Here is a 72,089-nt window from a genome sequence, read left to right as displayed (position 1 = left end):
TTCACTTACTCTGGGCAAGAGACTGTGCATCTACCCAATCTATTCCACTCATGATCATTCCACACACACCTCTGTAAGGTCACCCCTCATCCTCCTGCACTCCAAGGAATAGAGTCCCAGCCCACTCAACCTCTCCCAAGAGCTCAGACCCTCTCGTCCTGGCAACATCCTCGTAAATCTTCTCTGTACCCTTTCCAGCGACCACATCTTTCCTATAACACGGTGCCCAGAACTGAACACAATACTCTAAACGTGGCCTCACCAACGTCTTATACAACTGCAACATGACCTCCCAACTTCTATGCTCAACAGTCTGTTCAGCAAGCCAAGAAACTGAGGCATTACCAGCGCTTCACCAGCGGTTAAGAATGCCAACTTCTTGTTCGTTTTTTTGTAAAAAAAACCCAACTTTTTAGCATCAGTTGAAAACTTGACAAGATCTTTTATTCATGAAGGACGAAAGGTCATTGTTCAATTTACGCTCTTCGTCATACTGATGGGTTCCTTGAACTTTTTTTCCCATGTTTGGAATTATAAAATGTTCTGAGATGTTCATATTTTCATAATGTCATTTGGAATAAAAGTAACATTAGTAAATGCATCCACTGAGATCTATAAATATTTTTTACTGGAAATTCAATAGGCAATAGACAATAGCCATTCGGCCCTTCGAGCCAGCACCGCCATTCAATGTGATCATGGCTGATCATTCTCAATCAGTACCCCGTTCCTGCCTTCTCCCCATACCCCCTGACTCCGCTATCCTTAAGAGCTCTATCTAGCTCTCTCTTGAATGCATTTAGAGAATTGGCCTCCACTGCCTTCTGAGGCAGAGAATTCCACAGATTCACAACTCTCTGACTGAAAAAGTTTTTCCTCATCTCAGTTCTAAATGGCCTACCCCTTATTCTTAAACTGTGGCCCCTTGTTCTGGACTCCCCCAACATTGGGAACATGTTTCCTGCCTCTAACGTGTCCAACCCCTTAATAATCTTATATGTTTCGATAAGATCTCCTCTCATCTTTCTAAATTCAAGTGTGTACAAGCCTAGCCGCTCCAGTCTTTCAACATATGACAGTCCCACCATTCCGGGAATTAACCTAGTAAACTTATGCTGCACGCCCTCAATAGCAAGAATATCCTTCCTCAAATTTGGAGACCAAAACTGCACACAGTACTCCAGGTGCGGTCTCACTAGGGCCCTTTACAACTGCAGAAGGACAACTGGAGTTTACCAATGCAGATTTGGAAAGACTGCGGATAGACACATAATGCTGGAGTAACTCAGCGGGACAGGCAGCATTTTGTGTCCATCTTCAATATTCACACCACTGGGGTAGAAGCTGCCCAAGCGAAATATGGGATATTCCTCCAATTTACTCTGGGCTTCACTCTGACAATGGAGGAGGCCCAGGTCAAAGAGGTCGGTGTGGGAATGGGAGGGGGAGTTAAAGTGTTTAGCAACCGGGAGATCAGGTAGGTTTATGCAGACCGAGCAGACTGAGTCTCTGCGTTTTACTGCTCATTTATATTATTTGACGGTGGCAATTGGAGAATTGGTCGAACTTATTCTTCAGAACACCATATGGATAAGGAATAACAGGAAATGTAAAGGTGAATTTGAGGGCACTGATCTGGATAGGGGTTATGTAAGAAAATAACTGCAGATGCTGGTACAAATCGAAGGTATTTATTCACAAAATGCTGGAGTAACTCAGCAGGTCAGGCAGCATCTCAGGAGAGAAGGAATGGGTGACGTTTCGGGTCGAGACCCTTCTTCTGATAACATGTTATGTTGCTGAAACACAAGTGTGATGTTCTAACCTTTCATAAAGCAGGATTCCCTCCCCCCTTCCCCGTTAACACCAAAGGAGCAAACGAACCACTCCTTCGAAGTGTTTATTCACAAAATGCTGGAGTAACTCAGCAGGTAAGGCAGCATCTCTGGAGAGAAGGAATGGGTGATGTTTCGAGTCGAGACCCTTCTTCAGATTGGGTCTCGATCCGAAACGTCACCCATTCCTTTTCTCCTGAGATGCTGCCTGACCTGCTGAGTTACTCCAGCATTTTGTGAAGGAAGAAGGGTCTCGACCAGAAACGTCACCCATTCCTTCTCTCCTGAGATGCTGCCTGACCTGCTGAGATACTCCAGCACTTGGTGAATAAATACCTTGGATAGGGGTTATAATACGGTTAGGTTTATTATTGTCACTTACAGTATATATTCGATCTTATTGAAACATATAATAAAACATATAAAATTCTTAAGGGATTGGACAGGCTAGATGCAGGAAAAATGTTCCCGATGTTGGGGGAGTCCAGAACCAGGGGGGGTCACAGTTTAAGAATAAGGGGTAGGCCATTTGGGACTGAGAAGAGGAAAAAACTTTTCAACCAGAGAGTTGTGAATCTGGAATTCAATGCCACTGAAGGCAGCGGAGGCCAATTCACTGGATGTTTTCAAGAGAGAGTTAGTTTTAGCTCTTAGGCCTACAGGAATCAAGTGACCTCCAGGGGGCGCCGCACGTTGGCTGCCTCGCCTACAGTCTGTCTGTCCTTTTCAAACTCTTTTTGTTATTTTTGGTAAGTTTTAAAAGTTTGTGTAAATGTTCTCTGGTTTGTTTTATGTGGGGGGTGAGAGAGGGGGTCGGGGGAAACTTTTTTTCAATCTCTTACCTTGCCGGAGATGCGATTGTTTTCCGGATCGTATCTCTGGTCGCTCTGCGGCCTAACATCACGGAACTGGTGGTCTTGCCTGGGACTGACCTTGAGTCCCCGCGAGGGCATGTACTTACCATCTGAGCCTGCGATCCCTTGCCTGGGATCGAGGCTCCAATGGACGTTAACATCAGGAGCTCGCATTCTCGGGTTGAGACCGGTCGGGAGCTCCAAAAGCTGCACGAGGTTCGACTGTTCCCGACCCGGGGTAGATCGCCGGCGCGAGGGAGCTGAGATCCCCCCCCGATGAAGGAGCTTGATCACCCCGATGAGGAAGCCTCGCCGCCGGCTATGGGAGTCAAGATCATCCCGACAACGGAAGGTTAGAGCCCCCAACCGCTGGAGGACAAAGAAGGGAGAGATTGAACTGCTTTTCACCTTCCATCACCGTGAGGAGTCACTGTGGTGGATGTTCATGTTAAAATGTATTTTGTGTGTCCTGTTGCTTTTTATTGTTATGACTGTATGGCAAATGAAGTTCCTCGTATGTTGCAAAACATACTTGGCTAATAAAGTTTTATTGTGATTGTGATATGGGGAACAAGCAAGAACAGGGTCCTGATTTTGGATGATCAGCCTTGATCATATTGAATGGCGGTGCTGGGTCGAAGGGCCAAATGGCCTACTCCTGCTTCTTTCTATGACAATAGACAATAGGTGCAGGAGGAAGCCATTCGGCCCTTCGAGCCAGCACCGCCATTCAATGTGATCATGGCTGATCATTCTCAATCAGTACCCCGTTCCTGCCTTCTCCACATACCCCCTGACTCCGCTATCCTTAAGAGCTCTATCTAGCTCTCTCTCTTGAATGCATTCAGAGAATTGGCCTCCACTGCCTGCTGAGGCAGAGAATTCCACAGATTCACAACTCTCTGACCGAAAAAGTTTTTCCTCATCTCAGTTCTAAATGGCCTACCCCTTATTCATAAACTGTGGCCCCTTGTTCTGGATTCCCCCAACATTGGGAACATGTTTCCTGCCTCTAACGTGTCCAACCCCTTAATAATCTTATACGTTTCGATAAGATCTCTCATCCTTCTAAATTCCAGTGTATACACGCCTAGTCGATCCAGTCTTTCAACATATGACAGTCCCGCCATTCCGGGAATTAACCTAGTAAATCTACGCTGCACGCCCTCAATAGCAAGAATATCCTTCCTCAAATTGGTAGACCAAACCTGCACACAGTACTGCAGGTGCGGTCTCACTAGGGGCCTGTACAACTGCAGAAGGACCTCTTTGCTCCTATACTCAACTCCTCTTGTTATGAAGGCCAACATTCCATTGGCTTTCTTCACTGCCTGCTGTACCTGCATGCTTCCTTTCAATGACTGATGCACTAGGACACCCAGATCTCGTTGTACGTCCCCTTTTCCTAACTTGACACCATTCAGATAATAATCTGCCTTCCTATTCTTACCACCAAAGTGGATAACCTCACACTTATCCACATTAAACTGCATCTGCCATGCATCCGCCCACTCACACAACCTGTCCAAGTCGCCCTGCAAACCTCATAGCATCTTCCTCACAGTTCACACCGCCACCCAGCTTTGTATCATCTGCACTTGTTTCTATGACCCTTAAAATGCCACACTTTCTACAATTATTACACTTAATTTTTGGATCCCTCGACTTATTCTGAAAGCACACTGATCTGAGATACGTAGAACTGATGTTAGTGATCTATGGATTTATGAAGAGGAAATCCTGCTTGACTAATCTGCTGGAATTTTTTGAGGATGTGACAAGTAAAATGGATGAAGGAAAGCCAGTGGATGTAGTGTATCTGGACTTTCAGAAAGCCTTTGATAAGGTCCCACAAAATGAGAGCACATGGTATTGGGGGTAGGGTATTGACATGGATAGAGAATTGGTTGGCAGACAGGAAACGAAGAGTAGGAATAAACAGGTCCCTGTCAGAATGGCAGGCAGTAGCGAGTGGAGTGCCGCAAGGCTCGGTGCTGGGGCCGCAACTATTTACAATATATAATGATTTAGATGATTGGATTAAAAGTAACACTAGCAAATTTAGATGACACAAAGCAGGGTGGCAGTGTGAACTGAGAAGTGGATGCAAGGAGGTTGCAGGGTGACTGGGACAGGTTGAGCAAGTGGGCAGATGCATGGCAGATGCAGTATAATGTAGATAAATGTGAGGTTATCCACATTGGCGGCAAGAACAAGGAGGCAGATTATTATCTCAATGGTGTCAGATTAGGAAAAAGGGAAGTGCAACAAGACCCGAGTGTCCTTGTACACCAGTCACTGAAAGTAAATCAGCAGGTACAGCAGGCAGTGAAGAAAGCTAATGGTGTGGCCACCTGGGGGGTCAAGCCACTTACTGATCGAACAGTCGTCACCAGAACTGGAACGATCACGTGACAGGGAGATAACAGTTAGGTGCTTATTGCTGTTGAGAGGAGCACCACAAGTCTGTCCACCCGTGGGCTCGAGCTGAGCTTCTCATCTCCAACTGTCAACTGTTATCCCCAACTGTCAACTGTCGTCTCCAACTGTCATCTCCCTGTCACGTGATCGTTCCAGTTCTGGTGACGAAGATTCGATCAGTAAGTGGCTTGACCCCCAGGTGGCGCCCTGGTTGCTTTGTGATGTCTCTACTGGCCAGCTTTGGCCCATCGTCCCCGCGGCTTGGCATCGCCCCGATTTTCGACTCCGTCCATGGTTTAGCCCACCTTTCATCCGGGCAAAGTTTATGTGGCACGGGTTGCGGAAGCAGGTTGCCAACTGGCCCAGGGCGTGCGTTCCCCGCCAGACATCTAAGGTCCAGTGTCACATCAAGGCGCCCCTGCAGGATTTCGCTTTGCCGCGCCATCGCTTTAACCATATCCACGTTGATCTGGTGTCACCGTTGTAGACCGGTTCACGCGATGGCCAGAGGCTGTCCCGCTCGCCGATATCGCTGCCGCAACATGAGCCCGTGGCCTCGCTGCTCACTGGATCGCCCGTTTACGGTGTGCCGGTGGACATCTCGTCAGACAGCGCGCGGTGCACAGTTCACCTCTGCGTTGTGGCCCAGCTGCTGGGAGCGCAACTGCACCACACCACAGCTTACTATCCACAATCCAATGGGCTGGTGGAACGTTTCCATCGGCACCTGAAGTCCTCCCTGAAGGCGCGGCTCACGGGCCCAGACTGGTGAGATGAGTTGCCTTGGGTTTTGTTGGGGATCCGTACCGCCCCGAAAGAGAGTTTGGCTACTTCATCCGTTGAGTTGGTGTACGGAGCCCCGCTAACGGTCCCAGGGGACTTCATCCCAGCAGCACGTGGGCAGCAAGAGGCTCCTTCAGCTGCGCTGGTGCGTCTCCACGTGCAGGTGGGTCTACTGGCCCCTGTACCGACGTCTCATCATGGACTACTGCTTCACACGTCCCACCTTCCCTCAAGGACTGTCAGTACGCAGGGACTCTCATCGGACCGCGCTACAACGCCCTTACGAAGGTCCTTTCCAGGTGCTGCCACATGGTACTGCCACATGGGGGGGGCAGACGGGAGATTGTTTCAGTGTCCCGCCTTAAGCCTGCTCATGTCGACATTAATCAGCCGGTGTGGGTAGCACAGCCCCTTCATAGGGGTCGGCCGCTTGGCCACCCGCACCCACCCTCGTCTCTGCTGGTGGTGCCTCCGAGCAAGGACCATGTGTACACGCAGTCTGGACGCCTTACTCGGCCCCTGCTCGTTTTCATTCCTCCGGTTCTGGGGGGGGGGGGGTCATGTGGCGCCACCTGGGGGTCAAGCCACTTACTGATCGAACCTTCATCACCAGAACTGGAAAGATCACATGACAGTTGGAGATGACAGTTGACAGTTGGAGATGACAGTTGACAGTTGGAGATGAGAAGCTCAGCTCGAGCGCACGAGTGGATAGCCGTGTGGTGTTCCTCTCAACAGCAACAAGCACCTAACTGTTCTCCTAACTGATCGTGCGTGTGTCCAACCACTCATTCGTTAATAAAACCCGTTTGATTCACAACGCTTCGATTCCTACAAATGGCATGTTGGCCTTCATAACAAGAGGATTTAGGTATAGGAGTAAAGAGGCCCTTCTGCAGTTGTACAGGGCCCTGGTGGGACATCTGGAGTATCGTGTGCAGTTTTGGTCTCCTAATTTGAGGAAGGACATCCTTGCCATTGAGGCAGTGCAGCGTAGGTTCACAAGGTTAATCCCCGGGATGGTGGGACTGTCATATGAGGAAAGATTGGAAAGACTGGGCTTGTTTTCACTGGAATTTAGAAGGATGAGAGGGGATCTTATAGAAACATTTAAAATTATAAAAGGACTGGACAAGCTAGATGCAGGAAAAATGTTCCCAATATTGGGGGAGTCCAGAACCAGAGGCCACAGTTTAAGAATAAAGGGGAGGCCATTTAAAACTGAGAGGAGAAAAAACTTTTTCACGCAGAGTTGTGAATTTGTGGAATTCTCTGACACAGAAGGCAGTGTAGACCAATTCACTGGATGAATTTGAAAGAGAGTTTGATAGAGCTCTTGGGGCTAAGGGAATCAAGGGGTATGGGGAGAAGGCAGGCACGAGTTACTGATTGTGGATGATCAGCCATGATCACAATGAATAGCGGTGCAGGCTCGAAAGGCCAAATGGCCTAGCCTCCCTGAGACTGGTTACTCAATGGGCGTGTTACATGGAGATTGGCACCCGAACAAGGATTCCCTGCTGCAGTAATCCCGTGATTAATTTATCAATGCTCAGTGTCGCTTACTGTTTTAACGGATACTGTCGAATAGAGGGCAGCATGGCGTCCTTTTGCAAGGTGACGTGGATGGGAGTGATTGGAACATATCCCAAATGCGCGGGGTCCTCCGCCCACACCTGTGGATCCATGTATTCCGGCACGGTGGTGCAGCGGTAGAGTTGCTGCCTTAAAACGCTTGCAGTGCCAGAGTATCGGGTTCGATCCCCACTACGGGTGCCGTCTGCACGGAGCTTGTACGTTCTCCCCATGACCTGCGTGGGTTTTCTCCGAGATCTTCGGTTTCCTCCCACACTCCAAAGACGTACCAGTTTGTAGGTTAATTGGCTTGGTAAATGTTTTTTAAAATTGTCCCTAGTGGGGTATAGGATAATAGACAATAGACAATAGGTGCAGGAGGAGGCCATTCGGCCCTTCGAGCCAGCACCGCCATTCAATGTGATCATGGCTGATCATTCTCAATCAGTACCCCGTTCCTTCTCCCCGTATCCCTTGATTCCGCTAGCCCTCAAAGCTCTATCTAACTTTCTTTTGAATGCATCCATTGAATCGGCCTCCACTGCCATCTGAGGCAGAGAATTCCACAAATTCACAACTCCCTGAGTGAAAATGTTTTTTCTCATCTCAGTCTAAATGGCCTGCCCCTTATTCTTAAACTGTGGCCCCTGGTTCTGGACTTCCCCAACATCGGGAACATATTTCCTGCCTCTAGCGTGTTCAATCCCTTAATAATTTTATATGTTTCTATAAGATCTCCTCTCATCCTTCTAAATTCCAGTGAATACAAGCCCAGTTGCTCTATCCTTTCATCATATGACAGTCCCGCCATCCCAGAAATTATCCTCATGAACCTACGCTGCACGCCCTCAATAGCAAGAATGTCCTTCCACAAATTAGGAGATCAAAACTGCACACAGTACTCCAGGTGCGGTCTCACTAGGGCCCTGTACAACTGCAGAAGGACCTCTTTGCTCCTATACTCAACTCCTCTCGTTATGAAGGCCAACATGCCATTGGTTTTCTTCACTGTCTGCTGTACCTGCATGATTACTTTCAGTGACTGATGTACAAGGACACCCAGATCTCGTTGTACGTCCCCTTTTCCTAACCTGACACCATTCAGATAATAATCTGCCTTCCCGTTTTTACCACCTAAATGGGTACCCTCACATTTATCCACATTATACTGCATCTGCCATGCATCCGCCCACTCACACAACCTGTCCAAGTCACCCTGCAACCTCATAGCATCTTCCTCACAGTTCACACTACCACCCAGCTTTGTGTCATCTGCAAATTTGTTAATGTTACTTTTAATTCCTTCATCTAAGTCATTAATGTATATTGTAAATAGCTGCGGTCCCAGCATCGAGCCTTGTGGTACCCCACTAGTTACTACCTGCCATTCTGAAAGGGACCCTTAATCCCTACTCTTTGTTTCCTGCCTGCCAACCAATTTTCTATCCATGTCAGTACCCTACCCCCAATACCATGTTGTCTAACTTTGCCCACTAATCTCCTATGTGGGGCCTTATCAAAGGCTTTCTGAATGTCCAGGTACATGACATCCACTGGCTCTCCCTTGTCCGTTGTACTTGGAAGATGGAAGATTGACACAAAAAGCTGGAGTAACTCAGCGGGACAGGCAGCATCTCTGGAGAGAAGGAATGGGTGACATTTCGGGTCGAGACTTGGATTTTCCCAAACCATCTGCAAATGGATCAAGGACTTTCTGACCAACCGCCCCCAGACAGTCAAAATAGGCCCTCACCTCTCCTCCACCATTACACTGAGCACCGGCTCACCACAGGGCTGTGTGTTGAGCCCCATCCTTTACTCCCTCTACACTCACGACTGCGCCCCCACCCATCCCACCAACACCATCATCAAGTTCGCGGATGACACGACTGTGGTTGGACTCATCTCAGAAGGAGATGAGACAGCCTATAGGGATGAAATCCAAAGGCTGGCAGCATGGTGTTCAGTGAACAATCTGGTCCTGAACTCCTCCAAAACAAAGGAACTTATAATTGACTTTAGGAAAACCAGTGGAGATTACGACCCACTCTACATCAATGGGGTCTGTGTGGAAAGGGTACCAGCTTTCAGGTTCCTGGGTACGCACATCGCAGAGGATCTCACCTGGTCTACCAACACCATCACCACAGTAAAGAAGGCACAGCAGAGACTCCACTTCCTGAGGATCCTCAGGAAAACCAACCTGCAGGAGAAGCTCATGTTGTCCTTCTATCGCTGCTCCATCGAGAGTGTGCTGGCATACTGTATAACCACATGGTATGCCAGCTGCTCAGAAAAGGACAGGAAGGCCCTTCAGAGGGTCATCACGACGGCCCAGAAAATCATCGGCTGCTCACTGCCCTCCCTGGAGCACCTGTTCAGCCTACGCTGCCTCAGTAGAGCAGGCAAAATAATAAAAGATCCATCCCACCCCGGCCACCGTCTGTTTGTTCATCTGCCCTCTGGTCGACGTTTCAGGTCGATAAAATCCCGAACAAACAGACTTAAGAACAGTTTTTACCCCAGGGCCATACGAGAACTGAACACTACCTTTGCACTAGGCAACACTAAAAAATCTTTGTACTTAACATAATTGTATTTAATTGTATTTATGTATTTATTTGTTTTTGCATTTATTGCATATATGTTTGTACGCACCGTCAGGATTGGCTATTTTTTAATTTCGTTGTACTCGTTGCAATGACAATAAATGAATATTATTATTATTATTATTATTATTCTTCAGACGGAGAGTCAGGGGAGAGGGAAACGAGGGATGTAGACGGTGATGTGGAGAGATAAAGAACAATGAATGAAAGACATGCAAAAAAGTAACGATGATAAAGGAACTGGGATAATGGAGTTTCCACTTTACTGCAGCCAAGTCACCTGCTATCTCTTCACAGTTTCATCTCTTTCAAAATCCTTGTTTCAGATTGAATGTAATCACTTTCAACACACACATACACCAGCGCACACACACAAGCACACACTCGTTCTCTCACTCACACATTCTCTCAAACACACATTTGCACACACACATTCTCACACACGCACACACACACATTCTCACATACACACACATTCTCACACTACAATTCTCAGACACACACACACATACACGCCTTCACACACAATTCTCACACACACGCCTTCTCACACACCCACACCGTTCTCTCACACACACATATTGCCACAGGCACACATTTTCACACACACACATTCTCACAATACAATTCTCAGACACACACACGTCTTCTCACACACACAATTCTCACACACACATATTCTCACACACACACACAATTCTCACACACACACACAATTCTCACACACACAGAGTTGCAGCGAACCTGCAGTTTTCTGGGAGTTTGTTCCGTATATGTGGTGTATAGAAAACTAAACGCTGCTTCTCCAGGTTTAGTTCTGACTCTGGGGACAGAGAACAGACCTGTCCCAGATGACCTGAGAGGTCTGGATGGTTCATAATGTAGCAGAAGATCAGAAATGTATTTTGGCCTGAAACCATTCAGTGATTTGTAAACCAACAGTAGTATTTTGGAATCAATTCTTTGACAGATTGGACACTAGTGTAAGACATAAGACAATAGACAATAGGTGCAGGAGGAGGCCATTCGGCCCTTCGTGTCAGCACCGCCATTCAATGTGATCATGGCTGATCATTCTCAATCAGTACCCCCTTCCTGCCTTCTCCCCATACCCCCTGACTCTGCTATCCTTAAGAGCTCTATCTAGCTCTCTCTTGAATGCATTCAGAGAATCGGCCTCCACTGCCTGCTGAGGCAGAGAATTCCACAGATTTACAACTCTCTGACCGAAAAAGTTTTTCCTCATCTCAGTTCTAAATGGCCTACCCCTTATTCATAAACTGTGGCCCTTTGTTCTGGACTCCCCCAACATTGGGAACATGTTTCCTTCCTCTAACGTGTCCAATCCCTTAATAATCTTATACGTCTCGATAAGATCTCCTCTCATCCTTCTAAATTCCAGTGTATACAAGCCTAGTCGCTCCAGTCTTTCAACATATGACAGTCCCGCCATTCCGGGAATTAACCTAGTATACCTATGCTGCACTCCCTCAATAGCAAGAATATCCTTCCTCAAATTTGGAGACCAAAACTGCACACAGTACTCCAGGTGTGGTCTCACTAGGGCCCTGTACAACTGCAGAAGGACCTTTTTGCTCCTATACTCAACTCCCCTTGTTATGAAGGCTAATATTCCATTGGCTTTCTTCACTGCCTGCTGTACCTGCATGCTTCCTTTCAGTGACTGATGCACTAGGACACCCAGATCTCGTTGAACGTCCCCTTTTCCTAACAGGGCACCATTCAGATAATAATCTGCCTTCCTATTCTTACCACCAAAGTGGATAACCTCACACTTATCCACGTTAAACTGCATCTGCCATGCATCCAAGACCTCAGAACTGGAGTGATGTGATCCACTTTCTTGGTCTTAGTGCGGACTCGAGCAGCAGCGTTGTGAATCAGCTGCAGCTGTCTAAATGCAAGGACAAGTTTTTTCCAAATCCTGCTGAGCCATAAGTCCTTTAACCCTTGATATATTCTCAAGGTGATAGTAGGCTGATTTAAGTCAGTAAGCAGGCAGAGCAGCTGCTATGGGCAGGAGAGAGGTAGGCAAGAAATGGAAGAAAAGAATTAAGGAATGGAAATATGAGGCGCAAAAGATGTGGGATGAGTTTTGGCATAAAGGTGGGATGGATAATGATTGATTCGAATATACTGGGTAACAGATTATATTTTACCATGGGGTTTTTCTTCCAAAATATGCCTCCAAACTCAAATGAGTGTCTGAAGAGTTTTCAGCAGAGAAAAACAGCTTGTCCCAAGATTGATTGCTTTTTATACAGAGAAAGGAGGTGACACAATAATTACTCAACAGCCAATTACAATTTAAAAACAAGTCACATGGTTACACAGAAATGAGTCACAGAATTACAGAAACGGAACTTAACACTTAACTTCCGATAAATGTCCATATAAGGAGTTGTTTGTTCCAATAAGGAGTCATCCTTATCTCTACAGTTTTGTGGGCTGTTTATTCAGCCAGACTGAAGGTGAAGAATTTGGATTGGCGGGAGAGCCAGGCCTGGTGCTGGGGGAAGCAGCCGGAGCCTGGGCCTAGGCCTGGACGTGACCATGTAACCGCAAGCCTGAGGTGGGCCAAGGGGAAAGGCGGCAGCAGCACAAGCGGCGGTGAGGCCGGGCGTAGGTGGAGGCCGAGGCCTGGGCCTGGCACTGGGCCTGCCCTCGGCTCCCCCGTCCCCCCCTCCTCTCCCCGGCCGGCTCCGCACATTCCCCACGCCGCCCAGAGTCCAGCGGCTCGCCAACAGTGGGAGAGCCGCCACTGTCTACCACTGAATATCCCCGCACCGGGATGGGACAGGACTCTTTCCCCCCCACCATCCCCCCTCCAACAATGGCGGCCGCCCGGGCCGGGAGGTGGGTTACTACGGCAACCGCGGGTTGCTCCCGAGGGGGAGGTGGAGGGGGGAGGGAGGGGGAGAGGGGGCAGGGAGAGGGGGGGGGGGGAGGAGAGGGTGCTGCACCAATGCCGGAGTGGTTTGGGCCCAACGGGTCCACTTGGTCTGGTATATTACTAAAAGTCTCATCGTGTATATTTATATATTTGTCTGCTGTTCCTGAAATACAGCCAAAACGGTACAGGAGAGCGCAACAATTTTAGGCCCACCTGACTCACCACTGGCCTGCGGTCCAAATGGTGGTTATATTCTAAAAGCTTTTGACTTTTTAAACTTAAAAAAATCACTTTTCCACCTGCCCTGCCCATCAGCTGCGTTCGATGTCACAATAGGACCCGCCCAAGTTTTAAGAGGGGTTAAGGGGGATGGAGTGGGTGAGTGTCCTCAGTTGGCGGAGGGTTGCCGGGCCCGCAGGAGAGGTTTGGACCCAATGGGTCCACTCCCAGCTAGTTATACTGTAAATGGTTTGATTGTAATCATGTATTGTATTTCTGCTGACTGGTTAGCACGCAACAAATACTTTTCCCTGTACCTCTGTACACGTGACAATAAACTGAATTCAAACTACTCAGGAAGGATCTGAAGAAGGGTCTCCACCCGAAACATAATCCATTCCTTCTCTCCGGAGATGCTGCCTGTCCCGCTGAGTTACTCCAGCATTTTGTGTCTATCTTCTTTATAGACTATTGAATGTTGGAACAGAAATAGATTAAACAGCCTTCGGGCGAAATATGGAGATGTAACCTCCTTCATATATAAATGCCTTAATTAAGTAGATCGAAACAGGGAAATAAATAATGTAAGAAGCGGAGGATTTTTTGGATAGTGTTGGTGTACGAGGATCGCTGGTCGGCACGGACATGGTGGGCCGCAAGGGCCTATTGAATGGTGGTGCTGGCTCGATGGGCCGAATGGCCTACTCCTGCACCTATTGTCTATTGTCTATAAATGTGACACGACTACCTTTAGACAATAGACAATAGGTGCAGGAGGAGGCCATTTGGCCCTTCGTGCCAGCACCACCATTCAATGTGATCATGGCTGATCATTCTCAATTAGTACCCCGTTCCTTACCTTCTCTTTGGAGATTGGTAAAACAGCATAGTGCAGTTGTCTGGCAAGGACTGCTTCTGCCAGTGATTTGGGTTAGCCTGTTGAACCACTCGCTTTACCATGGCTCCCAAGAGCTTCGTATGATACGGAAAGTTCACCTTCCGTGCTATGAGTGGGCCTACCATCGGGGCTTGCCTCCATAGTTCCGAAGGGACCTCGACATATTCCGCCTCTCCCTGCGGTCCCGTAACTAGGGCTCTGACCACAATATTCCACTCTCTCCCCTCATATACCTTGTAATAAAGTCTCCACTTCCATGTTCCTTCCACTTCGGTCATATGCTAGGGTAACATGAGATGGGGGTTCATCCTCCAAATCCGGAGTCCACCACTGGGGGGTGGTAGAGGCATAACTTTGTTTCTTCGTGGCCCATGGTTTTACCGTTATTCCTTCATCTCCACACTCAAGACTTACTTGAAAGGCACCATAGACAATAGACAATAGGTGCAGGAGGAGGCCATTCGGCCCTTCGAGCCAGCACCGCCATTCAATGTGATCATGGCTAATCATTCTCAATCAGTACCCCGTTCCTGCTTTCTCCCCATACCCCCTGACTGGTTCTTGGTTCTTGGTTCTTGGTCCTCCAAAATATTCCAAATGGAATTTAAACTGGAGGTGGCGGAGTATGGACTTAAGCACGAAGGGCTTCTTGGAGAAGAGCTGCCTTAGATTTAGTTGCGTCTGGTTGAATAACTATAGTAGGGTGAAGACAGGGCAGAGGACATGGATGCGGTGTCCACCAGCAAGATATGCCAGCTCCCTCCAATATCATCAGTGATAGAAGGGGCTCTTTGTCTGACTGAAACCCGTTCACCACGAGGTTGGCCAGTCAATACTGGGGAAACGGGTTATCCTGGGAAAAGTTCCCATATTCTCCTTGTCCCCTATTTCCCTGCCAACCTCCCCGCTGTTCTTGTCTATGTCCCCCCCTTCCTTGTCTGAGGGAGGGGCACTCCCGTCTCCAATGGCCCGGCTGACCACAGTTAAGGCAAGTATCCGATCTTCCTAGTCCGCCTCCCCTCCTTCCATTGCCAAAGTTTTGTCTCGGGGGAGCGCTGGGCGGGCCGTGAGTAGAAGGGGTTGGGCCATTAGGATAACTGACCTATCCAAACCCTTGTCCATCCCCACATCTGGGGGCACAGCAACGTGGCTCCATCTGATACCCCGTTCTGTCGGGATGGGCTTCAACAGACAACAGACAATAGGTGCAGGAGGAGGCCATTCGGCCCTTCGAGCCAGCACCGCCATTCAATGTGATCATGGCTAATCATTCTCAATCAGTACCCCGTTCCTGCTTTCTCCCCATACCCCCTGACTGGTTCTTGGTTCTTGGTTCTTGGTCCTCCAAAATATTCCAAATGGAATTTAAACTGGAGGTGGCGGAGTATGGACTTAAGCACGAAGGGCTTCTTGGAGAAGAGCTGCCTTAGATTTAGTTGCGTCTGGTTGAATAACTATAGTAGGGTGAAGACAGGGCAGAGGACATGGATGCGGTGTCCACCAGCAAGATATGCCAGCTCCCTCCAATATCATCAGTGATAGAAGGGGCTCTTTGTCTGACTGAAACCCGTTCACCACGAGGTTGGCCAGTCAATACTGGGGAAACGGGTTATCCTGGGAAAAGTTCCCATATTCTCCTTGTCCCCTATTTCCCTGCCAACCTCCCCGCTGTTCTTGTCTATGTCCCCCCCTTCCTTGTCTGAGGGAGGGGCACTCCCGTCTCCAATGGCCCGGCTGACCACAGTTAAGGCAAGTATCCGATCTTCCTAGTCCGCCTCCCCTCCTTCCATTGCCAAAGTTTTGTCTCGGGGGAGCGCTGGGCGGGCCGTGAGTAGAAGGGGTTGGGCCATTAGGATAACTGACCTATCCAAACCCTTGTCCATCCCCACATCTGGGGGCACAGCAACGTGGCTCCATCTGATACCCCGTTCTGTCGGGATGGGCTTCAACAGACAACAGACAATAGGTGCAGGAGTAGGCCATTCAGCCCTTCGATCCAGCACCGACATTCACCGTGATCATGGCTGATCATCTACAATCAGTACCCCATTCCTGCCCTCTCCCCATATCCCTTGACTCCGCTATCATTAAGAGCTCTATCAAATTCTCTCTTGAAAGTATCCAGGGAATTGGCCTCCACTGCCTTCTGAGGCAGAGAATTCCACAGATTCACAACTCTCTGAGTGAAAAAGGTTTTCCTCATCTCCGTTCTAAATGGCCTACCCCTTACTCTTAAACTGTGGCCCCTGGTTCTGGACTCCCCCAACATTGGGAACATGTTTCCTGCCTCTAGCGTGTCCAATCCCTTAATAATCTTATATGTTTCAATAAGACTCTGCTAATCTGCAAATGACTGACTGAACCATCTGCTTCCGATCTCTTCGTCTCCTCGATCTGGATGTATTGGGTGGCGGTATTGAGGTCGATGGCCAATTATTCTTAGTCTTATTTCTGGTACGGGAAGCTACAGGAGATGTGCGCTGTGGACTTGGTTGTTGGCTCGATTCTTGGTCTACTGGGGGATTATTCACCTGGGCCGTGACTGCTAGCGGCCGGGAAACAGGGTCGTTAGGTATATCAGCACAAGGGTGGATACAGATGGTACAAGTGGTACGGTTGGATTGAGGTTAACATATTGGGGAGGTGCGGTAAGGAGCTGGAGAATAGCGCAAGCTCTGTGATTCCATTCATCGTCGTCTCCCTCTGTTAGGGCAAGGCTACCCATTGGATTACGTAATCCACTTTTCTCAGTTTTCCCAGGGTCTTTACAGACTCCTGTTTCAAATGTTTCTCATGAGCACATTCCTTCTTTAATACTTCTGCTGATTTAACCACTCCTCCTTCGGTAATTTTTATTTCCAACTAGACAAAGTGGACCCGTTGGGCCCAAACCTCTCCTGCATTGGTGCAGCACCCTGTCCTCCCCCCCCTTCCCCTCTCTCCTCAACCCCCCCCTTCCCCTCTCCCCTCTCCCTTCTCCCCCACTCCCCCCTCCTTCCTCCCTCCTCCCCTCCCCTCCATTTAAACTTTGAAATGTGAATAACCTTAAAAATATAGCACCGATTTCAATAAAACTACTTGCATTATCGCTAAAGTGACAACGGTGAGTAAGGTGGGCCTAAAATTGTCGTGCTATCGTGTACCGTTTTGGCTGAAGTTCAGTCACAAACAAGATAACAAATGAGAGTTTTAGTATATAGACTATAAGGGATTATCCTGCCAACTTGCTAACACGGAAGCTTCCTTTAGTTCCCGACTACTGTTCCCATAGGGTTCCATAGAGTTCCTTTGCTATTATTCTTCCAAATTATCTCCCGAGTCTTTTTAGCAACATCTAAAGCCTTCAGGGCTTGTCCCACTTAGGCGATTTTTTAGGCGACTGCCGGCGACTATCAAAGTCGTGGCAGATCGCCAAAATTATCTTTTACCCTACGACAATGACCACGACAATGCCGAGTCAGGTCGATACAAGTTACTTTTTATGTGAAACTAGCACCTGGCTAAGAGATTACACCGTCTTCGGAAACATCGCGAAATTCCCACGCTTACCTGACCGTCAAACAGTCGCCTCCAATCTACCTGTCAAATGTCCTGATGGTAAATAAATTGGTTAAACAAAACTATCTTCTGGTATCTTCAAATGCCTTTCCTTTCCTTAATTTCATATCCACATAGAGAGTGGTGAGTCTGTGGAATTCTCTGCCACAGAAGGTAGTTGAGGCCAGTTCATTGGCTATATTTAAGAGGGAGTTAGATGTGGCCCTTGTGGCTAAAGGGATCAGGGGGTATGGAGAGAAGGCAGGTACAGGTTACTGAGCTGGATGATCAGCCATGATCATATTGAATGGCGGTGCGTACAGGCTCGAAGGGCCGAATGGCCTACTCCTGCACCTATTTTCTATGTTTCTATGTTTCTATATTATGTGCTTCTAAATGCATCTGCAACAACCTAGCAAACCTGGGGACAGCATGCGACAGCGCCCGCAATAAGCAACGATACCTGGCGACAAGCCAGCTGTCGGCAAGAAATTTCAATCCGGTTCATTTCTTAGCGACGCGCCGAGATCCACTACAATTCTTTGAAGACTCCTCACGATCATGCCCGCGACACACCGGCGAACTGTTGGCGACAGCCTAGTCGCTGGCAGTCGCCTTAAAATCGCCTAAAGTGGGACAGGCTCTTTAGTTCCTCCCAATGGCCACAATTCACTTCCCAATTTCTTATTTAATCCCCCCAACAGTTGTCTGAGTTGTTTCGATTTGTCAGGATGCCGATCACAGAGGATTTGCAAAGCACTGCTTGGCTCAGTCGCAATATCTAAACAATTACCCATTCTGCTTACTTTATAATTCAACACAGTCGCGTTTCAAACGGCACAAATACTTATTATTTCACACTTATTTCAGATCAAACACAGTTACCAACTATTTTTGCCTCAGTGATATTCGAACACTGACCTATTTTTCCCTCAGTAACTCTATGTTACTGACCCTCAGCAACTCTATATTACTCACCCTCAACAACTCTCTGCTACTGACCCTCAGTAACTCTATTTATCTGCCTCTTCCAGTATTCGCCCGACTGACCTGAATCTCGTCGGGACACCACACGAGAATTAGCGAATGGCCGCTTCGTCGTCAGACTAGCGGATTAGAGGAAAACCGAAGTAGTAAAAGAAAACTACTTACATTGGGGGCCCAATTCCTCTCTCCACAGTCAGAGACGACTCGGCTCCTTGATCGCGAACTTGCAGTGACTGTCCGTTGAGATCCCACTTCTGACACCAAATGTGAATTCCGATTCTTTTACCCTCAGTCTGGTTAAATAATAATTGATTTGAATACAGTGGTTGAGTCCAACAGATTTTATTGTCCACGGGGCTTAACTCCAAGGTATCTGTTCGGACTCCGACCAGAGTCCCTCAGACCGAGCAGAGCAAGCAATTTGTTGTACGATTGATCACATAGTTATACAGAGTTCAACAAGGACAGGTAGCACAGTAACTATTTTAAGCCAATCACAAGCCGTACAGGTACACAGCAGGCGTCACATGGTTACAGAGAAACAAAACTAAACGTATCAGTGATCATCACATGTTTTCAGGGAAATGCACTAGACTTCGTGATAAGACAATAGACAATAGACAACAGGTGCAGGAGGAGGCCATTTGGCCCTTCGTGTCAGCACCGCCATTCAATGTGATCATGGCTGATCATTCTCAATCAGTACCCCGTTCCTGCCTTCTCCCCATACCCCCTGACTCCACTATCCTTAAGAGCTCTATCTAGCTCTCTCTTGAATACATTCAGAGAATTGGCCTCCACTGCCTTCTGAGGCAGAGAATTCCACAGATTCACAACTCTCTGACTGAAAAAGTTTTTCCTCATCTCCGTTCTAAATGGCCTACCCTTTATTCTTAAACTGTGGCCCCTTGTTCTGGACCCCCCCAACATTGGGAACATGTTTCCTGCCTCTAACGTGTCCAACCCCTTAATAATCTTATATGTTTCGATAAGATCTCCTCTCATCCTTCTAAATTCCAATGTATACAAGGCTAGTCGCTCCAATCTTTCAACATATGACAGTCCCGCCATTCCAGGAATTAACCTAGTGAACCTACGCTGCAAGCCCTCAATAGCAAGAATATCCTTCCTCAAATTTGGAGACCAAAACTGCACACAGTACTCTAGATGTGGTCTCACTAGGGCCCAATACAACTGTAGAAGGAAGTGTCGTTACCACTAATTCTAAACAGCCATCTTCCAGTCCAGTACAGAAATGACATGCACTCTAAGTCATTGGGTATTATGGCAGAGATTGATGGATACTTGATTAGACAATAGACAATAGGTGCAGGAGTAGGCCATTCAGCCCTTCGAGCCAGCACCGCCATTCAATGCGATCATGGCTGATCACTCAATCAGTACCCCGTTCCTGCCTTCTCCCCATACCCCCTCACTCCGCTATCCTCAAAAGCTCTATCCAGCTCTCTCTTGAAAGCATCCAACGAACTGGCCTCCACTGCCTTCTGAGGCAGAGAATTCCACACCTTCACCACCCTCTGACTGAAAAAGTTCTTCCTCATCTCCGTTCTAAATGGCCTACCCCTTATTCTCAAACTGTGGCCCCTTGTTCTGGACTCCCCTAACATTGGGAACATGTTATCTGCCTCTAATGTGTCCAATCCCCTAATTATCTTATATGTTTCAATAAGATCCCCCCTCATCCTTCTAAATTCCAGTGTATACAAGCCCAATCGCTCCAGCCTTTCAACATACGACAGTCCCGCCATTCCGGGAATTAACCTAGTGAACCTACGCTGCACGCCCTCCATAGCAAGAATATCCTTCCTCAAATTTGGAGACCAAAACTGCACACAGTACTCCAGGTGCGGTCTCACCAGGGCCCGGTACAACTGTAGAAGGACCTCTTTGCTCCTATACTCAACTCCTCTTGTTACGAAGGCCAACATTCCATTGGCTTTCTTCACTGCCTGCTATACCTGCATGCTTCCTTTCATTGACTGATGCACTAGGACACCCAGATCTCGTTGAACTCCCCCTCCTCCTAACTTGACACCATTCAGATAATAATCTGCCTTTCTATTCTTACTTCCAAAGTGAATAACCTCACACTTATCTACATTAAACTGCATCTGCCATGTATCCGCCCACTCACACAACCTGTCCAAGTCACCCTGCAGCCTTATTGCATCTTCCTCACAATTCACACTACCCCCCAACTTAGTATCATCTGCAAATTTGCTAATGGTACTTTTAATCCCTTCGTCTAAGTCATTAATGTATATCGTAAATAGCTGGGGTCCCAGCACCGAACCTTGCGGTACCCCACTGGTCACTGCCTGCCATTCCGAAAGGGACCCATTTATCCCCACTCTTTGCTTTCTGTCTGTCAACCAATTTTCTATCCATGTCAGTACCCTACCCCCAATACCATGTGCCCTAATTTTGCCCACTAATCTCCTATGTGGGACCTTGTCGAAGGCTTTCTGAAAGTCGAGGTACACCACATCCACTGACTCTCCCTTGTCAATTTTCCTAGTTACATCCTCAAAAAATTCCAGTAGATTTGTCAAGCATGATTTCCCCTTCGTAAATCCATGCTGACTCGGAATGATCCCGTTACTGCTATCCAAATGCTCAGCAATTTCGTCTTTTATAATTGACTCCAGCATCTTCCCCACCACTGATGTCAGACTAACTGGTCTATAATTCCCCGTTTTCTCTCTCCCTCCTTTCTTAAAAAGTGGGATAACATTTGCTATCCTCCAATCCACAGGAACTGATCCTGAATCTATAGAACATTGAAAAATGATCTCCAATGCTTCCACTATTTCTAGAGCCACCTCCTTAAGTACTCTGGGATGCAGACCATCAGGCCCTGGGGATTTATCAGCCTTCAGTCCCATCAGTCTACCCAAAACCATTTCCTGCCTAATGTGGATTTCCTTCAGTTCCTCCATCACCCTAGGTTCTCCGGCCCATAGTACAGGTGTCAGGGGTTATGGAGAGAAGGCAGGAGGATGGGGTTGTGAGGGAAAAATAGATTTCCCCCTAAAACAGACACAATTAAATGGCGGAGTAGACTTGATGGGCTGAATAGCCTAATTTTGCTCTGAGAATTTATGAACATGAAAATGACTCATTCTCATAGCTTCAACATGATCAATTTCCCTCCTGGGATGAATAAAGTTCTATCATATCGTAACTCATTTTTCTTTTCCTTTTGATTATTATACCTCTAAGGCCAAGAGTAAATTGTTTGGAAAATCAACCTCAAAATCACCTACGAGTTTCTACAAAATGGCGGCGCTGCGCAGCAGTAGTGGCTCACCTGCAGTCCGTTTGTCTTTTGTGTTTTTTGCCTTAATTGTAGTGTTTAGATGTGATGTAGTGTTTTTTGTGGTTGTGTACTGAGTGTGGGGGGGGACTGTAAAATTATCTCTTCCGAACGGAGACCCGACCTTTTTGTCTGGGTGGTGTCTCCGTTCCCGCTGCGGCCTACCATCGGCCAAACACCTGGAGCTGGCGGCCTCCACCTGGGACCACCTGCGGCTCTGGTTCGCAGAGCCCGCGGACCGGACTTACCATCTGTGGAGCTGGCTGCCTTCGGAGGCTGTGGTGGCGCTGCGAGAGCGGCTGCAACTCGCCTTCGGAGGCTCCGGAGGCTTCGGCCACGGGCCGCATGGATATCGGAAGCTCGCTGGCCCCTGAGTGGGGGCCGACATCGGGAGCTCCGGCAGCGGCAGCGTCTTCGCCCGCCCCGAATCGCAGGGCTTGGGTCGGCCCGCTGCGAACCTTTCACTGTCCGGCGCAGCCTGGAACAGGCCGTGGGATATTCTCCGCCCGGCGGAGGCTTCAATGTCGGGAGCCCTGTCCGCCCCGACGTGGCAACTTCAACAGCCTGACCGCGGGAGAAGACAGTAGAGGAAGAGAAAAGACATTCTGGCCTTCCATGACAGTGAGGAGGTGACTGGAGGAGACTCACTGTGATGGATGTTTCTTTTTTTTTGGTTTTGTGTTGGTTTGTGATTGTGTGTGTTATTGCTTATCTTTATTGCTCTTATTGTTGGACTGTGGGTAATGGAATTTCGTCCAAAAGACTTGTTAAAGGCTATCCTGGTTCTGATTCTGATTCTATGCATTGTTTATCGATTTGTATCTTAATCTAGATTAATTACCAAATCACATTCCAAAATAATGTTGTTGTGTGCGTAAAGTAAATCAGAAATGAACCAAAGTATTGGTTGAACCAAAATATTCATCACTTTGGCTTGGCAGTACATATTTCATACGATAATTCAAAATTATGGGTCATAGGAAAGTGATAAAAATTGTGATATGAAAGATTTTTCTCATGCTTGCACATTGATGATCATCAATCGGCGGTCACTCGAAGCGAGTATGACTGTCCTCTCCATAGGCGGAGGACGCCCCTGCGTGACTTTGTTTAACATGGGGAGACTGGTGCACAGACAGCCACCACACGGTCCTTGACAGATCTGGGTCAGGATCCAGTGACATGGAATCCAAGACGACCGGGAACCCTTTTCTGCTGCAGCCTTCATCCGTCTTCCCAGCCGTTGTGATGCTGCACTAAAGTCAGCCATCACCCTCCGCCTGTTCCACTGTTGAGGTCTTGGTTGCATTGCTCTTTGTCAGGGGCCTCCCCCCTCGACCTTACCGCCACGAGTGACCCTACCGGGAGCTTAACTCCAGACAGCATCGCTCTCAGGATCACACAAGCTTCTCCACCACGACAAGGTGACAATCCTCGGAGAAGACATTGATGATATCAGCACATTGAAAGTTAAATGGATTTGGTACTCAATGAAATAGCAAATGTTACAAAGGCTTCTGCTATCCAGTCAAGAGTAACTGAGTGAAGAGTCAACAAAAGTAATGGCACATTCATTAGAACTATCCATTATTCACATCATTGCCAATAATCCTACTCAAAAAAGATAGTCATTAAGCCATAGTGGAGAGACAAGGAACTGCAGATGTTGGAATCTTGAGTAAAATACAATGTGCAGGAGGAACTGGGCAAGTCAGGCAGAATCTGTGGTGGGAATGGTTAGGTCAGGACCCTTAATATATTTTTGAAAGTTGACAGAAGAGATATGGCCATCAACTCAATCATATTTCCTTCTTCAAATTACCAATCAACTAAAAGTCCAACACTTAGTGAATAATTTCACTCTTTAGTGTACTTTTAAACCATAACATTTGTTGAAGAACCTTATATTGAGAATCAACTACAATCCAAGGCTTGTTCTTGACTGACCAACATGAATCTACCAATTTTACACTCAACTGACTTGCATCTGTAGAGGTGTATCCAACTTTTGGTCTACTGTGTCATCTGCTATCAGGACCCGTCTGAAGAACGGTCTCAACTCAAGGAGTCACCTATCCATCATCTCCAGAGATGCTGCCAGACCTGTTTTACTCCAGTACTTTGTGTCCTTTAGAACCACTTTCATTTGCGCACGGGGATCACCAATATTTAACCCATTATTAACCACCATTCCTGCTGAGGTTAACCATTCACATATTGAATTGGAAATGACCTCCACATTAGAAGTTCCTCATGCAACTCTCACTGACTAGTCTTTCCTCATCAATGGGTTTGCCTCATCCATTAGATAGCAACCCAACGGGTTGGCCATTGCAACAGGGCTGACACCACCCCCTCCCAATGCAAAGGAGGCCAAGTATCAACTTTCTCCAACTGGTTCATTCCAATCACTGAGGTCATCGTGATACGCCTCCTCCAAACAACATCACCCCCGTTCCCCTCAATTCTCGCCAGAATTAAATATTTTGGGTGAGCAGCATATTTACCTTTATCGCGTATCTATACACCGAGAAGGGCTCGATTGTAATCGTGTATTGTCTTTCTGCTGACTGGTTAGCACACAAGCTTTCCACTGTATCTCGGTACACGTGATAATAAACTGAACTGAGTAGGAGGGAACTGCAGATGCTGGTTTTCACCGAAGGTGGACACAAAATGCCGGAGTAACTCAGCGGGGCGGGCAGCATCTCTGGAGAGAATGAATGGGTGGTGCTTCAGGTCGAGACCCTTTCTCAGACTGAGAGTCAGAGGAGACTAGACTAGACTAGACTTGACTAGACTAGACTTGATTAGACTAGAATTGGACTAGACTTGATTAGGATAGACTAGACATGACTAGACTAGACTTGACAAGGATAGACTAAACTTGACTAGACTTGAGTAGACTAGAATTGACTAGACTAGATTAGACTTGACTAGACTATACTTGATTAGACTAGACATTTATCTGTGGAATTCACTGCCTCAGAAGGCAGTGGAGGCCAATTCTCTGAATGCATTCAAGAGAGAGCTAGATAGAGCTCTTAATGATAGCGGAGTCAGGGGGTATGGGGAGAAGGCAGGAACGGGGTACTGATTGAGAATGATCAGCCATGATCACATTGAATGGCGGTGCTGGCTCGAAGGGCCGAATGGCCTACTCCGGCACCTATTGCCTATTGACTAGACTTGACTAGAATTGACTTGACTAGAATTGACTAAACTAGACTAGAGCTGACTTGACTAGACTAGACTAGAGCGGACTTGACTAGACTAGACTACAGCTGACTTGACTAGACTAGACTAGAGGTGACTTGACTAGACTAGACTAGACTAGAGCTGACTAGACTTGGCTAGACTAGACTTGACAACACTAGACTAGACTCCAACTTTTGGGTGCCAAAAATGCAACCGTGCAAAAAAAGTGGGGATGGGGATGGGGGGTGGGGGATGGGAATAGGAGGATGGGGGTGGGGATGGGGGTAGGGAATGGGGGGGTGGGGTGGAGTGGAGGTGGGGATAGGGAATGGGGGGTGGGGGTTGGGAATGGGGGTGGGGTGTGGATGGGGGTGGGGGTTGGGAATGGGGGATGGGGGTGGGGTGTGGATGGGGGTGGGGGTTGGGGTTGGGAATGGGGGATGGGGGTGGGGATGGGGTGGGGGGTAGACACCTGCAAACTCTTGGCATTGTGTTTTGAGAGATTTGAACTTTGTTGGTCAATGCCACGATATGTAAATGAAGCAGCACGTCACTTCCAGGCGGAGGGGCCGCCATTTTGTCTTGTCCGGGTCGGGCCGGGGCGGCGGGTGCTGTTGTGGAGACGAGTGGTGGGGCCGGCGGGCGCTGTTGGGCCGGGGTCAGCCGCGCATCCGACCTCGCCGAGCTCTGCTCTGCTCTGCTCTGCCCTCCCCTCCCCTGCCCGCGGCGCCAAGTCGGGACGGCGGCTGGAGAGACGGCAGGACGTTGGTTGGGTGAGGGAATTGGCGCGAAATGGTGGGAGGGGGAGGGGGAGGGGGGGGGGAGGGGGGGGGGAGGAGAGGAGGGGAGGAGAGGAGGGGGAGGAGGAGAGGGGGAGGGACGGTAGTGAGGGGGGAGAGGGAGGGAGGGTGTGGGGGATAGAGAGGGGGGATGTGGGGGAGAGAGGGAGGAGGGTGTGGGGGAGAGGGAGGGATGAGGGTGGGGTAGAGAGAGGGGGAGGGTGGTGGATAGAGGAGGGTAGAGAGGACGGGGAGAGGGGGTAGGTGGGGTAGGGAGAGGGATGAGGGTGGGGTAGAAAGAGATGGGGAGAGGGATGAGGGTGGGGTAGGGAGAGGAGGGGAGAGGGAGATATGAGGGTGGGATAGAGAGGGGGTGTGGGTGAGAGGGAGGAGGGTGGGGGAGAGAGAGGGGGGTGTGGGGGAGAGAGGGAGGAGGATGGGGAAGAGAGAGCAGGGGAGAGGGATGAGGGTGGGATAAGGAGGGGAGAGGGAGGGATGAGGGGGGGTGTGGGGGAGAGAGAGAGGGGGTGGGGTAGAGAGGGGGAGCGAGAGAAAGAGGGGTGGTAGAAAGGGCCGGGAGAGAGAGAGAGGGATGGCGGAATGGGAGAGAGGGGGGTAGAGAGGAGGGGGGTGGGGGAGAGAGGCGAGGACGGTGGGGGGGAGAGGGGGCTTGGAGGGGAGAGAGAGAGGGAGGGAGATGTGTGAGAGGGGGAGGGGAGGGGTAGAATATCCCTCTCTCCGCCCTGCCTGGCGGTGAGCAGCGGTCCGCAGCGCCCCCTCTCCACCCCCCACCCTGGGAATCACCTGCCAAAGGTGTTCTTTGGATACATGGCGCCACCTGCACTTGTGGCCATCCCTGCCTGCCCGCCCACCCCTTAGTGCCAGCACCGTGTACCCCCGGCCGGCAGGTCTGTGGGACCCTCTGTAACCAGGCACTCCCTGTGTACCCTTGGCGCTCCCTTCCTCTGTACCCTCAGGCGCTCCCTCTCTCCCTCTGCACGCACGGGCACTCCCTCCCTCTGCACTCTCCACCCCCTATACCCATGGGCACTCCCTCCCTCTGCCACCCTCAGGTGCTCCCTCCCTCTGCCACCCTCAGGTGCTCCCTCCCTCTGCATCCGAACGCTGCCCGCGGCCCGGTTCAAAAGCACAAAGCTCCAAATTTGCTCTCAAACCAAACTCCGCACGTGAACGTTTGCACTGGGAGGAGAATCCAGCGCTTTGCTCCTGTGCAATATTAAGCGCTTGAAGGTTGTCTTTTTTAAAGGGAATTCAATATTCACCAGTCTTTAGAGTCTTTCTTGTGGTCTTTTATGGAGCTGTTCCTAAAACAAAGTTGTGATGATGTCTCAGTTCAGTTCAGTTTGAGTTTAGTTTATTGTCTGTCATGTGTACCGAGGTACACTGAAAAGCTTTTGTTGTGTGCTAACTAGTCAGCGGAAAGACAATACATGATTACAATCGAGCCATTGTAGTAAACCAAGCGTTGTGAGTTAAACGGGTTTATTAACGTAACAGTTGTTGAACACGCGCACGCTTAGTTAGGAGAACAGTTAGGTGCTTGTTGCTGTTGAGAGGAGCACCACACGTCTGTCCACTAATGGGCTCGAGCAGAGCTTCTCATCTCCAACTGTCAACCCTCATTCTGTCACGTGATCGTTCCAGTTCTGGTGACGAAGGTTCGATCAGTAAGTGGCTTGCCCCCTAGGTGGCGCCACACCATTCACAATGTACAGATACAGTGCCCTCCCTAATGTTTGGGACAAAGACCCATCATTTATTTATTTGCCTCTGCACTCCACAATTTGAGATTTGTAACAGAACAAAAAATCACATGTGGTTAAAGTGCACATTGTCAGATTTTAATAAAGGCTATTTTTCACACAATCACAATAATATCAATTATGTTTTGCAACATATGAGGAACTTCTTTTGCCATACAGTCATAACAATAAAAAGCAACAGGACACACAAAATACATATTAACATGAACATCCACCACGGTGACTCCTCCACATTCCTCAGGGCGAAAAAAGTTCAATCTCCTTTTTGTCCTCCGGCGGTCGGGGCCTCGATCGAACCTTCCGTTGATGGGACGATCTTGACTCCCGTAGCCGGCGGTGGGCCTTCCTCGTCAGGGCGATCAAGCTCCTGCATTGGGGGGTGGGGGGGGGGGGAATCTCAGCTCCCTCGCGCCGGCGATCTACCCCGGGTCGGGACCAGTCGAACCTCGTGCAGCTTTTAGAGCTCCCGACCGGTCTCAACCCGAGAATGCGAGCTCCTGATGTTAAAGTCCGCAGGTTGCTTTGGAGCGTCGATCCCAGGCAAGGGATCGCAGGCTCAGATGGTAAGTCCACGCCCCCGCAGGGGAAGGTCAGTCCCAGGCAAGGCCTCCAGCTCCGTGATGTTAGGCCGCAGAGCGACCGGAGATACGATCCAGAAAACAATCGCATCTCCGGCAAGGTAAAAGATTGAAGAACAGTTTCCCTGAACCCCTCCCCCACCCTCCACCCTCCACATAAAACAAACCAGAGAACTTTAACACAAAGTTTTAAAACTCATCAAGAAGAGTTCGAAAAGGACAGACAGAATGTCGGCGAGGCAGCCCCCTGGTGGGGGTGAAAGACTGGAGGAAAGATTAGGTGCTGAGAGCTCTCTTATACCTGCATTAAGGAGGCAATTAAACACACCTGAGCAATTACAAACACCTGTGAAGCCGTGTGTCCCAAACATTATGGTGCCCTGAAATTGGGGGACTATGTATAAACACAGCTGTAATTTCTACATGATCAAACCAAAATGTATAAAAATGGCCTTTATTAAAATCTGACAATGCACTTTAACCACGTGATTTTATTTCTATTACAAATCTCAAATTGTGGAGTATAGAGGCAAATAAATAAATGATGGGTCTTTGTCCAAAACTTTATGGAGGGCCCTGTACATGATAAGGAAATAACGATTAGTGCAAGTTAAAGCCAGTGAAGTCCGTTCAAAGATAGTCCAAGGGACGAAGGGATTAAAAGTACCATTAGCAAATTTGCAGATGATACTAAGCTGGGGGGTAGTGTGAATTGTGAGGAAGATGCAATAAGGCTGCAGGGTGACTTGGACAGGTTGTGTGAGTGGGCGGATACATGGCAGATGCAGTTTAATGTAGATTAAGTGTGAGGTTATTCACTTTGGAAGTAAGAATAGAAAGGCAGATTATTATCTGAATGGTGTCAAGTTAGGAGGAGGGGGAGTTCAACGAGATCTGGGTGTCCTAGTGCATCAGTCAATGAAAGGAAGCATGCAGGAACAGCAGGCAGTGAAGAAAGCCAATGGAATGTTGGCCTTCGTAACAAGAGGAGTTGAGTATAGGAGCAAAGAGGTCCTTCTACAGTTGTACCGGGCCCTGGTGAGACCGCACCTGGAGTACTGTGTGCAGTTTTGGTCTCCAAATTTGAGGAAGGATATTCTTGCTATGGAGGGCGTGCAGCGTAGGTTCACTAGGTTAATTCCCGGAATGGCGGGACTGTCGTATGTTGAAAGGCTGGAGCGATTGGGCTTGTATACACTGGAATTTAGAAGGATGAGGGGGGATCTTATTGAAACATATAAGATAATTAGGGGATTGGACACATTAGAGGCAGGAAACATGTTCCCAATGTTGGGGGAGTCCAGAACAAGGGGCCACAGTTTAAGAATAAGGGGTAGGCCATTTAGAACGGAGATGAGGAAGAACTTTTTCAGTCAGAGAGTGGTGAAGGTGTGGAATTCTCTGCCTCAGAAGGCAGTGGAGGCCAGTTCGTTGGATGCTTTCAAGAGAGAGCTGGATAGAGCTCTTAAGGATAGCGGAGTGAGGGGGTATGGGGAGAAGGCAGGAACGGGGTACTGATTGAGAGTGATCAGCCATGATCGCATTGAATGGCGGTGCTGGCTCGAAGGGCTGAATGGCCTACTCCTGCACCTATTGTCTATTGTCTATTGCAATGAGGTGTGTAGTAGTACGACTGCTCTCTCGTTGGTGGTAGAATGGTTCAGTTGCCTGATAACAGCTGGGAAGAAACTGACCCTGAATCTGGAGGTGTGCGTTTTCACATTTCTATACCTTTTGCCCGATGGGAGAGTCTGAAGAAGGGTCCTGACCCAAATGCAGTCTGAACTGTGAAATTCAGTCTGAAGAAGGATCCTGACCCAAAACGTCACCCATCCTATTTTTCCAGAGATGGTCTCTGACCCGCTGAGTTACTCCAGCACTTTATGTCTATCTTTGGTTGCCACGAGTGCTTGGTGATTAGAAACAGAGCATGGAAACGGGCCCTTTGGCCCATCAAGCCCACGCCGACCCATTCATGCTAGTCCTATGCACTCCCATTTTTGCATCTTACTCACTCGGAGTAATTTCCAGAAGCCAATTAACCACAGACCTGCATGTCTTTGGATTGAGGGAGGAATCTGAAGCACCCGGAGAAAAACTACGCATTCACAGGGGAAACATGCAGACTCCTTACATACAGCACCTCTGGCGCTCGAGGGCAGCAGCTCTACCACTGCATCACTGCCTGTATTTATCCTTTATGGGGCACCTCCTCCCAAAAGCATAATTTTGCTGATGCTGAAATCCTGGGAAAAAAAGTGAAAATGCTACAAATAGGCAATAGATTGGGCAGTATCAATGGAGAGAGAAATCAAAGATACATTAAATCTGTGAAATGCAAGTCGAAGCTGTGCTGAAACCTGGAAACCATCAGGAGAATGTAGGAAGGAACTGCAGATGCTGGTTTACACTGAATGCTGGAGTAACTCAGCGGGTCAGATAGGACCTCTGGAGATCATGCATAAGTGATGTTTCAGTTCGGGACCCTTCTTCAGACTGAACGTAGTTTATGTTATTGTCACGTGTACCGAGGTACAGTGAAACGCTTTTGTTGCGCACTACCTAGTCGGTGGAAAGACAACATGATTATAATCGAGCCATCCACAGTGTAAGATACATGATAAAGGGAAAACGTGGATAATGGCACCCTATTTATTCAGGGTACTCATTGCATTTTACACCTCAATGAAATCTCCTTTGTTTCAGAGAAAAACATCGACACCCTACAATGTCTTACCTCATAACCATACATTCTCAAGACCTGGCTAGATACATCCTCTGTAGTCCCTCTTATTCTCTTGCAAGCTTCTTGTGTGTTGATTAAAACTGTAGAGCCATCTCAGTGGTACAGCTAATAGAGATGCTGCTTCAACCATGACCACCTGTGTGGACGATGCACATTCTCCCCGTCATAGAGAGAGTCTTGCATTGTGGGAACAGGCCCTTCGGCCCAACTTGCCCGCATCGGCCAACATGTCCCATCTAGTCCTACCTGCCTGCATTTGGCCCATATCCCTCCAAACCTTTTTTATCCACTGTCCGGTCTAAATATTTCTTATAAACATTGCAATAGTACCTGCCTCAACTACCGTCTCTGGCAGCTCCTTCCCGTACTAATCAAGAATCTGTCAATCCTCGCCTTAAAAATATTAAAGAAGCATTGAGGAGAGATCTTTGAATGCATGTTTGTAGATCAAGTGATCATGCAGGTTGATATGGTGGTTTTGGCTTATATGATGCCTTCCTTTATTGGCCAAAGCATAAAGGGCTGATACAGACTGTAGAAAATATTAGTCGACCGTAGCTCTTAGTAACAGAGTGATAGTGTGGAAAAAGGCCCTTCGGCCCAACTAACCCACATCAGCCAACATGTGTTTACAACATAGGAAGGCATTTCAACCTCTTCCCTTCAACCCTTCGCGTGAAAAAGTCACCCCTCAGGTTCCTATGAAATTTCCCCCCCCCCCCTCACTTTAAAACTATATCCTCTGGTTCTTGATTCCCCTACTCTGGGCAAGAGACACTATGCATCTACTCAATCTATTCTTCTCACTTGGCTACTTGGGATTCCTCTGGTTTCGTCCAACATCACAAAGACATGCAGATTGTCGTAAATTGCCCTTGGGTGTGTTGGTGGGTGCAGAATCTGGGAATGGGGGAAGAAATGGCGGGACTGTCATATGTTGAAAGACTGGAGCGACTAGGCTTGTATACACTGGAATTTAGAAGGATGAGAGGGGATCTTATCGAAACGTATAAGATTATTAAGGGGTTGGACACGTTAGAGGCAGGAAACATGTTCCCAATGTTGGGGGAGTCCAGAACAAGGGGCCACAGTTTAAGAATAAGGGGTAGGCCATTTAGAACTGAGATGAGGAAAAACTTTTTCAGTCAGAGAGTTGTGAATCTGGAATTCTCTGCCTCAGAAGGCAGTGGAGGCCAATTCTCTGAATGCATTCAAGAGAGAGCTAGATAGAGCTCTTAAGGATAGCGGAGTCAGAGGGGTATGGGGAGAAGGCAGGAACGGGGTACTGATTGAGAATGATCAGCCATGATCACAATGAATGGTGGTGCTGGCTCGAAGGGCAGAATGGCCTACTCCTATTGTCCATTGTCTGTAATAGGTTAGTGCGAGAATGGAAATAATTTGTTGGCTGTGATAGACTCAAGAGGTTGAAATGCCTTCCTGTGTTGTAAACACATGTTGGCCGATGTGGGCTAGTTGGGCCGAAGGGCCTTTTTCCACACTATCACTCTGTGACTAAGACCTACGGTCGACTAATATTTTCTACAGTCTGTATCATATCAGCATCATATAAGCCAAAACCACCATATCAACCTGCATGATCACTTGATCTACAAACATGCATTCAAAGATCTCTCCTCAATGCTTCTTTAATATTTTTAAGGCGAGGATTGACAGATTCTTGATTCGTACGGGTGTCAGGGGTTATGGGCAGGAGAATGGGGTTGAGAGGGAAAGATAGATCAGCCACGAATGGATGGCGGAGTAGGTACAATGGGCCAAAAGGCCTACTTCTGCTCTGAGAACATGAATTTCTGAATATTTTGTCAATTATTGAGTCGTGGCTTGTTTGACCTACCCAATTATTGTCTTGTTTGACCTACCAAATGCATTTATTTTCACTCATTGAATTTCATTTGGCACATTTGTGTTAAGCCAACCAGTTTGATGACATCTTCGAGTAGCCTAGAAATTTGTTATTCATAAGTTCGTAAGTGATAAGAGCAGAATTAGGCCATTCGGTCCTTCAAGTCTACTCCGCCATTCAATCATGGATGATCTATCTTTCCCTCCAAACCCCATTTTCCTGCCTTCTCCCCATAACACCAAACACCCATACTAATCAAGAATCTTATCTATCTCTGTCATAAAAAAGTTATTCACCAATGTGGTCAGTTTTTAGTATCATCAACAGACCTAATTGTTGAGAATTTTACACACGTCAAAATATGCATAAACTTCTTCAACCACTTGTTTTTTTTTAAGGTCATAAGGAATAGGAGTAGAATTAGGCCATTCGGCCCTTCAAATCTACTCCGCCATTCATTCATGGCTGATCTGTCTCTCCATCCCAACCCCATTCTCCTGCCTTTTCCCCATAACCTCTGACACCTGTACTTAAGCACTTGTAACCACTCTCTTTTTTGATAACTTCCATGGTTTCTATCCCTTTTGAGGAAGGATTTGCTATTGAGGGCGTGCAGTGTAGGTTTACTAGGTTAATTCCCGGAATGGCGGGACTGTCATGTGTTGAAAGACTGGAGCGACTAGGCTTGTATACACTGGAATTTAGAAGGATGAGAGGGGATCTTATCGAAACATATAAGATTATTAAGGGGTTGGACACGTTAGAGGCAGGAAACATGTTCCCAAAGTTGGGGGAGTCCAGAACCAGGGGCCACAGTTTAAGAATAAGAGGTAGGCCATTTAGAACGGAGATGAGGAAAAACTTTTTCAGTCAGAGAGTTGTAAATCTGTGGAATTCTCTGCCTCAGAAGGCAGTGGAGGCTAATTCTCTGAATACATTCAAGAGAGAGCTAGATAGAGCTCTTAATGATAGCGGAGTCAGGGGGTATGGGGAGAAGGCCGGAACGGGGTACTGATTGAGAATGATCAGCCATGATCACATTGAATGGTGGTGCTGACTTGAAGGGCCGAATGGCCTACTCCTGCAGCTATTGTCTATTGTCTATCGCAGACTAGGATATCTCTGACCACTTCCTTTGTCCTTCACCACAGTTCCTATCCAGCCTTGATTTAGTCTGTTATGTGAAGTGGGAGGTCTAGCTTTCTCCAAGTAATGGAGTCTGATATATTTTCTAATCCTAAATGTTTACCCTTTGTCACTCCATTTGTTATAATCAGGCACCATCATTCTCTATTTGATCTCCATTACAGGTCGTACTCTCTCCCCATTGTTGCCAAAAAAAATCAAGTGCTTTAAACTAAAATTGGTTTAATTTGAAATCCAGTGACTTTTGTAATGTGGCGTTCAGTTTTTGCGAGAATTGAGTAAGATTTGCACATGGTTTTGCATGAAGTGGAGGGGATATGGATTACATGTAGACAGAGGAGATTAGTTAACAGCATCATGTTCGACACAGACATTGAGGGCAGAAGGGCCTGTCCCTGTGCTTCAATATTCTGCATTTGACATTGAGTAGCAATGTTGTAGCCTGTACATAATCTGCTTTGATTAAATGTAGTTGGTATTAGTCAGTGGTAGTAATCAGTGGCAGGTATTTGAAGATGATCCAAAGACATACAGTTTTGTAGATTGACACAAAAACTGGAGTAACTCAGCGGGACAGGCGGCATCTCTGGAGAGAAGGAATGGGTGACACTCAGCCATGCTGCCTGTCCCGCTGAGTTACTCTAGCTTTCTGTGTCGATCTTCCGTTTAAACCAGTATCTGCAGTTCCTTCTTGCACAGTTTTGTAGGTTAATTGGCTTTGGTAAACTTGTAAATTATCCCTAGTGTGTGTAGGATCATGCTAATGTACAGGGGATCAGGGGTAGGCCCGGACACGGTGGGCCGATGGGCCTGTTTCCACGTTGTATTTCTAAACTACACTAAAAAACAATTCCCTTTTTTTGAGGAATATTTCAGTTTAACAGCCGCCTCGTGGAGCGAGTTTCCCACATCCCACAATCCCGTGCAATTTCGCAATGGCATCATCAGAATGAAATTTTATGCTTGATTTCTCTGTTCAGACTTGAACCTGCAACCTTCAGGTTAAGAGTGCTGCAGGCTTACCTACACACAAAACACTGGGTAATGGCAAACCTTCAGAGGAGATTTGTGCCCTACTTGAAGCCTTTCATGAGAGGAAAATGAAGTATTGTAGTAAACCAAACATTGTGAATCAAATGGGTTTTATTAACGAAACAGTGGTTGAACACATGCGCGCTTCGTTAGGAGAACAGTTAGGTGCTTGTTGCTGTTGAGAGGAGCACCACATGTCTGTTCACTCGTGGGCTCGAGCTGAGCTTCCCATCTCCAACTGTCAACTGTCATTTCCAACTGTCATCTGTCATCTCCAACTGTCAACTGTCATGTCCAACTGTCAACTGTCATCTCCAACTGTCAACTGTCATCTCCCTGTCATGTGATCGTTCCGGTTCTGGTGACGATGGTTCGATCAGTAAGTGGCTTGACCCCCAGGTTGCGCCACAGTATACAGCGCTGCTGTTTAGTTTAGAGATACAAGTCCGCCCTGACCAGCGATCCTCTCGCACTAACACTATCTAACACACACTAGGGACAACTTACTTTTTTTTTAACCAAGCCAATTAGCCAACAAACCAGTACGTCTTTGGAGTGCGGGTGGAAACCGGTGCTCCCGGGGAAAACCCACGCCGGTCACGGGGAGAATGTACAAACTCTGGTACACTGGTAGTCAGTATCAAAACTGGGTCTCTGCAACTGTAAGGCAGTAGCTCTACCGCTACGTCACAGTGCTGGGTGAAGAAAGGTCCTGAACCGAAACATCACCTGATGAGTTTAGTTTATTGTCACGTGTACCGAGGTACAGTGAAAAGCTTTTGTTGCGTGCTAACCAGTCAGCAGAAAGGCAATACATGATTACAATCGAGCCGTCCACTGTGTACAGATGCGGGATAAAGGGAATAACGTTTGGTGTAAGGTAAAGTCCGACCGAAGATAGTCCAAGGGTTTCCAGTGAGGTAGATAGTAGACCAGGACTGCTCTCTAGTTGTTGGTGGGAATCTTTAGTGTCCTACTCCGAGACTGTGAGGAGTCCTGACCTTAAAGATGAAACTAGATGTCTAGCCGTTCGTGTTCTCCATGGATGCTGTCTGACTCGCTGAGTTATTCCAGCATTGTGTGTCTTTACGTGGGAATGCAGTTCCTTGTTCTTATTCTTTGGTTGGAATGGTGTACACTAAAAAATTAATCCAACTCAAGTGTTTGACTGAAGTACCTAAGAGGCACGTGTCTTTTTCAACAAAGGTAAAAGTAGATCCTGCCAAAGTTGTAATAATAATATATATAATAATACAATATATCTTTATTGTCATTGTACAGGAGTACAACGAGATTGGGAATGCGCCTTCCATACGATGCAATAAATTAATTAGCTAAATTTATACAACCCAGTGAAACAAAATTAGAAACAGTTTGAAGAGCCAGAGAGATGGCGCCCTCTGTGGATCTGTTTGCCCTGTATGCAAATTGATGTTAGTCCAGTGAGTCAGGGATGCTGGATTTGATGTGTGAGAGGACCAGCCTTTCAAAGCACTTCATGACTGTCGGAGTTAGGGCAACCGGACGGTAGTCGTTCAGGTTGGTGATCTTTTTCGGCACCGGCACGATGGTAGCCGACTTCAGGCACTTGGGGACCGTAGCCAGAGAGAGTGACAGGTTAAAGATCCTGGTGAATACCCCAGCCAACTGTTCAGCACAGTCCCTAAGTACCCTTCCTTGAACTCCGTCCGAGCCTGCAGCCTTGTATGGGTTGACCCTTCGCAGAGCGCGTTGTACCTCCTGTGTGCTCAATGTTAAGACCAGTCCTTCCGCCTCGGCTGGGGTTCTTCCACTCATGGTGGTGTTGCCAGTTTCGACGCGGGCAAAGAAGGTGTTAAGCTCTTTGGTCAGTGTCATATCGCTGTGGGGGCAGGCAGGGCTGCTCTTGTAGCCAGTGATGTCCCTGACACCCTGCCACATGCTTCTGGTGTCCGTAGTGTTGAAGTGGTCTTCCACCCGTTGCCTGTGGGTGTCTTTGGCCCTTTTTATACCTTTGTTCAGGTTTGACCTGGCAACACTGTATGCTGAAGTGTCACCAGATTTAAAGGCATTGTTGCGTGCCCTCAGCATGTTCTGTACCTCCTTATTCATCCACGGTTTCCGGTTTGGGTACATCTTTGTTTCCTTGTCCTCCGTGACATTCGCCACACAGCAGTTGATGTAGGAGAGCACAGTGGATGTGTACTCCTCCGTCTAACTCTGAACCGCAGTGGCCTGTTGTGCAAACAGGTCCCAGTCGGTGCGATCAAAGCAGTCCTGGAGTTGTAGGGTGGCATCCTCGGGCCATATTTTGACCGTCTTAATTGTAGGTTTGGTCTTGCGGATGAGGGGTTTGTATGCGGGCAGTAGAAGCAGTGAGAGGTGATCGGATTGTCCCAGGGGTGGGCAGGGGAGAGCTCTGTAGGTGTCCTTTACGTTGGTGTACACTTTATCCAGCGTGTTCGAGCCCCTGGTAGGGTACTGCACATGCTGGTGGAGTTTGCGGAGCGCAGCTCGTATGTCGACCTGATTAAAGTCCCCGGCAACAATGAAGGCACCATCGGGGTGGGCATCCTGCTGCTTGCTGATGGCTGAGTGCAGTTGTGCCAGCGCTAGGTTAACATTAGCCTGTGGGGGAATGGATGCGGAATAAATAGAGATTCAATTGTATAAAATAACAGAGGACGCACTTGAAAGATTGTCCGAATTTGCAAAAGAGAAGTCACTTGGGCCAGAATGAATCCATCTTTGAATGCTGAGGAAAGTGAAGAAAGAAATTGCAAAGGCTCAATTTTCCAAGCTTGTCGAGAAGAAGGATGGATCCAGCAATCAGTCTATAAATGGAGAGTGTGGTGGATTTATACTCCGGGACTAAAATTAATTGATGCTTGGAAAGATGCCTATAAAATTAATGGTGACAATCACGGCTTTGTTAAATGGGGAAATGCCATTTGATAAAGAATTATTTGAGAAAATCAGGGTTGGAAGGTAATGTGGCTGCCTGTGTAATTGCACTTTCAATAAGCATTAGGCCTATTGGCAAAGGAAGCTTTTGATTAAATGGGCTGCGACCGAAAAACCATCATTCGCCACTTTCCCTGCTCTCTTTTATTTAGTCAATCTTCTATTCACACTTGAGCTCCAAACAATTACCAAGAAATTAACAAAATTGAAGGCTAACTGAATTTTATAGTGGCTGGGGGGGAAATATTGCTCTGTAATCTGAGGAAATGCTCCCAAAAGAATTTCTGCATTCTGCAAAATATACAAGCAGCCCATTGTGACGGTAGAATAGCCTTTGGTTGGGAAAAGATGGGCACAATTTTTTTTAAATCTGCTCCGTAATTTAGTTTGGAGATACAGCGCGGAAATAGGCCCTTAGGACTACAACGCCCGTGCCGCCCAGCGATCCCCGCACGCTAACGCTATCCTACACACACTAGCGACAGTTTACAATTTTACCAAGCCAATTAGCCACCAAACCTTGTACGTCTTTGGAGTGTGAGAAAAAAACGGAGGTCTCGGAGAAAACCCACGCAGGTCACAGGTTTCCTCCCGCACTCCAAAGGCGTACAGGCTTGTCGGTTAATTGTCTCGGTGTAATTGTAAATTGTCCCAAGTGCGTAGGATAGAGTTAGTGTGCGGGGATCGCTGGTCGATGCGGATTCGGCCGGTCGAAGCGCCTGTTTCCAAGCTGTATCTCTAAATTAAACCAAACTATTAGATGCAATGAAGATGCTTCTCCTTGTAAGGAAATATCAAACTAATGAATATCATTTTGTGATAAATGGGTAGCCATTTAACATAGACGAGGAGGAATTTCATCTTTTAGGATTGAATCTTCAGTGTTTTCTACCCAGAGGGTTGCGAATGCAAACGTTGATTCCTGAATTAGTATCTGATTCAGAGTTAAATATAGCTTTGGGGGCTAACGGAATCAAGGGACATGGGAAGAAAGCAGGAACGGGGTACTGATATTGAATGACGGTGCTGGCTCGAGGGGCCGAATGGCCTACTCCTGCACCTATTTTCTACGTTTTTATTATATAATGATCACATGGGAAACTTAAGAATTTAGCAACGGTAGGGTGGGTTTAAAGGATTTGAAGCAAGTGAGGGGGCAGCATTGGAGATCCTGAAGGGCCCCCCAGTTTCCTTGCAAAGGCTCACTGCAAATTTGCAGCTTGTCTATCACCACCTTAGCCCCACTTCAGGACATCGGTGGCGCAGCGGTAGAGTTGCTGCCTCACTGCACCAGAGACTTGGGTTCGATCCTGACTGTATGGAGTTTGCACATTCTCCCCGTGACCCGTGTGGGTTTTCTCCGGTTTCCTCCTACACTCCGAAGACGTACATGTTTGTCGGCTAATTGGCCTGGTAAAATTGTAAATTGTTCCCAGTGTGCGTAGTACAGCGTTAGTATGCGAGGATCGCAGGTCGGCATAGACTTGGTGGGCCGAAGGGCCTGTTTCCGCACTGTATCTCTCAGCTAAAAATCAGTCTGAATGAGAACAGAATCGTGAAGTAGTCACACATAGTGGGTGGAGCAGCGGTTGAGTTGCTGCCTTACAGCACTTGCAGCACCAAAGACCCAGATTCTTCCCCGACTACGGGTGCTGTCTGTGTGGAGTTTGTACGTTCTCCCTGAGTCCGCCTGGGTTTTCTCCGACATCTTCGGTTTCCTCCCGCACTCCAAAGGCGTATAGGTTTGTAGGTTAATTGGCTTGGTGGGTGTGTAAATTGGCCCCAGAGTGCGTTGGGTAGTGTTAACGTGTGGGGATGGCTGGTCGGTGCGGGCTGAAGGGCCTGTTTCCGCGTTGTATCTCCAAAGTAAACTAAAGAAAGATCTCAGAACAAAACCAATATGAAAATAAGCGAGGTTGAGGGATGTTTCACGGAGGGTGGTGGGATTATTTGATAGTTTAGTTTAGAGATACAGCGCGGAAACAGGCCCTTCGGCCCACCGAGTCCGCGCCGAACAACGATCCCTGCACATTAACACTATCCTACACACACTAGGGACAATTTACACACACACCAAGCCAATTAACCTACATACCTATATGTCTGGAGTGTGGGAGGAAACCGAAGATCTCGGAGAAACCCCAAGCGGTTACGGGGAGAACGTACAAATTCCGTATAGACAGCACCCATAGTCGGGATTGAACCCGGGTCTCCGGCGCTGTAAGGCAGCAACTCTACCGCTGCGCCACCGTGGCCACCCATAGTTGTATGATTATATGTTCATCCTGGTTAAGAGTGTTGTTGACAATGTAAGAACTCGTGGCGTGTGTTTCTTATACATCCTGGGGATGATTGGGTCACCGTATATGATTACCATATGAACTTGTATTGTACACCCATGCTTGTCGCTAGTGCATGTGAAAATATTTGTCATCAGCAAAACGCTGGAATTGGGTTCCTACATAGAAAATGCAGGTGGTTCTTAACCTATTCATGCAATCATTGCTTTTCTTATCTTTGTTTATTCAGATACAGTAAAAAAAAATGTATCAGCCTCCTGTAACCAAGTTGGAAATTCTCAGAAAATCCAGGAAAAATGTGAAGCGTATCTTGTCTGATATTGGCCTACAATGCTGCAAAGAACTGTTGGAGGTATGTAGTGTAGTTTTTGTAGTTTTATTTTTTATTTAATTTTTTTATTGATTCAGCGTTGAAACAGGCCCGTTGGCCCACCGAGTCCAACCGACCTCCTCCGGCAGCTTGCTCCACACACCCACCACCCTTTGTGTGGAAAAGGTTACCCCCAGATTCCTATTAAATCTTTTCCCCTTCACCATGAACCGCAACAACAGCAGAGTCATCGGACCGTGTGGTGGTTGAAGGAGGGCTCGCTGGTGCCGGGGATAGCACCGGACGTCGGGGAGACGATGGGATCCAAGGATGGGTCAAAAAGTCAGTCCGCAATGTCTGAAATCCTTTCCCACACAGACCTTTCTGTCCTAGGCCTCCTCCATTGTCAGAGTGAGGCCCAGCACAAATTGGAGGAACGGCACCTCATATTTCGCTTGGGTAGCTTGCAACCCAGCGGTATGAACATTGACTTCTCTAACTTCAAATAGCCCTTGCTTTCCCCCTCTCTCTCCATGCCCTCCCCCTTCCCAGTTCTCCGACCAGTCTTACTGTCTCCGACTACTTTTTATCTTCTGTACCGCACACATCCCTGACATCATTCTGATGTAGGGTCTCGACCCGAAACGTCACCCATTCCTTCTCTCCAGAGGTGCTGCCTGTCCCGCTGAGTTACTCCAGCATTTTGTGTCTATCATCCATTATAACTGGGGTCAGTAAAAAAAGGGTTTACTGTATTGACTTTGCACTAAAATATGTTTTTCCCAAGTTGGTAAAATGTTACAAGGTCATAAATGATAGGAGCGGAATTAGTCCATCCGACCCATCAAGTCTACTCAGCCATTCAATCATGGCTGACCTATCACTCCCTCCCAACCCCATTCTTGTCTGATATTGGCCTACAATGCTGTAAAGAACTGTTGGAGGTATGTCGTGTAGTTTTTGTAGTTTAATTTTTTTAGAGATACTGCGAAACAGTGAAACAGGCCCTTCGGCCCACTGAGTCCTCGCCAACTAGCGGTCACCCGCACACTAGTTCTAACGGACACATTAGAGACCATTTTTACAGAAGCCAATTAACCCGACAACCTGCGCGTCTTTGGAAAGTTGGAGGAAACCGGAGAAACCCCACGCAGGTCACGGGGAGAACGTGCAAACTCCCGTAGTTTGACAACAGTAGACAATAGGTGCAGGAGGAGGCCATTCAGCCCTTCGAGCCAGCACCGCCATTCAATGTGATCATGACTGATCATTCCCAATCAGTACCCCGTTCCTGCCTTCTCCCCATACCCCCTGACTCCGCTATCCTTAAGAACTCTGTCTAGCTCTCTCTTGAATGCATTCAGAGAATTGGCCTCCACTGCCTTCTGAGGCAGAGAATTCCACAGATTCACAACCCTCTGACTGAAAAATGTTTTTCCTCATCTCAGTTCTAAATGGCCTACCCCTTATTCTTAAACTGTGGCCCCTTGTTCTGGACTCCCCCAACATTGGGAACATGTTTCCTGCCTCTAATGTGTCCAATCCCTTAATAATCTTATACGTTTCGATACGATTCCCTCTCATCCTTCTAAATTCCAGTGTATACAAGCCTAGTCGCTCCAGTCTTTCAACATACGACAGTCCCGCCATTCCGGGAATTATCGTAGTAAACCTACGCTGCACGCCCTCAATAGCAAGAATATCCTTCCTCAAATTACAACGCCCGTAGTCAGGATTGAACCTGGGTCCTTGGCGCTGTAAGGCAGCAACTCTACCGCTGTGCCACTGTGTCCTGGGGGAGAGTGGGTTGGCGGAATGAGAGGCCGAGTGGACCGAGCGATGGGAGGAGGGGGAGAAGGCAATGGTCAAGCGGGATAGTGGAAAGGCAACGGGTGGCAGGAAGCAGGAACAGGTTAGAGGGAAGGAGGTGAGCCCTAAGGTGACTGAGCAATGGCGGTGGCCTGAAGAGAGCACTGTCCCCAGGGGCTGCAACCAAAAACAGATTTATTCAAATATTTACAATACGATATTAGGGGATCTACAGAAACATATAGAATTCTTAAGGGATTGGTCAGGATGCAGGAGCGGAATTAGTCCATCCGACCCATCAAGTCTACTCAGCCATTCAATCATGGCTGACCTATCACTCCCTCCCAACCCCATTCTCCTGCCTTCTCCCCATAACCCCCTGACACCTGTACTAATCAAGAATCTGTCCATCTCTGGTTTAAAATGTGCTAAGCTACAGCTACAACTATGGTTCTTGGTCTCTTGAACCCATGTACTGATTCAGTGCCACAGAATGCTAATTTTCCAATGAATTTGTGAATTGGCATCTTGGCACGCCGCTTGTTAACTTGTACCGTTCAGAGAACCTTTTTGAGTTGTCTTAACCAGGCTATCAGTTTGATGAAGAAACACAGGAACTGCAGATGCAGGTTTGCAGAAAGGGACACAAAGTGCTGGAGTAACTCAGCACGTCAGGCAGAATCTCTGGAGTAAAAAGATAGGTGACATTTCAGGTGGGGATCCTTCTTCAGACTTTTGGTTACACTGAACAGTCCTTGTTCCAGCCATACACCGGCCCTATCCTCCTAGTCTTTCTCTGCTACATTGGCGACTGCATCAGGCTAACTCCTGCACTTGTGCAGAACCCATGCACTTTATTAACTTCACCACTCACGTCCACCCTGCCCCCACCAGGGGGCGCCACATGATGGCTGCCCCACCTCTGTCTGTCCTTTGCGAACTCTTTTTGTTATTTTTAGTGTGTTTTAAAAGGTTTGTGTTAAAGTTATTTGGTTTGTTTTATGTGGGGGGGGGGGGAAACTTTTTTTCAATCTCTTACCTTGCCGGAGATGCGATTGTTTTCCGGATCGTATCTCCGGTCGCTCTGCGGCCTAACATCGTGGAGCTGGAAGCCTTGCTTGAGACCGACTTTGAGCCCCCGCGGGGGCATGGACTTAACATCTGAGCCGGTTCCTTGCCTGGGATCGACGCTCCAACACTGCCCGCGGACCTAACATCAAGGAGCTCGCAGTCTTGGGTTGAGACCGGTCTGAAGCTCCAAAATCTGCACGAGGTTCGACTAGCCCCGACAGAGGAACTATCTAAAGTTGAAGAAGTCAATGATCATACCGCTGAGCTGCAAGCTGCCCAAGCGAAATATGAGGTGCTGTTCCTCCGGTGGGCCTCACTATGGCACTGGAGGAGGCCCATGACAGAAAGGTCAGAGTGGGAGGGGGAGTTGAAGTGCTCAGCCACCGGGAGATCAGGTTGGTTAAGGTGGACTGAGCGAAGGTGTTGAGCGAAACCATCGTCGAGCCTGCGTTTGGTTTCGCCGATGTAAAGAAGTTGACATCTAGAGCAGCGGATACAACAGATGAGGTTGGAGGACGTGCAGGTGAACCTCTGTCTCACCTGGAAAGACTGTTTGGGTCCTTGGATGGAGTTGAGGGGGGAGGTAAAGGGACAGGTGTTGCATCTCCTGCGGTTGCAGGGAAAAGTGCCCGGGGATGGGGTGGTTTGGGTGGGAAGGGATGAGTGGACCAGGGAGTTACGGAGGGAACGGTCTCTGCGGAACGCAGAAAGGGGAGGGGTTGGAAAGATGTGGCCAGTAGTGGGGTCCCGTTGTAGGTGACGGAAATGTTGGAGGATGATTTGTTGGATATGTTGTAGTTCGTGCCCTATTAACAGAATAGTCAGACAACCAAAATCATTTAACCTCTTTATTCTACTCACCCAGGTAGAAACGCTCAGGAAGCTAGTGTAGTCTCTCTCTCCGAAAGCTTACATTTACACACCTTTTATACCCTAAATACATGTACCAATATTTTTCCATCACTGCCTTATATGGTAAGTTTAGGAACATAGAAACATAGAAAATAGGTGCAGGAGTAGGCCATTCGGCCCTTCGAGCCTGCACTGCCATTCAATATGATTATGGCTGATCATCCAGCTCAGTAACCTGTACCTGCCTTCTCTCCATAACCCCTGATCCTTTTAGCCACAAGGGCCACATCTAACTCCCTCTTAAATATAGCCAATGAACTGGCCTCAACTACCTTCTGTGGCAGAGAATTCCACAGACTCACCACTCTCTGTGTGAAGAAATGTTTTCTCATCTCGGTCCTAAAAGACTTCCCCCTTATCCTTAAGCTGTGACCCCTGGTTCTGGACTTCCCCAACATCGGGAACAATCTTCCCACATCTAGCCTCTCCAACCCCTTAAGAATTTTATATGTTTCTATAAGATCCCCCCTCAGTCTTCTAAATTCCAGCGAGTATAAGCCTAGTCTATCCAGTCTTTCTTCACATGAAAGTCCTGCCATCCCAGGGATCAATCTGGTGAACCTTCTCTGTACTCCCTCTAAGGCTAGAATGTCTTTCCTCAGATTAGGAGACCAAAACTGTACACAATACTCCAGGTGCGGTCTCACCAAGGCCCTGTACAACTGCAGCAGAACCTCCCTGCTCCTATACTCAAATCCTCTTGCTATGAATGCTAACATACCATTCGCTTTCTTCACTGCCTGCTGCACCTGCACGCTTGCTTTCAATGACTGGTTTACCATGACACCCAGGTCACGTTGCATCTCCCCTTTTCCTAATTGGCCACCATTCAGGTAATACTCTGCTTTCCTGTTCTTGCCGCCAAAGTGGATAACCTCACATTTATCCACATTATATTGCCATGCATTTGCCCACTCTCCTAATCTATCCAAGTCACTGCAGCCTCCTAGCATCCTCCTCGCAGCTAACACTGCCACCCAGCTTCGTGTCATCCGCAAACTTAGAGATGTTGCATTGCCCTATACAATGTTTACAATGCCCTATAAATCTTTATGTGTCTTTCGGGACCTCCGTGTTCGTTGTGTCCATCGTGACCTCTTCTTTCTTGGGAACAAAGGGCAGTCCATGTGGCAAGATGTTCTTCTTAACACTTCAAAGCTTTGAGGCCAGTTGCTGATATCAGAGGATACGATCAGCCATAAACCGCGCTTCCATGCTGACAACAGGATGCCCCAGGAATAATCCGAGCTGGAGCTTTTACACTCCTGCAATAAACCCCACATTGCTGCGTTCGTAATGTGAGCCCTTACAGATACGCTGGCTGATGGGCTGGAAGGTGAGAACGAGGGGGATTCTGCCTAGTATTGATGTAGTTTCCTTTCTGTAGAAATAAACAAGGTTTAGATTTGATTATATTTAGAAGTTTGGTTGTACGTAGTTTGTTTTCTATCCACGTGAGGGAATATGAAGGCATTGTTTTACTCTTGAGGTGTTTAATGTGATTTATTGTTTTAAGCTTTGATAGTTATAGAATGATAAAAGGAGGGAATGAGAATCTATGCTATTAGCTGATATAGTTAATTAGAGATATTGATATTTTGTTGTAGATGACTGAAGATGGTTTCTTTTGTTGTTGTCTTAGCTAATATAAAATGAATGCTTATTTTCAGTAGAAAGCAGTAAGATGGATGCTTGTGGCAGAAATGTTATCATTGGGAATGGAATGTGTTTGTCCCTCTAGGAGTGATAGGAAGTAGACTTACTCCCTTGGCTGATAGTGTTAGCTTGTGCATTAAAACAGTTACAGCAAGGTCGTGCAGCTGCGAGATTGCTCGTATACAGTAGATTAAAAGTTTCTTTCTCAATAACAATTTATATGGGTGCGTGTGAAAGTAGGAAAAGTTTTGAATCCACTTGATGCGTTTGAAATTGACCCGGGGTAGATCGCAGGCGCGAGGGAGCTGAGATTCACCCCCCCCCTCCCTCCGCGATGCAGGAGCTTGATCGCCCCGACAAGGAAGGCCCTCCGCCGGCTACGGGAGTCAAGATCGTCCCGTCAACGGAAGGTTAGAGGCCCCCGACCGCGGGAGAACAAAGAAGGGAGAGATTGAACTTTTTTTCGCCTTCCATCACAGTGAGGAATGTGGAGGAGCCACTGTGGTGGATGTTCATGTTAAAATGTATTGTGTGTGTCCTGTTGCTTTTTATTGTTATGACTGTATGGCAAATGAAGTTCCTCGTATGTTGCAGAACACACTTGGCTAATAAAGTATTATTGTGATTGTGAAATCCACCTGGCCTTTTATTTTTATTTAAAGCTGTGTGAAGAAGGGTGTCGACCTGAAATGTCACCTTTCCTTTTTCTCCAGAGATGCTGCCTGAGTTACTCCAGAACTTTGTGTCCATCCTTGGTACAGACCAGCATGTGCAGTCCTTTGTTGCTCCATAGATGCTGCCTGCTGAGTCAGCAACATTTTGTAGCCTCAACTGTTCGGTATATTGTAGTTCTCTTCATAATGTCCATAACTTCTGATTGCTAACCTGCCTTCTGTGTATAAAGAGTACTGCCGTATTATTATAGTAAAAATGTTTTTCTGCTTTCAGGAATTAAAAAGTTATCATCCAGGGGATATATACATCAAAAACACTACATGGTCTGACCTTTCAACGTGGCGCCCAAAGAAAAAGTCTGAGGTAACTTGACGCTTAAAATTACATTTATGCATGCAGAGGGTGCTGGATTAGTCATAAATTATAAGAGATAGGAGCAGAATAAGGCCATTCGGCCCATCAAGTGTACTCCGCCATTGAATCATGGCTGATCTAGCTCTCTCTCTCCTAACCCCATTCTCCTGCCTTTTCCCCATAACCCCTGACACCCTTACTAATCAAGAATCTATCTATCTCTGCCACTGACTTGGCCTTCACAGCCGTCTGTGGCAAAGAATTCCACGGATTCACGACCCTCTGACTAAAGAAATTCCTCCTCATCTCATTCCAAAAGAACGTCCTTTTATTCTGAGGCTGTGGTCCTCTAGTCCTAGACTCTCCCACAAGTGGAAATATCTTCTCCACATCCAATTTGTGCACTTTGTGGATTAAAGCACTTTGTGCTACATTGTGCACATTGTGCACATTGTACATAGCTACTTTGTGCTACATTATAGTACAAGTTGTGAGCTACTTTGAAAGGTTAAGAAACTTTGTAAATAGTCAGTCACCAAAGTAATTTCTCTTGGCTGATGCATTTGTAAATAGTACTTCTGACAGACTAATTGGAGGATGTGCAATCTTTTAAATTTTTTATCTTTCTGCAGCTTAAACCTGTGTGAAAATAGCTCTTAATAACTCTTTAAAAACTCCATGGCGTAGAAAGCTTCTCAAACGTACTATTTACGAATAATTCCTGTGCAGAGAAATGGGAGTCCAGTGGTAGAGTATTTTTAGTTTTAGTTTTGAGATACAGCGCGGGAACCGAGTCCGCGCCGACCAGCGATCCCTGCACATTAACACTATCCTACACACACTGAGGGACAATTTACATTTATACCAAGCCAATTACGGTGGAGCGGTGGCGCAGCGGTAGAGTTGCCGCATTACAGCGCTTGCAGCGCCAGAGACCCGGGTTCAGTCCCGACTACGGGTGCTGTCTGTACGGAGTTTGTACGCTCTCCCCGTGACCTGCTTGGGTTTTCTCCGAGATCTTCGGTTTCCTCCCGCACTCCAAAGACGTACAGGTATGCAGGTTAATTGGCTTGGTGTATGTGTCAATTGTCCCTCGTGTGTGTTGGGTAGTGTCATTGTGCAGGGATCACTGGTCAGTGCGGACTCGGTGGGCTGAAGTGCCTGTTTTCGCACTGTATTGCTAAACTAAACTAAACTAAATTCCGTGGGGTAGAAAGCTGCTCAAAATGACTGAATAATTCACGTACCGAGAAATGAATGTGAGACGTGTGGTCGAGTATTCTTAGTTTTACTTTAGAGATACAGCACGAAAACAGACCCTTCGGCCCAAGGAGTCCGTACCGACCAGCGATTCCCGCGCATTAACACTATCCTACGCACTCTTGGGACAATTTACATTGATACCAAGCCAATTAACCTACAAAACTGTATGTCTTTGGAGCTTGGGAGGAAACCGAAGATCTCGTAGAAAACCTATGCGGACACAGGGAGAACGTACAAAGTCCGTACAGATCGAACTCGGGTCTCTGACGCTGTAAGGCAGCAACTCTACCGCTGCGCCACTGTGCCGCCCCGATTCATTGCGTGATAATAGACAATAGGTGCAGGAAGAGGCCATTCGGCCCTTCGAGCCAGCACCGCCATTCAATGTGATCATGGCTGATCATTCACATTAAGTACCCCGTTCCTGCCTTCTCCCCATACCCCCTGACTCCGCTATCCTTAAGAGCTCTATCTAGCTCTCTCTTGAATGCATTCAGAGAATTGGCCTCCACTGCCTTCTGAGGCAGAGAATTCCACAGATTCACAACTCTCTGACTGAAAAAGTTTTTACTCATCTCCATTCTAAATGGCCTACCCCTTATTCTTAAACTGTGGCCCCTGGTTCTGGACTCCCCCAACATTGGGAACATGTTTCCTGCCTCTAACGTGTCCAACCCCTTAATAATCTTATACGTTTCGATAAGATCCCCTCTCATCCTCTAAATTCCAGTGTATACAAGCCTAGTCGCTCCAGTCCTTCAACATATGACAGTTCCGCCATTCCGGGAATTAACCCAGTAAACCTACGCTGCACGCCCTCAATAGCAAGAATATCCTTCCTCAAATTTGGAGACCAAAACTGCACACAGTACTCCAGGTGCGGTCTCACTAGGGCCGTGCACAACTGCAGAAGGACCGCTTTGCTCCTATACTCAATTCCTCTTGTTATGAAGGCCATACAGCATGGAAACAGGCCTTTTGGCCCAACTTGCCCATGCAAACCAACTACATTAGCCCCGCATGCCTGTGTTTGGCCGATCTCCATCTAAACCTGTTCTATTCTAAGCCTGTCCTGACCCCCTCTAAACCCATTCCTCGTCAATTTGACCTCCCAAAATGCTTCACTTCACACACGTCTTACAGAGGTGTATAAAGGCATGAGGGGAATAGATTGGGGAGACGCACACAGTCTCTTGCCCGGACAGTATCAAGAGCCAGAGGTTTTAAGGTAAGGTGAGGGTGGAAAGATTTGATAGAAATCTGAGGGATGACTTTTTTGCACATAGGGTGGTGGGTGTATGGAACGAGCCTCCGGAGGAGGTATTTGAGGCAGGGATTACCATAATGTTTAAGAAACAATTAGACAAATAATAAATGTGAAAAAAAGTTCAGTATGCGTGTGTGTGTATGTGTATACATATAAACATAGCACAAAAAGTAAGGAAATTTGTGTTTGGTAGATTATTTCTTTGTTGTAACAATGCTTCTTGGCAATAAATCTTATACCGTTGGAAAGCCTGTTTATTTCCCTTTTAAATGGTGCCACATTTGTAAGGAACATGCATTTGTGGGATGAGCAGCAGAGCTGAGTATATGGGTTGCGCCCATGAAAAATTTGCCAAATCTTCTCTGCCAATGCCAAACAGCTTATTCTGCTGTTGCTATTGACTCTTGTTTTGAGCTTCTGGTACCCCCAGGTGCTGACAAGAATGGGATGCCATCCCACAACAGTGTGTGACCAGGCTGGTGACCAGCATGAGGAGGAGGTGCCAGGCTGTTATGGCTGTGTATGGTTCTTCCACACGCTACTGTGGCTCCTGTTTATTAAATGAATAAATTGTTAAATTGCCAATATGCCTTGTTTCTTCAGACTTCAATCATCCAATCCACCAAACAACACCGAACAAGAGTCAATGGCAGAATAAGCTGTTTGGCATTGGCAGAGCAGATTTGGCAAATTTTTCATGGGCGCAACCCATATACTCAGCTCTGCTGCTCATCCCACAAATGCATGTTCCTTACAAATGTGGCACCATTTAAAAGGGAAATAAACAGGCTTTCCAACGGTATAAGATTTATTGCCAAGAAGCATTGTTACAACAAAGAAATAATCTACCAAATACAAATTTCCTTACTTTTTGTGCTATGTTTATATATATATATATATATATATATATATATATAAAACAAACGTTAATAGTGCAATAATAACTGAGAGTCTATGTAGTACAGAGCTTATTTGAAGTCATAAGTGATAGATGAATTAGGCCCATCTCTGCCATTCAATCATGGCTGATCTATCTTTCCCTCTCAACCCCATTCTCCTGCCTTCTCCCCATAGCCCCTGACACCCGTACTAATCAAGAATCTATCTATCTCTGCCTTAAAAATATCCACAGCCTTCTGGCAATGAATTCCACAGATTCACCATCCTCTGCCTAAAGAAATTCCTCTTCATCTCCTTCCTAAAGGAACGTCCTTTAATTCTGAGGCTGTGATCTCTGCTCCTAGACTCTTCCACCAGTGGAAACATTCTCTCCACAACCACTCTATCCAGGCCTTTCACTAATCGGCACGTTTCAATGAGGCCCCCCTCATCCTTCTAAACTCCAGCGAGTACGGGCCCAGTACTGACAAACTCGCACCATAGGCTATAGTGTTTAATAGCCTGATGGCTGATGGGAAGAAGCTCACGAAATGTGCTCCAGGTGAAACTATTCTCGTGCATTTTATTTTGGTTGCAGGTCCACCCCTACCGATCGAAACCATTTTGCTGCAGCCTCTGTGACTTCTCTACAAAGTTTATTGCCGCTTATAAGAGTCACATGCGCTGGTTGCATGAAGACGAGATGGATCTGGAAAGGTTGGTTGGCTGCCCGAACTGCACGTTTACCGCCCACCCCAAGCTCATGAAGAAGCACAGCAAAATATTCCATCTGGATAACTGGAGAGCTGCCAACCACGACCATGCCGACCAAGTCGGGAGGCAGGCGCAACTCAAGATGTACCAGGGCAAAATGCCCAATCTGGTCCAGCCAGTTTACTTTTGCAGGGTATGCTCCTACAAAGAGGTGTCGGCGTACGGCATAAAGAAACATGTCTTTCTGTCCCATTTTGGCAGCTTCGTCAACAGTTACATCGGTCAGGCCGTGGACCAGGTGCACAAGTATTTTTGTAAAGGATGCCAAATGAAAATGATCACCTACGATGCCTTGATCTATCACATTCTGGGCAAGCACAAAGAAGTGGACGGGTCAGTCAAGGCAGTGGTCGGACATATAACGGAGCTGAAATCCAAGCCCCACCTCGCTCCCGTGCCCCAGACAAGCAAGGCCTCCGCCCCATCACCGTGTAACATCGGGCTAGCTGGTCAAATGCTCTCCAGCGCTCAGCCCACCGGGTCGGCTCGCAACAGCAATCTGAAAGGCCCGGTGCTCACGTGCGCCAAGCAGGCCGCCTCAACGGTGAGCACCACGCCGTCTCTGCCGGTGATCTCCAGCGTGCTGTCTCCCGTCACGGTACCGGTGCCGGCGCTGGCACAGCAGCCGCTGAATTTCAGTCCGGTGTCTTTGGGCTCGGTGACCCCGGCGTTGAACGCTTTCCCTCTGCCGAGCAGTCTGATTCCAGTGACCGTGGCTGTGACGGGCTCTGGCGGCCTCCCAAAGCCAGGGCAGGTTAGCCTGGTGCCTGCTACCTTCCACATGGGCCAGAGTAACCTTGCCATCAGAGCGCTGGGTCCATTCCTGATGCCGCAGGGATTGACCATTGACCGGGCGCTGAGGCCCGGTATTCCAGGGAACGGCCTATCGGCCAATTCACTGCATCTATTTCAGACCAGGAAAGACTTAAACGGCTTACCTGCCTATACCCTAACTCCAGTTCAGTTCTCCTTGCCTGTTGCTTCCACTGCGACCAGCAACAAGCCGGGCATGCTCTCCGCCACGCAAGTGCCACTTAATACCGGCCGGACGAACAAAGTGGCGTCCGTCGCCCAGCAAACACGCACTGAACCCTCGGTTATCGTGGAGCAGGAAGCGGCGCCATCTATGTCCGCGGCCGCTCTGGAAATGTCAGCGCCCACCGTCAGAACCCAACAGTGGAAGAGCTGCTCCACCTGCAGCTCGCTGTTGCCGCTCAGCGCTTACGATAATCACGTGGCCACCATGCACAGGTCCAACGAGCCCGAGAAGCTCGTAGCCTTTGTCACCTACCTGCAGAGGGTGCGCGCCCACGAATGCAAGTGTCTCGTCTGCCGCAGTTACGTGCACGAGAACCTCCTGATTTCCCATCTGCTCATGCACGGCCTGACCTGCTTGTTCTGCTCGCTGACGTTCCATGACATGGCCAAGTTCTCCACGCACACCAAGGCCTTGCACGCCGGCCTGAGGTTCGAGGCGGTGGAAAACGGCAAAGACAGATTCTCGTCTTCCCACCAAATCAACGGGGGCAGCTTTAACCTGTCTGTCACGTTGCCAGAAGATGAAATGGGTCCCAACGACATCCACCTGACCCTCATTCCAAACAAAATGTCCTCTCCTCACGCGCCTTTAGTAATTGAGGTGTGCAGGCACAAGGCAGAGGAGGGAGAAATCATTGCACAGCCTGTAACCCTGGGGCCATCAAACTCGGATTGTCCATTCTGTGGAGAACACTTTCACAGTTTGATATATGAAAAGCATTTGCTGGAGAGGCATCATGTGGCAGCGATTGTTCATCCACAACTGAACATCCCGTCGTTTAAGTGCATTCACTGTCTCGGTGTGTACACAGTCCACATGGCGGCCTCGACAATCACTCTCCATCTATTACGCTGCAGGGGCCTTAATAAACTGCAAGATGGTACTTTTCCAACGGACACTGTGCTTCCAAAGCGCGTGTATTCACAAAGAGGCAAACTAGGGGTGGAACTGGATTCAAATGGCGCCGGGAGAAATTTGGCGTCGCCGGCTTTGAAACGATTAAAGACCGATGTAGCCGCCACCAATTACGAAGTCTCCCCTTTAGCAGCGAATAACACGGCGAATGCTTCACACTCCCTGCCCTCACCGGACCCGTCTACTGCGATGGCACTCGTCCCGACGGGAATCGACCAGCGCCCCTACGAGGAGCGAAGGCTGTTCCTCCTCGACTACTTTCACAAGCAACCTTACCCGAGCAATCAGGAGATCGAGGGGTTATCTTCAGCCCTGTGGCTGTGGAAGAATGACGTGGCCCTCATCTTTGACACACAACAGAGGTCGTGCTTGAAAGCCATGAAGTGCAAACCTTTTGTGCTTCTGGGATTCAACATGTCGGAACTGAAGAAAGTAAAGCACGGGCTCAGATTTGATTTTGGGGGCACAAGCAGAATGTCGAATCGACGTTAGTTATGGCGCGCGTGGGAGGGAACTGCCGATGCTGGTTTACACCGAAGGTAAGGCACAAAACGTTGGAGTAACTCAGCGGGACAGGCAGCCTCTCTGGAGGGAAGGAATGGGTGACTTTTCCGAAGAAGGGTCTTGACACGAAACGTCACCCATTCCTTCGGTCCAGATATGCTGCCTGTCCCGCTGAGTTACTCCAGCATTTTGTGTCTACGGATTATTACTGTCTGCCAAGACTTTGACAGTGATACTGTAGATTACTGTGTAATTTTGTCAAAGCTCCATTGGTGAAGTTGTACACCGAAGATGGACACACAATGCTGGAGTAACTAGAAGGAATGGGTGTGACGTTTCAGGTCGAGACCCTGCTCCGTTCTCCAGTCTGAAGAAAGGTCTCGACCCGAGACGTCACCCACCCATTCCTTCTCTCCAGAGATGCTGCCTATCCCGCTGAGTTACTCCAGCATTTTGTGTCTATCTTTAGTTCTGACATGAGTGTCTACCTTGGTCATCGGGTACAAATACAGGGAGGGAGTCATCTCTACTGGAAGACAATCAGAGAGTTAACGGCAATTTGCTTCAGGGGATGCCTTCTTGTGCCACACTGGTCACGATTCCTTACGGCTGGAAGCTCGAGATCAAGATGAATCTAAATGCAAATGTTTAACTCGAAATCCTGCTGAAAGCCAAAAATGTTGTTGCGTTTATTTACAGCCACTTTACATGGATGCAGTGCGGTTTGCAAAAGAAAATGTAAACTTGCATTAAGGCAGGAAGGGATATATTGGTATTAAGCACAAGTTCATGATGAGCTTTGCTGTCTATGTTGGAGGATGTAGTTAATGTCTATAACACTGTGACTTTAGCTCTGCCCAATTTACAAAGTTCCTGCCTTTGCAGTTTCTTAAAGTTGGTTTGAAACATGAAAAGGAGGGTGAGCAGTGGAGCGTACTCGGTCAAACCTGCAGCAAAGTTGATTCTACCCTTGCCTGTATTGCCCCTTTCAGTTTAGTTTAGTGTCACGTGCTCCCGAGGCAGAATGAAAAGCTTTTTATTGCGTGCTGTCCAGTCAGCAGAAAGACAATACGAGATCGCAATCGAGCCATTTACAGTGCGAAGGGTGGAGCCATTGTAATGTGTGATTGTAGATCTGCTTCTGTGGCTAGCACGCAAATAGTCGGCTGGGTTGGGCGCCATCTTGGATTATTTTTTGACGTTGCCTAGTCCATTGTTCCAATGTTCATGAAGAATTTAGGATTAGGATGCCTTGTTGTCTGCTTTTCACTATCATAATTTTGTAGTTCATTTCACAAATGATTAAAAAAAAAAAACATAGTTCATCGTTCAACAATTAGTCCTAAGTTATTTCTCAAAACGAATTGATTTGTATCACTTACTTTAGTTTATAGATGCAGCGCGGGAACAGGCCCTTCGGCCCATCGAGTCCGCGCCGACCAGCGATCCCCAAACATTAACACTACCCTTCACACATGAGGGAAATTTACACTTATACCAAGCCCATTGACCTACAAACCTGTGCGTCTTTGGAGTGGGGGAAAACCGAAGATCTCGGAGAAAACTCACGGGGAGAACGTACAGACTCCGTACAGACAGCACCCGTAGTCTGGATCAAACACGGGTCTCTGGCGCTGTGAGGCAGCAACTCTACCGCTGCGCCACTTTGCCGCCCACTTTCATATTCTATGCAGACTAAATATTCGATGCATCATGAACTGTAACTGGCTAGTCTTTTCAGTAGTTTATAATTTTAAATTTGCTCGTTGCAATTTAATTGCACATTGAGCAATTTTCCACTTAAATTCTAGTTTATTTAAAGAGCAGACTCACTAAGATCGATCTTGAATTGTTCTGTAAAGTTTTGGCTATCTTTCCCTCCCCCCCCATGTAGAGTTGCTGCCTTACAGCGCCTGACCACAGGTGCTGTCTGTACAGAGTTTGACATTCCCCCTGTGATCCCTGGGTTTTCTCCGGGATCTCCGGTTTCCTCCCACGCTCCAAAGACATACAGGTTTGGAGGTTAATTGGCTTCAGTTAAATCGGCCCTAGTGTGCGTAGGATAGTGTTAATGTGCGGGGATAACTGGTCGGTGCGGACTCGGTGTCCCGAAGGGTATGTTTCCGTGCTGTATCTCTAAACTAAACTCCCCTATCAATTCTATTAAACGCTAATACTACTAAATAGCCATTGAATGCATTCTGGTCACAAAATCACACACCTCAACATTTCAAAATGACTAGGTAACTTGTTATTGAGGTAATGTTCAAACATGCTTTTCGATTGTCATAAGGAATAGGAGTAGAATTAGGCCATTCGGCCCATCAAGTCTAATCCGTCATTCAATCATGGCTGATCTATCTCTCCCTCCTAACCCCATTCTCCTGCTTTCTCCCCAGAACCCCTGACACCTGTACTAATCAAGAATCTGTCTATCTCTGATTGTATGCCTGAAATGGGGGACAAAATCTCAAATCTAACTTCTAAGTGCTGTTTCCAAACTGCAGCATTTTGTTAATTTTCTGCTGGTGTGTTTTGGCCTGAACTGTCCATTACCAATGGGTCAGATATTATTTATTACAGCCAGCTGATTGGAGCTTTCCCAACATTTCATTGAAGAGGATGTAATTTTTAAACACTCCACTTCAATTATTGCAAGAAAGTTTTCTTCCTGCAAACCTGACTTGTATGCGCTAGGGCGGCACGGTGGCGCAGCGGTAGAGTTGCTGCCTTACAGCGCCAGAGACCCGGGTTCGTCTGCATGGAGTTTGTACGTTCTGCCCGTGAGCTGCGTGGGTTTTCTCCGGGTCCTCTGGTTTCCTCCCACATTCCAAAGACATGCAGGTTTGTAGGTTAATTGGCTTGGTGAAATTGTAAATTGTCCCAAGTGTGTGTAGGATAGTGTTGGTGTGCGGGGATCGCTGGTTGGCACGGACTGGTTGGGCTGAAGGGCCTGTTTCCATGCTGCATCTCTAAGTTAAAAACTAAAACTAAGATCGCCTTCTCTGATTCAGCTGGACCAAGAAGTTATTGGTGAGAAATGTTGGCTTTTTTTTGCAACTGCAGCCTCCACGTTTTTGTAATTCATGGGAGGAATAAATGCGGGATTTCTTTTTAAAAAAAAAACACTTGCCTCTTTTTAATCCCTTCTGTTCATAGACAATAGGTGCAGGAATAGGCCTTTCGGCCCTTCGAGCCAGCACCACCATTCAATGTGATCATGGCTGATCATTCTCAATCAGTACCCCGTTCCTGCCCTCTCCCCATACCCCCTGACTCCGCTATCCTTACTTGAATGCATTCAGAGAATTGGCCTCCACTGTCTTCTGAGGCAGAGAATTCCACAGATTCACAACTCTGACTGAAAAAGTTTTTCCTCGTCTCTGTTCTAAATGGCCTACCCCTTATTCTTAAACTGTGGTCCCTTGTTCTGGACTCCCCTAACATTGGGAACATGTTTCCTGCCTCTAACGTGTCCAACCCCTTAATAATCTTATACGTTTCGATAAGATCCCCTCTCATCCTTCTAAATTCCAGTGTATACAAGCTTAGTCGCTCCAGTCTTTCAACATATGACAGTCCCGCCATTCCGGGAATTAACCTAGTAAACCTACGCTGCACGCCCTCAATAGCAAGAATACCCTTCCTCAAATTTGGAGACCAAAACTCATCTTCCAATTTTTCATTTCACAAAATGCTGGAGTAACTCAGCAGGTCAGGCAGCATCTCAGGAGAGAAGGAATGGGTGACGTTTCGGGTCGAGACCCTTCTTCAGATTTGTACCAGCATCTGCAGTTATTTTCTTACACTTCCAGTTTTTCATGATCTTTTTTTCCATGGAAGTCTTTCATGTTTTTTTTAGTTCAGAAGGTGAACCAAGAAACTGCGTGCAGTGTCATAGAGTCATCCAGCATGAAAACAGGACCTTCGGCCCATCTTGCCCACACCGGCCAACATGTCCCATCTACACTCGTCCCTCCTGCCTGCATTTGGCCCATATACATATTCCTCTAAATCTTTCCTATACATGCACCTGTCTAATTGTTTCTTAGACGTTGTGATAGTACCTTCCTCAACTACCTCCTCCGGCAGCTCGTTCCATAAACCCACCACCCGTTATGAGAAACAGTTGCCCCTCGGATTCCTATTAAATCTTTTCCCCTTCACCCTAAACCTCTATCCTCTGGTCTTTGATTCCCCTACTCTGGGCAAGAGTTTGTGCGTCTACCTGATCTATTCCTCTCGTGATTTTATACATGCTCGTGTTTGATACATGTTTTATACACATCGTATACATTCATTGCTGTATCATTCACTTCCTCCTCGGTCCTTTCAACTCAGTTTCAGTTTAGTCTATTGTCACGTGTACCGAGGTAGAGTGAAAAGCTTTTGTTGTGTGCTGTTTAGTCAGCGGAAAGACGATACATGATTACAATCGAGCTATTTACAGTGTACAGATACATGATAAAGGCAAGGTAAAGCCAACAAAGTCCGGTCAAGGGGCTAGTCCGAGGGAAATCAAAGAGGTAGACAGTAGTTCAGGGCTGCTCTCTGGTTGTGGTAGGATGGTTCAGTTGCCTGATAACAGCTGGGAAGAAACTGTCTGCGAATCTGGAGGTGTGCGTTATCACACCTCTCTGCCTAGCACGGTGTTGATAAATTCTGTTTGGGGGGGATCAACCGATTCCACCGATCCCTACCACCTTTTGCTGGCTGATAACAATGGACAAATAAATGATCCCATCTTGGAGTGTGCCATTTATTTCAGTCGCGCGGTAGCATTCGGTCCTTGGGTTGGGAGAACAAAAGAGGTGGTTGGCAAGGTAGATACTCGCGGGGACGTGAAATTCAAGAGCCCACAGTGGAAGAAAATAAATGAAAACCAAGAAAAGGGAGATTGTCCATAACCACTATAGTCCACGGTTTACAGTTTATTGTCACGTGTACCGACGCACAGTAAACAGCGCTGCTTACGTGCTATCCCGTCAGCAGGAAGACAATGCATGATTACAATCGAGCCATTTACAGTGTGTAGATACATGATAAGGGAATAGCGTTTCGTGCCAGGTGAGGCCAGCAAAGTCCGATCAAAGATAGTCCGAGAGTCACCAGTGAGGTAGATAGTCGTACAGCACTGCTCTCTGGTTGTGGCAGGAAGATTCAGTTGCCTGACAGTAATAATACCTTGATTTAAGTAACTAAACAGTTCTGAATGTTTTCCAAGAGAACCATTTATTCATAAGTTCTAAGAGCAGAATTGGGCCATTTGGCCCATCAAGTCTACTCCGCCATTCAATCATGGTTGATCTATCTTTCCCCCCTCAACCCCCATTCTCCTGCCTTCTCCCCATAACCCCAGTTACAAGTTCATAAGTGACAGGAACAGAATTAGGACATTCGGCCCATCAAGCCTACTCCGCCATTCATTCATGACTGACCCATCTCCTCCTCTCAACCCCACTCTCCTGCCTTCCCCCATTACCATGACACACATCCTCATCAAAATGTCCGCACTCAGCTTTGAATGCTTGGCCTTTGTTTCTTTTCCTTTCTTGGGTACATGGTGCTGTAACTCCATTAATCCCTACCCCGCAGTTTACAATCTCCCTGAACCACAACTAAAATCTCCATATGGAAGGTAAAAATTTGTGCTTTGTAAATGTACTTGTTTTAAAAATAAGTTTGAAAAGATTTACGCTACTTTTGATTAATCTGGCAAAATGACTGCTTTTAGCCATTCACTTATCCACGTTCTCCAGAGATGCTGCCTGACCCACTGAGTTACTCCAGCACTTGGTGTCCATAAGCATTGTAAACATCGTCTTTCATGGAGTCATCGTGATACAGCGTGGAAACAGGCCCTTAGGCCCAACTTGCCCACACCGGCCAACATGTCCTATCTACACCAGTCGCTATGCACCACCTGCCTGCGTTTGGTCCATATCCCTCCAAACTTGTCTGATGCATGTACCGGTCTTACCTGTTTCTAACCGTTCCTTAAACTTTCATAACCGTTGCGATAGTCCCTGCCGTGACCACCTCCTCCGGCAGCTTGTTCCATACACCCACCACCCTTTGTGTGGAAAAAGTTACCCTTCAAATTCCTATTAAATTTTTCCCCACTTCACCTTATGTCCTCTGATTCACTTAGACAATAGGCGCAGGAGTAGGCCATTCGAGCCAGTACCACCATTCATGGCTGATCATCCACAATAAGTACCCCGTTCCTACCTTCTCCCCATATCCCTTGACTCCGCTATGTTTAAGAGCTCTATCTCACTCTCTTGAAAGCATCCAGGGAATCTGCCTTCTGAGGCAGAGAATTCCACAGATTCACAACTCCCTGGGCAAGAAACTGTGCATTTACCCGATCTATTCCTCTCATGATTTTTTTTAAATATACACCTCTATAAAATCACCCCTCATCCTCCTGCGCTTCAATAGACCATTTGGCCCATCAAATAGAAAAAAAACAAAGGCCTATCTTAAAAATACAAGTAGAGGTGATACTGGTGGCCAAATAATAGGATTTAGTTTCTGCTCTGAGTGCATAGACGTTGCATTTTATGCATATTACTAAACGTACACTAAATGTATATTACTAAACGTACACATAAACAGTTGCGTACGTGCGTCTCCAGTAGGTGACTGGTGGTAGAAGCTTGTTAAACTGTCCTATGACTCGTTGACGACTAGTTTGCTGTTGCTCAGCATAGATTGTTTGTCCGAGTTTGTTCTGGTGGTCGTATATTCAGAATGAGAGGTCGCCTATCCGTGCACCTAACATGTGTTGACCATTTCTATTGGCGTGGAGTTTGTCAGTGATGTAATTACTTGTAAATACTTTTTCTAAAGCACTTTCTGTAATTGTGCAGTGATTTGTTTTGTATTACAACCTTTCTTCCCCTCCAAAGGGCGGAAATCCTTTTTAATTATGCTCGGGTTTAATATCCTCAAAGGAGTTTTATGACATTTTTATATTCACTGTGAGTAGTTGAATTTTGCCCCAAGTACAAAATTTTAAAAATAAATTCCTTTTTGCATTTTTGCAGCATTTGATTAATATTCTCCCCCTTTTCTACAGACATTACATGAATTAATTTGGTTTCTTTTAAACAGAGCTGTTCCATTATTGCTTTCCTTTGATAGTGGAACATCTATATACTAAAACTCTCGTTTGTTTGTTTGTTTGTTTGTTCCTGAACTACAGCCAAAACGGTACACGATAGCGCGCCAAATTTTGGCCCACCTTACTCACCGTCGTCCCTTTGGTGCTAATGGAAGAAGTTTCATTGAAATCGGTGTTATATTTTTAAAGTTATTCACATTTAAAAGTTTAAATCTATCTCCTAGGGAGGGAGGGAGGGGGGAGTAAGGGGGGTTGAGAGGGATGGAGTGGGGGGAGGGGAGGGGAGGGTACTGCACCAATGCAGGAGAGGTTTGGGCCCAATGGGTCCACTTGGTCTAGTGTGTTTATAGTTATCTATTGAACTCCATCCATTCACAAGGCTACCTGTAAAAGAGTCTATCTGCACAGATTCACCACCCTTTTCTGCTGTAACGTAAATTTACACAAGCAAGTGTAGCAAACTACATTGAGATAAATAACTGCTGTAGTTTGATTAAATATTTTGTTTAGTTTATTGTCACGTTTACCGAGGTACAGTGTGAAGCTTTTGTTGCGTGCTATCCAGTCAGCGGAAAGGCAAACACGATTACAATCAATACATTTACAGTCCACAGGTGCACGATAAGGGAATAACGTTTAGTGCAAGGCAAAGTCCGATCAAGGGGAGTCCGAGGGTCACCCATGAGGTGGATAGTAGTTCAGGACCGCTCTCTGGTTGTGGTAGGATGGTTCAGTTGCCTGATAACAGCCAGGAAGAAACTGTCCCTGAATCTGGAGGTGTAAGAAAATAACTGCAAATCGAAGGTATTCACAAAATGCTGGAGTAACTCAGCAGGTCAGGCAGCATCTCAGGAGAGAAGGAATGGGCGACGTTTCGGGTCGAGACCCTTCTTCAGACTGATGCCAGGGGGCGGGACAAAGGAAGGATATAGGTGGAGACAGGAAGATAGAGGGAGATCTGGGAAGGAGGAGGGGAAGAGAGGGACAGAGGAACTATCTAAAGTTGGAGAGGTCGATGTTCATACCGCTGGGCTGCAAGCTGCCCAGGCGAAATATGAGGTGCTGTTCCTCCAATTTCCGGTGGGCCTCACTATGGCACTGGAGGAGGCCCATGACAGAAAGGTCAGACTGGGAATGGGAGGGGGAGTTGAAGTGCTCGGCCACCGGGAGACCAGTTTGGCCAACGCGGACTGAGCGCAGGCGTTATCACACTTCTGTACCTCTTGCCTGATGGGAGAGGGGAGAAGAGGGAGTGGCCAGGGTGTGAATTGTCCTTGATTATCATACATAGACACAGAAAGCTGGAGTAACTCAGCGGGACAGGCAGCACTTCTGGAGAGAAGGAATGGGTGAATTTTCAGGTCCGAAATGTAATCCATTCCATTCTCCAATGGATTTGTTCTAACCTCCGAAGAATGTTTCATGACACTATTTCCACAGCACAGCTTTCCTACTCCATTAAAGTTCAGAAGATCAAATGGAGACACAGCCAGCAATTAAAAAGTGAATTATATATTCGCCTGTATTATAATACAATTGATGTCCAAGAGTTGATATCTTACTGTAATTATAGTGAATTATTGTATGATTTTAACCTTACCTGTAAAGTACATTTGGCCTTGACTTCATATGAAAGATTTCACGGCACGGTGGCGCAGCGGTAGAGTTGCTGCCTTACAGCGAATGCAGCGCCGGAGACTCAGGTTCGATCCTGACTACGGGCGCCGTCTGCACGGAGGTTGTACGTTCTCCCCGTGACCTGCGTGGGTTTTCTCCGAGATCTTCAGTTTCCTCCCACACTCCAAAGACGTACAGGTTTGTAGATTAATTGGCTGGGCAAATGTAAAAATTGTCCCTAGTGAGTGTAGGATAGTGTTAATGTTCGGGGATCCCTGGGCGGCGCGGACCCGGTGGGCCGAAGGGCCTGTTTCTGCGCTGTATCTCTAAATCTAAAAATCTGAAATCTAAATATAAAAAAATCCAGAAGACATGGGTTTTCGGTGGAGAGGGAATGACTTAATAGGGTCCTGAGGGGCAACTTTTTCATGCAGATAGTGGTGGGTATGTGGAACGAGCTGCCAGAGGAGGTAGTTGAGGCAGGTAGTAGAACAACACCTAAAAGACAGGTGGACAGGTACATGGATTGGAAAGGTTTAGAGGGATATGGATCAAATGCAGGCAGGTGAGACTAGAGTAGATGAGGCATCTAGGTCGGCGTGGGCAAGTTGGTCCAAAGGGCCTGAATGACTATGACAATATGTGTAGGAATGAACCGCAGATGCTAGTCTAAACCGAAGATGGACACAAAAAGCTGGAGTAACGCAGCGGGACAAGCAACATCTCTGGAGAGAAGGATGGGTGACCCTTCTTCAGACGAGAGATATAGATGATGTAGAGAGATAAAGAACAATGAATGAAAGATATGCCCAGACGTAACGATGATAAAGGAAACAGGCCATTGTTAGCTGTTTGTTGGGTGAGAACGAGAAGCTGGTGCGACTTGGGTGGGGGAGGGACAGAGAGAGAGAGAGAGAATGTTAGAGAAATCAATATTTTCGTACCACTGGCCTGTAAGTTGTCCAAGCGAAATATGAGATGCTGTTCCTCCAATTTGCATTTAGTCTCACTCTGACAATGGAGGAGACCTAGGACAGAGAGGTCAGCATGGGAATGTGCAGGAGAATTAAAGTGTTTAGCAACCAGAAGATCAGGTAGGTTCAATATTTTTTACTAAATCTATTAGAATCAGAATAGCCTTTATTGTCATCTAAAAAAAACAAGTCTTTTGGACGAAATTCCATTACCCACAGTCCAACAATAAGAGTAATAAAAATAAGCAATAACACAAACACACAATCACAAACCAACACAAAACAAAAAAAAGAAGAAACATCCATCACAGTGAGTCTCCTCCAGTCACGTCCTCACTGTGATGGAAGGTCAGAATGTCTTCTCTTTTCCCCTGCCGTCTTCTCCCGCGGTCAGGCTGTTGAAGTTGCCACATCGGGTCGGTCGTGGCTCCTGACATTGAAGCCCCCGCCGGGCAGAGAAAATCCCGTGGCCCGTTCCAGGCCGCGCCGGACGGTGAAATAATAATTAATATGAATAATGATTATTTCTTGATATTACAAGGCAAATGTGTTTACTGAAGGGCCGATTGGCCTCCTCCTGCACCTATTGTCTATTGAAACGTTAAATTCTTGGCAGTGAGATAGGATTGATGCAGGGAGTATGACACAAAATGCTGGAGTAACTCAGCGGGTCAGGCAGCATCTCCGGAGGGAAGGAACGGGTGACGTTTCCGGTCGAGACCCTTCTTCAGACTGATGCAGGGAGCATCCTGGTTTGTGTTGTGCCATTCCGGAACTGGAATGCTAAGGGTTGGGATGGAAGCCGCCAATTTGGACCGAAACATGGAGCTGCTTTCATGTGGTGGTGATTCTACATCCCAAAGGGTTGCAGAAGCTGGGTTTGTGAACAGGCATAAATTTAAAATTCTGTTCATCACTGGATTATGGAAACTACTGGAAAGCCAAGTTAAGATAGTCAGGAGTCATCGAGTCATAATGTCTTACAGCGTGGAAACAGGCCCTTCAACCCAACTTGCCCACACCGGCCAACATGTCCCATCTATACCAGTCTCACCTACCTGCATTTGGCCCATATCCCTCTAAACCTGTCCTATCCTGGTACCTGTCTAAATGTTTCTTAAACGTTGCGATACCACCTGCCTCAACTACCTCCTCTGGCAGCTTGTTCCATACACCTATATCCCTTTGCGTGAAAAAGTTACCCCTCAGATTCTTGTTAAATCTTTCCCCCCCTCACCTTAAACCTATGTCCTCTGGTTCTCGATTCTCCTGCTGTAGGTATGATACTCTGTGTGTTTACCTGATCTATTTCTAATAATTTTGTACACCTCTGCAAGATCACCCCTCATCCTCCTGCGCTCCAAGGAATAGAATCCCAGCCTGCTCAACCTCTCCCCAAAGCTCAGGCACTTGAGTCCTGGCAACATCCTCGTAAATCTTCTCCGCACCATTTTCAGTTTGACAACATCTTTCCTATAACATGGTGCCTAAACTGAACACAATAATGTAAATGCGGCCTCACCAACATGTTACACAACTGCAACATGACCTCCTATCTTCTATACTCAATGCTCTGACTGATGAAGGCCAATGTGCTAAAAGCCTTCATGACCACCTGCCCAACCGACCAAGATCCTGCTGCAGTTTTGACTACCATCTTCCCTACAGATGGTAGGGAAGATCTGTACCATTCACAGCCATTCACTGTGATCATGGCTGATCATCCACAATCATTGATATGGATGACAAACAGCAATAGGCCCAGCACCGAACCTTGAGGCACACCACTGGTCTCAGGCCTCCAGTCTGAAAAGCAACCTTCCACCATCACCTTCTGCTTTCTTCCAATCCCATGGGATCTAGCCTTTCAGAACAGCCTACCATGTGGAACCTTGTGAAACGGCGTATTAAAATCCATGTCGACAATGTCTACTGCTCTGCCCTCATTGGCCTTTTTGATCACATCTTCAAAAAGCTCTATCATATTCGTGAGACACGACCTCCCTTGTACAAAACCAAGTTGACTGACCCTAATCAACCCTTGTCCATCTAAGTGCATGTATAAGAGTGTTTTATTGTCATATGTACCGAAACAGTCTAATGAAATTCTTACTTGCAGCAGTACAACTGTTTTTTAAACACCATACTCAATGGATGATATAATAAACCACCATTAAAAATGTTCAAAATATTAAAAGCACCTTACCGCAAGGTGGTTCCACGGTAGAGTTGCTGCCGTACAGAGCTTGTCACACCGGAGACCCGGGTTCGATTCCGACTAACGGGGCTGGCTGTACGGCGTTTGTACGTTCTCCCTGTGACCTGCGTGGGTTTTCTCCGAGATCTTTGGTTTCCGCTCACACTCCAAAGACGTGCAGGTGTGTAGGTTAATTGGTTTGGTCTAAGTGTAAATTGTCGCGAGTGTGTGTAGACGGTGTTAACGTGCGGGGATCGCAGGTCGACACAGACTCGGGTGGGCTGAAGGGCCTGCTTCCTCGCTGTATCCTAACGAAAAACTAAACTAAAAGCCCCATAATGTACAGTGCAAAATGTAAACAAAGCCTAAAGTCCCTGGAGTAACCAAGGCAGTTCAAAGGTTAGTTGGGGTTCGTAGTGTTCAATACCCTGATGGTTGTTGGGAAGAAGCTGCTCCTGAACCTGGACGATAGTTTTCAGACCTTCTTCCCGATTGCAGGATTTCACAAGTCCACAAGTTATAGGAGTAGAATTAGTCCACTCCACCATTCAAGCATGTCTGCTCTCTGCCTCCTAATCCCATTCTCCTGCCTTCTCCCCATCACCCTTGACAACCGTTCTAATCAAGAATCTGTCCATTTCTGCCTTAACAATATCCACTGACTTGGGATAGACCCAAAATGCTGGAGTAACTCAGCGGGACAGGATAGCATCTCGGGAGAGAAGGAACGGGTGACGTTTCGGGTCGAGACCCTTCTTCAGACTGACGCCCCCCATAGCCCTCTGTGGCAATGAGTTCCACAGATTAACTACCCCCTGACTACAGAAGTTCCTCCTCGCCGCCTGTTTAAAAGAGCACCCTTTAATTCTGAGGCTCTGAGCGAAATGGCAGGTTGGCCAGGGTCGAGTGGGTGTCTGTTGATGCTGGCTGCCTCTGAGGCAGCGTTCAAATTGTGAGGGCAGGAGATTATTCATCAACCCAGGGTCTGTCATTCTCTAGAGCGCCTCGAATGTTATTTACTTTGTGTATTTATACTCTTCCCTTGACTCTGCGATAGACAATAGGTGCAGGTGGAGGCCATTCGGCCCTTCGAGCCAGCACCGCCATTCAATGTGATCACGATTGATCATTCTCAATCAGTACCCCGTTCCTGCCTTCTCCCCACACCCCCTGACTCCGCTATCCTTAAGAGCTCTATCTAGCTCTCTCTTGAATGCATTCAGAGAATTGGTCTCAACTGCCTTCTGAGTCAGAGAATTCTGCACACTGTACTCCAGGTGCGGTCAAACCATCCAGGAGCACACTTCAATTCCTATTCATATTGCATTTTTTTTTAAACGTCACCAAATATATACAACGCTGAAAAAGATGTGGGTGCAGGACAAAGCCTAGCAAGTGGGTGGCACAGTGGCGCAGCGGTAGAGTTGCTGCCTCACAGCACCAGAGACCCACGTTCGATCCCGACTAAGGGGTGCTGTCTGTACGGAGTTTGTACGTTCTCCCTGTGACCGCATGGGTTTTCTCCGGGTGCTCCGGTTTCCTCCCACACTCCAAAGACGTGCAGGTTTGTAGATTAATTGGCTTCTGTAAATTGTCCCTAGTGTGTAGGATAGTGCTAGCGTAAGGGGTGATCGCTGGTCGGCACGGACTCGGTGGACCATGCCGATTAATAGAAAAAGACCCAATTACTGCAGTAACTCAGCGGGTCAGATAGCATCTCTGGTAAACGTGGATAGGTAACGTTTCAAGTCTGGACCCTGCAGACTGATTATGGGGGGAAATCTGGCAGCGCGGTGAGGCAGGACAAAGAAGGACAGGTAATAGGTGAGTACAGGTGATGGAGATGGTTGGAATAAAGACCCGAGACTAAAACAGAAGGTGCAAGACCAAAGGATCGGAGAGTTGCAAATTGTCAAGAGTGTTTTTATTGTCATACTGGACGGGCGTGGACCCGTTGGATCCAAACCTCTCCAGCGAGCCCGGAAACCCTCCCCCAACTGACGACACTCATCCACTCCACCCCACCTCAAAACTCCCACGGGGCCGGGAGTGGGCGAGGGGGGAGAGGAAAGGGACAAGGGAGCCACTCAGCCTGGCCCTGGGCGGCCACCATGACGTTCACCTTGATTATTTCGCAGCATGGAGTATAAGTGGGGGTTTCATAGTTCTTTTAATCCTTTTTAAGTTTCTCAATGATTTCCAGCATTGGCAGCTTGATGTGTAGGAAGGAACTGGTTTACACCGAAGATAGACACAAAATGCAGGGGTAACTCAGCATCTCTGGAGAGAAGGAACGGTTGACGTTTTGGATCAAGACCCCTTCTTCAGAGTTGATATTCAGCTTACATGTCCCCTGCAAGTCTTCTGGTCGTCCTGTAGGTGGTAGTGTTGAGCAAGGTACACCAGCATGATGCCAGTGGATTTGAGCACAAGTGCCTGGGGCACAGTGTTTAATTATCATACGTACTGACACCCCCTCTTCTCCCCTCTCCCATCAGGCAAGAGGTACAGATGCAGTATTGTGGTCACAAAGTGCTGGAGTAACTCAGGAGACAATTTCTGGACAACACGGATAAGAGACGTTTTGGGTGGGGACCCTTCGCTTGAGCTGATTGGGGGGAGGGAGGGGCAGAAAGAGTAAAGAAGGTTGAGTAAGAGGACGAGGGTGTATCAGGGTGAGAGGTGAATGCAGGCGAGGAGGTTGTTTGAGAAGCAGAAATTAAAACGGAAGGTGGGAGACAAAAGGACTGAAGAGTTGTGAATTGTGAAGCCAGAGGAAGGAATGTAGAACTCGTTAGTTATGTAGGAACTAGTTAGTTTTGTAGTTTCTAACTAGTTAGTTAGAAGTCAGGTGGCACCAAATATGCTTTGAGTTAGATTTTTTTTTAGATCTAGATTAAGAGATACAGCGCAGAAACATTCCCTTCAGCCCACCAGGTCCGCACCGCCCAGCGATCCCCACACTAACTAACACTATCCTGCACCCACTAGGGACAATTTTTACATTTGCCCAGCCAATTAACCTACATACCTGTACGTCTTTGGAGTGTGGGAGGAAACCGACGATCTCGGAGAAAACCCACACAGGTCACAGGGAGAACGTACAAACTCCGTACAGACAGCGCCCGTAGTCAGGATCGAACCTGAGTCGACGGCACTGCATTCACTGTAAGGCAGCAACTCTACCGCTGTGCCACCATGCCGCCCGATGTTAGGCACGGTGGCGCAGCGGTAGAGTTGCTGCCTTACAGCGCCAGAGACCCGGAGTTTGTACGTTCTCCCTACGACCGCGTGGGTTAGATAGAGCTGTAGGGACTGGTGGAATCAAAGGATATGGAGAGAAGGCAGGCACGGGTTACTGATTGTGGATGAAGGGCCAAATGGCCTCCTGCACCTATTTTCTATGTAATGTGGGTCGAGTGGCAAGGGAGAAATAGGTGCAAGTCTGGGTGTGGGAAGAGGAAGTGAAGGTGAGACCCCCCCCCGTAGACAGCATCCGTGGTGAGGATCGAACCCCGGACTCTGGCGCTGTACGGCAGCAACTCTATTGCTGCACCACCGTGCCGCCCTAAATCAGCCCAGTATCTTGAAGATTTGCCATTGTCAGACGAATGGACGCAAATAAATGATAGGATGCTAGGCACGGTGGCGCAGCGGTAGAGTTGCTGCCTTACAGCGCCAGAGACCCGGGTTCAATCCCAACTACAGGTGCTGTCCGTACGTTCTCCCTACGACCGCGTGGGTTTTCTCCGGGTGCTCCGGTTTCCTCCCACACTCTTAAAGACGTACAAGTTTGTAGGGCTAATTGGCTTTGGTAAAAATTATCCTAGTGTGTGTAGGATAGTGCTGGTGGACGGATTGATCGCTGATCGGCAAGGACTCAGAGCACCGTATCTCTAACGTCAACAGTCACCTGTCCATGTTCCCCAGAGATGACCTGCTAATTTACCACAGCACTTTTGTCTCTTTTTTTGGTAAACCAGCATCTGCGGTTCCTCGTTTCTGCAGCATTGCAGGGTGGCCGAAGATGCTGCATGCCTCGGGACTACCTTTGATCGAACCTTCCTGGACTTTATCTTGCACTAAATGTTATTCACTTTATTGTGTAGCTGCACACTGATTTAACTGATTTCTTGATTAGTAGGAGTGTGAGCAGGTTATGGGGGGGGAGGGGAGGAGGAGGAGGAGGAGGAGGAGGAGGCAGGAGAATGGAGTTGAGAGGGAGAGATAGATCAGCCATGATTGAATAGCGGAGTAGACTTGATGGGCTGAATGGCCTAATTCTGCTCCTTGTGAACTTAAACGTTCCCCCTCTCACCTTATGCCCTCTGGTATTGGACTACCACCCTGGGGGAAATAGGTTTAGTTTAGTTTAGAGGCACAGTGCGGAAACAGGCCCTTTCGGCCCATTGGGTCCGCGCCGCCCAGCGATTCCCGCACATCAACACCATCCTACACCCACTAGGGACAATTTTTACATTTTGACCAAGCCAATTAACCTACATACCTGTATGTCTTTGGAGTGTGGGAGGAAACGGAAGATCTCGGAGAAAACCCACGCAGGTCACGGTGAGAACGTACAAACTCCGTACAGACGGCGCCCGTAGTCGGGATTGAACCCGGGTCTCCGGCGCTGCATTCGCTGTAAGGCAGCAACTCTACCGTTGTGCCCTTCTGACTGTCTAGGTTCTGACTGTCTACCCTATCTAGGCCTCTCATCATTTTTCTATACTTCTATCAAATCTCCCCTGGACCTCCGACAGTTCTGGAGAACCCTGACTTGCTTTCAGATGTGTTTGGAGATGCATTCTATCCCGTAGCTCACGAATCATTAAAACAAATGCAGGACAGGAATTTAAAATTGCAATACTGAAAGGCATTTTAATATTTTTCAAAGCAAAAAAGAATTTCAAAATCCAGTGCCCAATAGTCATTAGTACAATAATAGTGATATAAAATTTAACAAAAAAACATTTTAAGTTAGCAAATTTGAAATTTCTTTCTCTAAAGTTAATATAATTAAACAAAGTAGCAAATTTTGGAAATTTGTTATATATTATAATAACAGGATCATAAAAGTGCAAAAAATATGGCTTAGGAATACGATGCACTGCTCGGAACCAGTTCAGACTCAAACAAGGACCAAATCATTGCAAAAACTTAAACAGCACAGGTTTGCTGTTTGTACCTTTAGAAAGATGAGAAGGAATTTGTTTAGTCGGATGGTGGTGAATTTCTGAAATTCATTGCCACATAACGTTGTGGAGACCAAGTCAATGGATATATTGTTAAGGTGGAGATTGAGAGATTTTTGATTAGTACGGGTGTCAGGGGTTATGGGGAGAAGGCAGGAGAATGGGGTTGAGAGGGGTTAAGATAGATCAGCCATGATATTGAATTGCGGAGTAGACTCGATGGGCCGAATGGCCTATTTCTGCTCCGAGAACCTATTATGACAATCATTAAAGTGTACACATACATCCAAAATCAGTCTAAAGTAGCCATCCAACAGTGCATGTATTTAGGCAACAGTTTTACCTCAGGTAATTTTTGGAAGATTCAAAAAGGAAGACAAGATTTGTTTCGCCACTGCCTTAACGCTGGTTCGATAATGTCCGCAACGCTCTGGTTCAGTGCATTCGTCACGGCACAAACAACGGAAGCCCTTCTGTTCTGCCGCTATTATCTCAGCATTATCATTCCTGCTCCTCTGGATTCTCCGTAGTGAAATAATCTTCCGCCCGGAAGAGAGGTGCAATCTCAAACTTTTGCTGTTGCTTCTTTGGCGAGGATGATTTCTACGAGGGGAAAGTAGAGTAAATGGGATCAGAAGCCCCTCCATATTTTGCATCTCAGTACGTCACTCTCTTTTAAATACCAGCAAAAGATCAGTCACTCTTGTTATGGGAATTATGCATCTCCTCCCCCCCTCCCAGACAAGGACAGCACGGTGGCGCAGCGGTAGAGTTGCTGCCTTACAACGCCAGAGACTCGAGTTTGATCCCGACTCAGGGGTGCTGTCTGTACGGAGTTTGTACGTTCTCCCCGTTCCTCCCACACTCCAAAGACGTGCAGGTTTGCAGGTTAATTGGCTTCTGTAAAAACGTGTAAATTGTCCCTCGTGCGAAGGGTAGTGCTGGTGTACGGGGTGATCGCCAGTCAGCACGCACTCCGTGGGCCAAAGGGACGATCTCCATGTTGTATCTCTGGAGTTTGCACCATTGTATATCTCAGCTTTTCACTGAACCTCAGTACACGTGACAATAAACTAAAAGTCTAAATTCTACATCGGTGCATGTATTTAGGCAACAGTTTTGTACCTCAAGTAATTTTTGGAAGATTCTGGCATGCACAATGCTAAGAACTATCTGTGTAAAACGACGTGCCTTTAGGAAGGAGACG

General features: G+C 47.3%; 3 protein-coding genes across 4 annotated transcripts in view; 2 read left to right on the top strand and 1 right to left on the bottom strand.

Moving 5' to 3' along the window:
• LOC144608810 (nuclear transport factor 2-like) overlaps window positions 1-583 on the top strand; it is a 4,782-nt gene extending 4,199 nt beyond the window's left edge. Inside the window, exon 3 of the mRNA XM_078426953.1 lies at window positions 1-583. This exon is cut by the window's left edge and continues 576 nt beyond it. The gene's annotated coding sequence lies outside the window, so the exon portion shown is untranslated.
• Window positions 584-25,780: 25,197 nt separating this feature from the next.
• adnp2a (ADNP homeobox 2a) lies at window positions 25,781-55,377 on the top strand. 2 transcript variants are annotated; one of them, XM_078414671.1, is made up of 4 exons: window positions 25,781-25,940; window positions 40,572-40,694; window positions 47,049-47,138; window positions 51,137-55,377. In XM_078414671.1, the coding sequence occupies exons 2-4, from the start codon at window positions 40,587-40,589 to the stop codon at window positions 53,756-53,758; spliced, it is 2,820 nt and encodes a 939-aa protein (XP_078270797.1). In that variant the 5' UTR covers window positions 25,781-25,940; window positions 40,572-40,586; the 3' UTR covers window positions 53,759-55,377. The 2 variants fall into 2 exon arrangements, with proteins under 2 accessions (XP_078270797.1, XP_078270804.1); XM_078414678.1 differs by lacking the exon at window positions 25,781-25,940 and adding an exon at window positions 35,391-35,478.
• A 15,213-nt stretch (window positions 55,378-70,590) lies between these two features.
• LOC144608808 (biogenesis of lysosome-related organelles complex 1 subunit 4-like) overlaps window positions 70,591-72,089 on the bottom strand; it is a 16,974-nt gene continuing 15,475 nt past the window's right edge. The window contains exon 5 of the mRNA XM_078426938.1: window positions 70,591-71,485. Coding sequence (XP_078283064.1) covers window positions 71,384-71,485 — 102 coding nt within the window. The 3' untranslated portion in view covers window positions 70,591-71,383. The remainder of the gene's footprint in view (window positions 71,486-72,089) is intronic.

This window comes from Rhinoraja longicauda, chromosome 2, assembly GCF_053455715.1.
Source record: "Rhinoraja longicauda isolate Sanriku21f chromosome 2, sRhiLon1.1, whole genome shotgun sequence".
Classification (NCBI taxonomy): Eukaryota; Metazoa; Chordata; class Chondrichthyes; order Rajiformes; family Arhynchobatidae; genus Rhinoraja; species Rhinoraja longicauda.
Note: the sequence above shows the minus strand (reverse complement) of the source record. Positions and strands in the feature narration are given on the sequence as shown.

Coding starts and splice junctions, on each gene's coding strand:
- adnp2a (XM_078414671.1), top strand. CDS start 40,587: ATGTATCAGCCTCCTGTAACCAAGTTGGAAATTCTCAGAAAATCCAGG. Junction 40,695..47,048: donor GCTGCAAAGAACTGTTGGAG/GTATGTAGTGTA, acceptor TTCTGCTTTCAG/GAATTAAAAAGTTATCATCC. Junction 47,139..51,136: donor GCCCAAAGAAAAAGTCTGAG/GTAACTTGACGC, acceptor TTTTGGTTGCAG/GTCCACCCCTACCGATCGAA.